The sequence below is a fragment of the Mirounga leonina genome, unplaced genomic scaffold (assembly GCF_011800145.1).
Source record: "Mirounga leonina isolate KUSES-001 unplaced genomic scaffold, KU_Mleo_1.0 Mir_150, whole genome shotgun sequence".
In the NCBI taxonomy this organism is placed as follows: Eukaryota; Metazoa; Chordata; class Mammalia; order Carnivora; family Phocidae; genus Mirounga; species Mirounga leonina.
The window spans coordinates 35,315,738-35,376,685 of record NW_023270374.1 but is presented as its reverse complement, the minus strand read 5'-3'; the positions used below and the strand labels follow the sequence as shown (position 1 = coordinate 35,376,685).

Below are 60,948 nucleotides of genomic sequence, written 5' to 3'. Positions count from 1 at the left end.
AGAAGATATGGTATTTATATATATGATGGAATATTACACAGCCATCAAAAACTGAAATCTTGCCATTTGCAACAACATGGATGGAACTGGAGGGTATTATGCTAAGCAAAATAAGTCAGTCAGAGAAAGACAATTATCATATGATCTCACTGATATGTGGAATTTAAGAAACAAGGCATAGGATCATAGGGGAAGGGAGAAAAGAATGAAACAAGACAAAACCAGAGAGGAGACAAACCATAAGAGACTCTTAGTCTTAGGAAACAAACTGGGGGTTGCTGGAGGGGAAGGGGGTGTGGGGAATGGGGTAAGTGGGTGACAGGCATCGGGGAGGGTGTGTTGTAATGAGCACTGTGTATTACATAAGACTGATGAATCACAGACCTGTACTCCTGACACAAATAATACATTATATGTTAATTAACTGAATTTAAATTTAAAAAATAAACTTAAAAAATGTTTTTGTGGGGAGAACAGGAATCAGAGCTATCAACTCAGTGGGACAACATAGTGAGACTGAATCAGAGAAACCTGATTTAAATCCGGTATTAGTCAGCTGTTGCTCCATAACAAACAGCCCCCCCCCCCCATCGCAGTTGCAAACAGCAATGACATGTATTTCTCAATCATGGGTTTGCAGGTCAGCTGGGGCAGCTTTGTTTCAGCTTTGTTGTCATTTCTCCTCTCTGAGCCTGTTCTTCCATCTGTAATATAGAGGTAACACTACCAACTTCATGGGATCAGAGTGAGGATGATGTTCAACACTCCCTTCTAACTAAAGATACCCTCTGTTCAGGATACATTACAAGGCAGGTGATGTTTACCCTCTAGGCCGACTAGTAACCCAAGAAGCAGTTTGACCTAAAAATCCTCACTCTGGGAGACAATGAAGGCCACTGGCTGTGCCAATCCGACTGACTGCTCCCCCCAACTCAAACTAGAAAGAGAGCGAGTAAATCCATCAAAGAGAGAGGGGCACACATCCAGGAAGAAGAGACACCCTCAAATAAAGACCATGCAGGCTTTGCAAGCTAGAGGTAAGATGGCCAGTCCCTGGAGTCATCTCAGTTCTTGATGTCTTCCTTTCTGTTTTAGTCTTTAGCCCTCCTGTATCCTTCTAATAAGCCCCAAGCCCTTTTGTCTTAAGGAGTCTGGAGTGAGACATGATTCTTTGCAACTGCAGTAGATGCACATACAGAGAAGATGTACATAAAGTTGCCAGCACAGAACTTGGCATATGATAGGTCCTTAGCCACTGGTGGCTACTGTTCCCTAATCAGGGAGCTGCTGGAGAGCAAGGGCAGTGTCTCATTCACCAGGATTTTTCAAAAAACCTCTCATAGAGAAGACGTTCATCAAATGTTTATTGGATAGATGAGCAAATGAGTGAATACCTGTGTCTGAATCTCTAAGGACAAACATCCAAATGGCATTCATTCATTTATCTATACAACAAACATTTACTGGACACTGACCTGTGCCAGATCTTGGGCAAGATGCTAGGGATCCATCCACACACAAGACAATGTCCCTGCTCTCATGGAGCTTATATCTGGTGGGGAAAGAGATGATAAACAAGGAAAACAATAAAGACATGATGTCAGGTGAGGAAAGTGTTATGACAAAAAATAAATAAATAAATAATGCAAAGCAAGGAGAAAATGAATGGAGAGGGTGGGGCTATTTTTAGAATTCTTTACCATCCCTCCAGTGGGTGCTGACTCACCATGTGGGCCTTGGTTTGCCTGTCTTACAATGGGAGCGCTGTTGGGGTGAATGGTCTGGGAGGGCCCTTCCTTGTCCAGTGTTCCCAGGTTCTGCAGTTATGCAGGGCAGAGGCTGGGCATTCCATGGCCTCTGGAAACTCCAGGCTGTCATTATCTGGAGATTGAGAGAGATTTGCATGGAGTGAGGAAGACCAAAGAGGGTTGGCACCATTCTGGGAGAGAGAGCCCCACGCCCACTCTCTCAGCTGTTCTGAAAATAGTGACATGATTACCTGTTACTTACTTTGTGTGAGGAGCTTTTGGCAAGAAAGCTCCCCAACTCAAGACTCTTAGAGGAAGACCTCTGTGATCATAAAAACGGGTATCATTTTTTTGTGGTGGGTGTTGTGCTAAGCACCATACTCTCAACGTGCACAGCTCCCAAGTTACTAAAGAGAAACCGAGGCACAGAGAGGTAAAGTGTCTTGTCTCGGGTCACACAACGAGGATTATAGTCCAGATCTCTCTGACCCTGAAGTCTGTGCCCTTAATATCCAACATAAGAAAGAAAGGGATGTTTGCCCAAGGAGAGGGGCAGATGGAGTGACAGGGGTCTCAGGGGAAGGAGAGAGGAGCGCTAGAAGGAAAAGGTGAGAAGGTTTTGAGAAGCCTTCCAGGAGAGGAGGCACTTGAGCTGGGCCATTAAGGACAGGGTTAGTTGTAGTTTCTTGGGTTGAACATCTCTGGATGCTCCAGGTGTATACCCAGCCTCGGTGACCTCTGGCCTAGGATGCCTGAGAAAAGGGAGAGGGGCAGTTTTACTCCAGTTATAGGCCAGATTTCAGCCATCTGCTGCCTGTTGACTCCCCAATCACTTCTCTTTGCTTGAAAGGAAGCTGGGAGGAGGATCGGTGTGTGGCCCATGCTATCCCCCAGGCTCCCTCCACCTCAGAGGTAGAAAATAAGGAAGCACCATAATGTAGGGGGCATGGACTTGGTACCCAGCACTTCACCTTATTTCATCCTCCTAATTACCCCAAGAGATAGGTCTTTTATCCTCCATGTCACTGAGGAGCAAAGGGACTTTCAAACTTTCCTCTAACTGGCAAGTGCTGGAAACAGGATTTTAATCAAGAACCTCTGGCCCTGATACCCGGGTGGTTTTTGTTTGCTTGGTTGGCTTCTTGTTTTGTTCTGTTGTGTTTTACTTCAGTCCCATGTAGGGAATTAGGGACATCAATCCAGTTCACTAAACCTTTGATTACTGCATTTTGTTTTGTGGGAGCCAAAGAAGAACCCATTAAGACGTCTTAAAAGGCCTCAGGTTCTGCTCAAATTGTTTTTAACCTCTTGGGGGTTGTGAAGAGAGAATCTGAAGTTTCTTGCCCCAGGAATTTGCATAGAGACACATACCCTATGGAATTAGTGACCATCCATGTTCCCCCTTGTCCGCAATCCAAGAAGCACAGGTTAAAACCCCACAAATCTACAAATAAACACATTCAAACATGTTTCATGCCTTCGGAGAAATTCTCAGAACTCGAAGGGGAAATGAATTCCTTTGTTTCAGGAGGTTGGGATGGTTTTATAGAAGAGCTTCTGCTGTCTAAACTGGCAGTATTCAATTTTTTTTGTTAGTGTGCTTTCCAAATGATTATTGAACAACTATGTACTTCCTGGCACACTTTTAGTTGACAGCTAACCTTTTATCATCGAGAGTTTAAATAGTTGCAAAGGCTACAATTTATGACATATTATAAATTCATACACTCAAAAATAAATGTTTATGTCATTCTTTTAAACGTGTCCAGTTGAATTAAATATCCTAGCAATTTGATACCCGAAGATACCCGAAGGCAGACGCTGAACGATTGAGCCACCCAGGCGCCCCCATTATTTTACCTTCTATGACCAAAAACCAGCTTTAAAATTTTCAATCATTACAATTATCGTAAAAATGCAATTGATCAAAACAGTGTAAATACATTACAATTTTTTGAAGTCCTAAAAGGGTTTTTAACGGTTTTTTGGAGATATAACTGAAATAAAATAAACTCTACATATTTAAAGTGTGCAATCTGACATATGTCTACACTGGTGAAACCAGTTCTACAAATTTTGATAAATAATTATTAAATAAAAAAAAGTAAAACTGGGGCGCCTGGGTGGCTCAGTCGTTAAGCATCTGCCTTCGGCTCAGGTCATGATCCCAGAGTCCTGGGATCGAGCCCCGCATCGGGCTCCCTGCTTGGCGGGAAGCCTGCTTCTCCCTCTCCCACTCCCCCTGCTTGTGTTCCTGCTCTCGCTGTGTCTCTCTCTGTCAAATAAATAAATAAAATCTTAAAAAAAAAGAAAAGAAAAGAAAAGAAAGCACAGGCTCACAAGCGCCTGGGTGGCTCAGTCGTTAAGCGTCTGCCTTCGGCTCAGGTCACGGTCCCAGGGTCCTGGGATCGAGCCCCACATCGGACTCCCTGCTCAGCAGGGAGTTGGCCGCTCCCTCTCCCTCTGCCCCTCCCCTCCTGCTCATTCTCTCAAATTAATCAATCAATCAATCAATCTTTTAAAAAATTTTGTGTCACAAGGAACTTCACTTTAAAATACATTTACATGAGGGGCGCCTGGGTGGCTCAGTCGTTAAGCGTCTGCCTTCAGCTCAGGTCATGATCTCAGGATCCTGGGATCGAGCCCCGCATCGGGCTCCCTGCTCCTCCGGGGAGCCTGCTTCTCCGTCTCCCACTCCCCCTGCTGTGTTCCCTCTCTCGCTGTGTCTCTCTCTCTGTCAAATAAATAAATAAAATCTTAAAAAAAAAAAAGTAAAACTGGTTAATGTTTCCTCCCCCATTAGTCCACGTGTCCCTGGAGGGCTACTGTTTGTGCAAGAATGAGAACAGGCTTTGGCAATAATATTATTCCTACTTTTAATTATTTATAGCTATCAAGCAGGGGTGTACGAGAGTCAGATTCTACTGGTTCAATTTTTAGGAAATTTGTGGATGGTACAGGCACCCACAGAGGCTAGGCACCTTAGGGAACATGACCATTACTAAAAATTAAATTGTGTCAACTTACAATTAAGCATATTAAAAACAAAGGAAATACTTTGTACTCAAGACTCATTACTTCCTAATTACTTCACTATATCTTATTGTTATCTATGCTCTTGATATTATTTGCGCCTATTATTTTGCACTCTATGTGGTAGAAATACTGCTAGTCTCTAACCAACTCCATGTTCAATGACATCACACTGGGAGCTTGAAATCAGCTAAGGTGGGAGTATTTATACCACAGAAATGGGCAAATGGTACAAATTAGCACTTCCTGCTTCCCCCAATCTATTATTAAACATATACTAGCACACCACTGGCTGTAAGAAGTTGGTGGGAACAAAAGGAGTTTTGTTATAGTGATGTGTTGACAGATAACCAAAATCGCATAGTGATCTATCACCAAAAATTATTTTAACGATCTATGTACTGACAACTAGATTAGGCCCTCCTTCAATTGTGTGGAAAGCAAGGATTGCAAAAACCATCCGACTTTGGAAAGTATTTCTTACTCTGACGTGAAATTCACTCATTTTCTCAGTTTATTTCTCAATCCTAGGGGAGTAGCTGGAAAAAATTGCTTACCTTTAAATCCGTGGGGTAAAATATGGTCGGCATTTGAAACTTGCTTTACTGTCAAGGATCTCTGGAGCATGATATTTTCAACCTTTGATAATAATTAAGGGGGGGAAGAGGAGAGATCGTTCCCAACTCTCTACTCCACGAAGTGTATGAATTCACAGTTTGCCAACAGAGGCCAAAATACTCTGATTATTAAGCCATGCCCCTGCCTTAGAAAGATACATATGGAAATCAGTCAAGGTGAGAGAGAAGTCTAGGCAAATTTGGTACTTGACTGATTATCATAGGATGCTTCCCCCTAATAATTCCAACAGTATCTGTACCTGGGAGCCCCAGAGGATTCCCACCTCCATTCCTTCCCTATTGCTTGGGAGAATTGCAGGGGTAAGGCAGACACACAACTTTCTTTTACAAAGGGTGGAAGCAGATCTGAGATAGACTTGCAGACTAAGTTCTGAAAGAGATCAAACTTTTTCTAAAGTTCCAAATCCGGAAAACGAGTCCCTTGAAGCAGAGGTCAGCCATCCTAAGACCAAAAAGTCTGCCCATTGGTTGTTTTTGTTCAGCCTGCTGCTAAGAATGGCTTTTACATTTTTAAATGATTGGGGGAAAATTCAAAACAAGGATGCTTTCCTTTCGAGCTACGATGCCGGAGTTTGGAGTTTGAGTTAAGTATTGCAAGAGACCGAATGGCCCGCAAAGACGAAAACATTTAGCTCTTTAAAGAAAACGTTTACTGACCCCTTAAGGCTATGCATGTTCACGTCCCGTTTGGAATGTGTTCCGTACCCTCCGAGGGGAGCGTTACCGGGTTTAAGGAGGGCTGGTCTAAACTGAAGCCCCTGGGCAAGTCCCTGTCCTCAACTTCCCCGGGTATAAAACGGGGTTAGACGCAGTGATCTCTGGGGACCTGCCTGGCAGGGCATCAAAGAAATAAACGGGACAGAGACTCGGGGTTGATCGGGAGCGGGCGGGCGCGCGCCGGGCGGATCCCTCGGGGTTTCCAGCCGCGTGGGCGGGCGCAGCGCCCCGAGGCCCAGCTTTCGCAGGGGAATTCCGGGCGGGGTGCGGCGGCGGGGCGGGGCGGGGCCGGGGCGGGGCCGGCCACCGCCTATAAGACGGGGCCGCACGCCCGCCCGTGCCACTCGCCTGCGCGCCCTGTGCGGACCGCGGTGCCATGGCTCTCGCCCGCCTGCTTGCGCTGCTGCTGCTCCTCGTGGGCGCCCCCGCCACCGCTGCCGAATCGGTAGGAACTGGGGGATCCCGGGGGGCGGCCCGGTGCCTCCTTTGTTCCTGGGGGCCTGGAAAAGGGGGTTCAGGGGGCCGCGCCTTCCCCAGCTAGACGCCGAGGCCGGGGAAACTTTGCTGGAAACTTGGCTCTGGGGTCACGGGGAGGCGCCGGGCCGGGGTGGCTCCCCCGCGCGAACGTGCGCCCCAGCCTGTTGCTCTTCCCGCCTCCCCTGGCCTCGGCCCCGCCGCGCGCTCCAGGCTCGGACGTGACTAAGCCGGTGTCACCTCTTCTCCCCCCACACTCGCGCCCTTCCCTGGTGATCTTGGGGCAGGCTCCGAGTCCTGGATCCCCCCTGCTCGCCCTCCGTAAGCTCCCACAGCTGCGGCTCTAGAATCCTACAGGGCCTGGGGACGAGGGGGCTGCGTGTACTCGGAACGGGGAGGGGGTTCGGGTGTGCGGGGGCCATGTTTCACACACCGGGGAGTGAAGAACTGAGCCCTGACCTCAGGTCTGGCCCCAGCCCTGCCACTGGCTTGTGACAGAGCAAGGCCCTGCCCCTTTTGAGTGTCAGTTTCCCCATCTGCACAACGGGCTTGGGGGAGCGCCGCAGGAGATGACCAGTGCTTCTTTAGGGTCCCTACAAAGTTGGGACTCTTGATACTTCAAGAGCGGACGGGAGGGATGGTTTGGGCTCAGCACTTCATCAAAGAGTTGAACCTCTGCGTTCTGCGAGAATACTGTTTATTTCTGCTGAACTGCGCACGGGAAATCGGAGTACCCACCTTGAGTGGGGTAAAGGGGTTTGGGGGAGAGAAGGTCTCAGCCCCGAGAAGCTCTCCTCACTGCCCGCCGTTCCCTGTCCTAGTTTACAAAGCCGTAGGCCACCAGAAGCTCCATTCATCCCAGCGGCCAGTGGGGGGAGGAGGGTGGCAATTTCATCTAGGAGGTTGGGTGGACGGGAATTGATGGGAGAGGCTATCGGACCCCCCTCCAAGAACCCCAGCTCTGTGCCCCCTTCATGCCCTTAAGACCCCGTTTTTAGGGGGAGCAAGTCTGTGGAGTTTAATCATTGTCGATTCCTTTATGGGACTTCTTTTTCTCTGGGCTTAGGGAAAAGTCCTGTCTGCCTGGCAGCTTCTGTTGAGGAATGAGACCCTGAGAATAACCTGCCAGCACAATTGCAGGCCAGCAGTGATGATAGCAAACATTTAGCGCTTATGGTGTGCTTTATGGTGTTCTAATAGCTTTTTACTGGCTGTTCTAAGGGCCTGTCAACTAGCTTAATTCTGACAACCCGGCAGTTTACTGTTCTTAAATTGGTCCTGAGGCTGAGGAGGTTAGCTGACTTACCCAAGGTCGCACAGCAAATAAGGGTCTGAGTCATTCAAATTTAGGCAGCCAGGCTTCCAAGTTCCTGCTCCTATGATAAGCTGCAGTCTGATGTTTTCTGAGTGGCTGCCCTTGTCCCATCCTCAGGTAACTCAAGAGTTTAGAATCTGTTGAGATTGGGGGCTGGCCAGCCTCAGGAAATTCTGAGGTGGAAGGAAACGGGCCCAGAGTGAGATAATGACTTCCCCAAACTAAGGGCAACCTGACCGAAAGGTTAGTGTCTGAGCCAGGACTCCAACCTACACCTGCTGCTCCCTGGTACGATGCTCTGAACTAGGCGCTGAGAGATGTGTTGGAGTCAAGCAGCTGGGGAGACAGCTGAAGGAATGCCAGGTTGGGTCCTGTTGGCCTGGGCAGTGTGTGGGGGGAAAAAGAAAGGCCCGGGAGGTTGTGAGGTCATTGCGTGGACAGTCACATGGCAGTCCCGGTTCAGGGGCTGCTGAGTCTGCAGGTGCTTCAGGGTGAGCAGCAGACAGCTGTGTCCTGGGGGCCATCGGAAGGATATGGTTTGGGGAAGGGCAGCTGGGTCAGCCCTGCGCATGGTGACCCATCAGCTGGGGAGAAGTAGGCCCTGAGCAGCTGCTTCCGGAGAGAGGTGTCCTGGCGAATGTCACAGACCTTCCACCTCTAATTGGGTCACAGGGCTTCCCCCTTTCCCTCCCCTGTCCCCTTCCTGCCAAGGTTGTGGCCGGAAAAATCAGACCTAGTCATAGCTGAATAGATATGATGGAGAGGTCTGCCTTCTTTTTGCAGGTGGAGAAAACAGGCCCAGGGAGAAGGGATTTTCTTTCTTTCTTTTTTTTTTTTAAAGGTTTTATTTACTTATTTGACAGAGAGAGACACAGCGAGAGAGGGAACAAAGCGGGGGCAGTGGGAGAGGGAGAAGCAGGCTCCCTGCAGAGCAAGGAGCCCGATGCGGGGCTCGATCCCAGGACCCTGGGATCATGACCTGAGCGGAAGGCAGATGCTTAACGACTGAGCCACCCAGGCGCCCCGGGAGAAGGGATTTTCTGATTGCAGTTATGATTTGTTGAGTGCTTTCCAAATGCCAGGTCTGGTGCATTTTATCCTCATGAAAAGCCCAGCATGTGGGGATTATATTATGCCTACTTTACAGATGAGGGCACTGAGGTCTCCCTCCAATAGTGCTACTGAGGCCCTCCCCAAGTTTTAGGTTTAAGCCAAAGGCCTGCCCTCCCCTTGGATGGTACCCTACCCCCACCCCGAGGGCTTGGTGCCACAAGTTTTGGGAAGGGAACCCAGTCTGAGCAGCCAGCCTCTTCCCTGGCAGGGCTTGCTATCCCAAACCAGTTCTTCCTGTCCAGCTGGGAGCATTCCCCTGAACTGCCTTCCTGCCACTCCTTCTCCAGCCAATTAAAGATAACCTTGTTTGGGGAGCCAGACCACCCCCCCAGAGGTGTTGCTCCCCAGGGGCACAGCCTGCTGATGTGGCACCAGGCCCAGTGGGTTCTGGGGAAGTGTATTTTAGCTTAGAGATGTTTCTGGTCTCCTTGAGAATTCTCTCCTTGATTGTACCGAGGTAGCAGTGGGGCAGAAGCCCAGGGGCTCTGGGACCCTTGAGTGGCCAGTGAGAGCTCTTTGGAATTCTTAGAAGCCCAGAGAACCACTAAGGATATTTGGGCCATGGTTTAGAGGGTTCTGTGAGGTTGATATTCCCCCATCTGTAAAATGGGGTTTGAAACAAATGACCTTGAATGCCATTTTCAGCCCAAGTATTCTGTTAATAATTAAATACCTACTCTTTGAAAGGGACTGTAGAAACCTTAGACATCTAAGGCATTCCCTCCCTTGAAGAAACTTAGTTTGTGAGATAATTAATACATATATCCCACCAAATTCTGAGTCGTAAGCCCAGCCCTCCCCATCCCCATCACACATACCACTTCCACCCACACCGGGCGAGGGCGTGGGGGTGGGAGGATTTCTGCTCTATTCATCTTCAGTGAAATACTTGTCCCTTAGTTAGTACTCAGGAAATGTTTGTATGAATGAATAACTTCATGCATGTAACTTCCTTCTAAAAGGTGCATTGAGGTTATTTATCACTAATAGGAAGGTCTTCCAGGGATATTGTGAGGTAGGTTTTATTATCTACATTTTTACAAGAAACTGATGCTCAGAGGTAGACAGTGGCTTGCCAAGGTCAGAACCAGGTCTCTCTGATAATACAAGGAGTCTGGTTTTGAGCATTTTCAGAGAACATTCCATATGAGGAAATTGGCTGGGTTTGAAGGCAGATAACTTGAGTTCTGCTTCTGAACTGCAAGGTGACCTTGAGCAAATGTGCCCTACCTCTGGGTTTCCGTGTCCCCAACTCTATAATAAGCCCACCTTGGACTAAAGCCCTCCAAGGGTCCTTCCTGCCCTGAAAACACACCCGTGGGGGGAGGGATGCTTTCTTGGTCCCCTTGGTAAAGATCCTAAACAAGAGGAGAAGCTGGGGGGTGGAGACATTCAGCTCCCGCCATCCCCAGCTCCTGGAAACAGAGGGCTTTTCCAAGGACTTGGAGTGCTGGGCTGTCCTGAATGAGGAGCCATGAAGAGCCAGGCTGGGCTTCCCGCCCCAGTTCCCTCTTGGGAGGAATTGGCTCCTAGTTGTTCTCAGCCTCCTGGACTGCTGGGTGTGATTTCCAAATGACCATTTAAAATCGGGGGAAGGGGCTGGACAGGGCCTGTGATTCACTGGAGGAGAGTGGTGGCTGGCCTGAGTCCCCCATTTCCTTTCAACCTCTTGGCTCATAGGATGACTCTGGTGGGGGTGTTGGAATGGGCTCCAGAGTTTACCTTGTCCTCTGAGAGCCCATTAAAGATAGTGTCTCAGCGCCCCAGTCTTTGAGGGGATGTACAGGAAATGCTAGTCCTAGGCCTCAGACCTTCCCAGTGCCTTGCCTACTGGTGGGCTTTGACAGGGTGCGAATTCAGCCAGTCTTCAGAATTGGTCTTCGGACCTGTGCAGAGAAGGTAGCGTTTTGTTTGCCTGAAAGCTCTTGAGCTCCTAGAGCAGGGCTGGGGCAGCCCACATACGATGGCACACCTCAGGAACCTCTGATTTCTCCGATGCCCTCTTCTTGCTGTCTGGAAGTGGCTGGGGCCCGGCAGACCTAACTTGCAGGGGTGTGAAGTCCACCCCTTACTAGCTACATGGCTGTGGGCATGTCACCCAGTCTCCCTGGCCTCTGCTTCCTGGGAGTTGTGAGGCTGCTAGGAGGTGACAAGGCTGCAGGTAAATCTCACTGGGAGGCCGCATTCTTAGTGACAGGGATGCCAGGTGGCCCTGTACCTTTGAGGATCCCACTCCCAGGGCCCTTGGAACACTCCTTCCCTCCCAACAGCTGCAAGGTGGGAAGGGAGGAGTCCAGGGTGGGGCCGATAGAGTTCAAATCTCCTGTTTGTTTGTTTCAGAAGTGGGCTGTTTGCTAATTATCAGATCTGTTTATATTTAAACAAGAACCAGTTCTTGGGCGCCTGGGTGGCTCAGTTGGTTAAGCGACTGCCTTCGGCTCAGGTCATGATCCTGGAGTCCCGGGATTGAGTCCCGCATTGGGCTCCCTGCTTGGCAGGGAGTCTGCTTTGCCCTCTGACCCTATCCCCTCTCATGTGTTCTCTCTCATTCTCTCTCTCTCAAATAAATAAATAAAATCTTTAAAAAAAAAAAAAAAGAACCAGTTCTCAGCAGCCCCACCCCTCCTGCTGGGATCTGTAGGAACCCCTCGCTGAGCTGTTTGCGGCCTGGAGGGGGATGGGGGTTTGCTAAGGGTACAGGACCACCTGGACAAAGCCCAGAACAGGGTCACCCTCCTCAGTTGGAGGGGCAGAGTTTCTAGGCCTACGGAGGCTGAGTGAATTGCAAGGAGCACTCTGGCCTTGGAGAGGGGATTTGATGGTGGCCGGGAAGGTACAGTGTCTGAAAAGACGGTAGATTTTCAGTACATGGGCCCCTAGAGAGGGAGGAGAAGGCCTGTGTCAACAGTTGGGGCCTGATTTAACCCTAGTAGTACTGGAAGCCTGACTCACTGGTGACCTTCAGGAACGTCCCTGCACCTGGCCAGGCCCTTTGGCCCTGTCTGCTAGAGGCAGGGTGACTGGAAGTGGGTACATTTCACAGCCAGAAAAACCTGAGTCACCATCCCGGCTCTGCTGCTCACCCAAGGACATGCAGTTAGTTAATAAGTCACTTCACCAGTGTGTCCTCAGTAAAACACCCCTGTGTCACTCAAGGGTCATAATCGGTGTTTGGCAAACTTGTTAAGTGCTGGCTTGATCTTGGTTTATTCTTAGTGGCTAGACGAGGGCTCTTCCCCGGGGCCAGATGTTGGCTTCAGGGAGGTGGTATCTGAGTGCATGCCAAAAATGTAAACCGGTAGTTACAGTTCTTGGGGTTCAAAACTTTTTTTATCCTTTCCAGAGGGCTCCAGGAGTCCCCAGGAGATCACTTTGTGATTTGAACAGTTCTTCCCAGCTTTGGCCTTCTACGGTACCCCCTACCATCCCTGCTACTTTTTTTTTTTTTTTTTTAAAGATTTTATTTATTTGACAGCGAGAGAGGGAACACAAGCAGCGGGAGTGGAAGAGGGAGAAGCAGGCTTCCCTCAGAGCAGGGAGCCCGATGCGGGGCTCGATCCCAGGACCCTGGGATCATGACCTGAGCCGAAGGCAGACGCTTAACGACTGAGCCACCCAGGCGCCCCTCCCTGCTACTTTTTACCACCTCGTCTGTGCCCCCAGTTACCTCCCCCACCCTCTGGCCAGTCCCTCCTACTCAGGCCGCCCCCCCCAGTCTGCCTCTCCCCTCCCCCACCCTGTAGGCTGGGAGCTCCGCTTGCCCCAGTTTTCTCTGGCACAGAGGCTGGCTAGTCAGGTGACACCTGGGGTAATGGAAAGGGGAGGCAGGGAAGGGCTGGTGAGTGTGGAAACAGTGACTTGGTGGAGCCCGCTGGTCGCGGCCAGGCCTGCAGGGCTGGCTGTACCACTCGGACCTCAGGCCATGGGGGCAGGGATGACCCGTGGCCAGTCACAGGGAGTGGGGACACTCCTTGCCCGGGGAAAGACCGGCTGGGAGACGTCTGTGGGACAGACTGACCTGGTCTGGAGCAGTGGCTTCCTCACGGGGGCGGGTTGTGGAAGGGGGAGGCTGGGAAGGGGCAGGAAGCCAGCACCCAGGGCTGATCTAATCAGCCGAGACAAGGCTATCGACTTTGCTCTTGAGAACACAGGAGGCTTGTTTACGTCCCGCCCGTAGATCCAGCAGGGACTTCGGATCTGCTGCCTAGATTACAAGTCCCAGCTTCAATGCACTTCTGTCTCTGCGGCCCTTGGGGAGCCAGCCCCCTCCCAGCTGTCTCCAGCGGTAATCGGAGCAGTGCCCAGCTTGGTTACCAGGCCCTGAGACAGACAGAGGCTTGTCTCTTTGAGAACCTTTTACAGGTGGGCAAACTGAGGCCCAGTGGGGAAATCTCCATCACCTGCTGGCAGGAGGATGTCCAGAATGCAGGACCCCACCCCCAGCCCCATTCCTAGCTGGCACCCCAGCATCCTGGAGCCCTTGCTGTGGAATGGTTTGCCCTGGGGGGGGGGGGGGTTGGTGAAAAGTTGGCTGCTGGCAGTGCCAGGCCTGGCTTCTCTCCTGAGTGATTGTGTTCAGAGTAATCCGACCTTGGAGTGGGCAGAGCTGACATTCGAAACCCCCCCCAGCCCCACCCCCCACCCCCAGACCTGGCTTAACCCTCCAGGTACCAGAGCACTGGCTGTGTGTGGTTTCTTTTTGCCTTTTGGATTTTTTTGTTTTGTTTTGTCCCCAGGGCAGGTCAGTAAATACCCCGGGGGGTACAGGTCCCCCAGTAGAATGTCAGGCGTCTCTGGTCACTTCCGTTTGCTCCTTTTGGAAAAATACAACTGCGTTTCCTATGCCTCTGTCGCCTTAGAACGAGTGCTCCAAGTTGTGTGGTCTCTGCCCATCTCTGGGTCCTTTGCAATTGCAAGGGACCTGGTCGGTTGTCCCAGAAGCAAAATAAATACCCATTATAGGTATTTATTCACGATTTGCGAAGCACAGCCCTCCCCCCCTCCCCCGCACCCCGATCCACTGACCACCTTCTTTCTAGCAGGGGAGCTGCTTCCACAGCTTGTCCCAGGTCTCTCTGACCCTTTGAGCACTAATCCCTTTAGCCAGAAGGGAGGCAGGTGGGGATTGATAATAGCTGCTACTCATTGAGCACCTGCTGTGTACCAGGCCATATGCTGGATTCCTTGCACACACTAATGCATTGCACTTAATCCTCATCATCCTGCAGGGTGCTCCTAGCCCTGGGTACCGAAAGAGAAAGCTGAGGGTTCAAGATGTGACGTAGACTCCAAGACTCCTGCAGTTAGGAAGTGGCCAGACTGTACTTTGCTTGTGGGTCACCACTCTGCTGGCAGATCCTTCCTTTCTGCCGAGGTGTAGATCTCTGATTTGCTCATTCTGGGGGGTATCTGACCCTTCAGAAAGGGGGATGGGGGAAGACAGTGATTGTACCAGAGGCTGCTTTTGGGGATCTCCGGTCAGAATCACTCTGGTGGATTCAGTAGCTGGAGCCCAGTGTCCTTGCTCCCCCACCCCCCCTTGAATTTGGCTTGCACAGTTGTCTTCTGGTCTCACCTCCTGAAAGAAGGGTCAAGTGTGTCCCTGACCCTACCTCTGCTGGGGAGGAGCCTGAGGGCAGAGCTGGGGGAGGGTGGGGGGAGGGGGAGGCTCTCCTCCCTCTTTTCCTCCCACCAGCCAACCAGGCCTTGACCCTGAACTTCTCCCTGGTGCCCCAGCCAAGTTTTTGTTCTTTTGTTTAAGCAATATCAGTTTCACCTTTGTTTGCTCCCTGGTGGAGCCTGGCCTGGCAGTGTGGGGTCGGGGTGGAGAGGAGACGCGAGGGTGGCAGTGAGAAATCTGGTTGTGGCTGAGGCATGGTCTTGAGAAAGATCTAGGTTCAAACCCCAGCTCCGTTGCTTTCTAGTTGTGTGACTTTGGATAAATGACTATTGCACCTGAGTTTCTTGCAAAATGGTTGGAGCACGTTACAAGACCGTTGGGCCGTTGCAAATGAGCTCATAAAGGGAAGACTCCAGCTTGGTGCCTGGCTCGTGGTGGATACTTGAGCTAGTCACCCCAGCCCCTATGCTTTTCCCTGGTGACTGAAGCTGTAGGACTTTGGGATAGGGTTGGTGACCTTTTCCTAGCTTCGTGCCTATAGTGTAAGGACTGGATGCGGAATATGTCTGGAGTGACAGCTGTGGCCTGTGGGTTTGCTGAGACCCTTTGTTTTGCAGCCAAAATCCTTGAAGCAGGGCGGGGAGGACAACTCCAGCCTCAAGCCAGGAGACCTAGGTTCTAAGTCCAGCTCTGCTGCCAAGTGCTTGGGTGACCTTGGCAAAGTCCCTTGTCTTTTAATCTGTTTGCTGGGTTATAAAATGAGACCGTTGGGCTCAGTGACCTCGGATACCTTCTGTTGGCAGGTGTTAGTTCCTTTGGAACAAAACAGCACCTACCCCCTCTTCTGTGGATAATCTGGGAAGGCATTCAGCATCTCAACCCCCAGGCACCAACCCCAGGTGTCCACCAGCCCTGGGGCAAGCAGGTCTGTGGGACCCAGGCCCACTGACCTATTTCTGTTGTGGTCTGTGAGAAAAGAGACCCGAGGGCCCAGAGAGGGTGCCTGTGTGAACACACAATCCACAGGCAGGGGTGGGGGTGAGTGGAGAATAGACGGGTAGCTCAGCTGGGAGCAGGATCAGGTCCTCTCTGGTCAAGGCTGGGTCTGGCTGCTGAGTGGCCTCATTCTTCAGATGTACCCCAGACTGAATGGGCCTTGTCTGCAAAGCAGGTAAGGCAAGGGAGGGCTGTTGGCATGCCCATACACACAAAGGGATGCTTGCCCATAATGCTTGCCCATTGCTGACCTAGTCTTAAAGGGTTCCCACGTGGGAATGTCCCTCTTGTCAGGAGTCATGGGCAGAGAGGAACAGAGAGGGTGCTTCTGGAGTGGAAGAAAGATCCGCTTTCCTGTGCCCTCCCATGGGTACGCCCCACAAAGCTTCTTCCAGGCCCTGGACTTGCTGGAGGAAGGCACATGGGCCCCTGTAATGCAGCCTGGAGAGCCCCAGGATAGGTGTCTGACTGGGTCTACCCCTGGCCGTGCCCCTGACCCCTGGTGCGACCTTAGCCAAGCCGTTTATCCTCCCCAGGAACCTGGTATGGAAAGGAAGGGGGAGGGATCACCAGGCGACCCCTAAGAGGGCTGAACTGCCAGTGAATCTGGGTTTCATCTTTGGTTTCGAGACCACCATACCTGCCTCCTCTCTTCGCCTCTGTCTGGCTAATGAGAAACGGAGCTAGTAACTGTCAGCCAATCAGCATGCTAATCCCGTGGGTTGTTTTGAAACACCCCTTAACACTTTCACATAGTAAAAGAAGGGCAGGATGTGTAAACAACATTCCAGGGCTTCGGGGAATAAGAACCCTGTGGGGCGGGTCTCCCGCCTGAAACTGCCCAGCGTTGGGACCCCAGCCCCTCTCTGGAGGACTTGGAGCTGTGACTCCCATGGGAGTCTCCAGGCCAGGTCGACAAGTGGCCAAAGTACCTTTTTTCTCTGCTGGGCTGGATTTGACCTCCACTTGACAGGGCTCCCTCCCAGCTTGGGTGGCCGGGCACTCTGTGTACATGCGTGTTCATGCAGGTGTTCATTCGCATGTGACTAAAGGCTTGAGTGACCCAGGCCTGGGTTCTGGTCCAGTGTGGCCACTTTCTGCCGATGTGACCTTGGGCAAGCCACTTAACCTTTCTGAGGCCCCCGTTCCACTTCTGCCCACTTCTGCACAAGATCTATCAGGAGGACGTACTTCATTTGCTGAGGGCTCAAAAGGTCCTGCTCTTTCAGATTTGGGCCCTGGGGGAATTCGCGGCAGGAGATGGGGGTAGGAGCCCAGGGACCTCACCCTAGGGGACAGTTTTGCAACCACCACGGAGGAGCCTTCCTCCCAAGCTGCCAGACCGAAGCCACAGGCACGGGGCTGTGTGCGGGGGCTGGAATTCCAACACCAGCAGCTCAGCAGCTCCTGATTCCCAAGTCATGAAGTCATCCCCAGCCAGGGCTTAACCCCTTCTGGCTCCCCACCCCCATGTGTGCCCAGTGTTCAGCAAAGAGTCTCCCATCCGGTGGAAGAGGGCTGTGTGCCCACTGCCTTCTCCCCTGGCCTGACCCTCCTCCCTTCCGGGAATCCAGCCTCTGCCCTCTCGGGGGTGGAAGAGGGCATGACAGTCAGGTCCTGCCCACCTCTCCCCAGAAGCCAGTGGAGGAAGTACAGAGCCTGGGCCTCTCCTGCAATGCTTACCTGGTCCTAGGAACAGATATTCCTCCTCAGGCTACCCCCTTCCCTGGTGTCACTGGCAGTCTTAGCTGGGTGAAGGACAGCCTGGGGCAGTCAAAAAGACACCTGGCCTCTCCACTCTGAGTTGTCTGGCTGACTCAGTTATGCGACCTTAGGCAAGTCACTGCCTTGTCCAGAGCTCAGATTCTCTCAGATTCTGTGAAATGAGAGCATGGGACCTCCCTGGCCTCTGTAACTGGAATTCTGGTGGTTCTGAGCAGAGCCCCAATATCCTACAGTTAGGGGCTCTGGGAAAGAAGAGGAGAATGTTTAGAGGAGATGTAATGTTTAGAGGAGAATGTAAGAGGAGAATGTGTATTGAACTTCATTGAAACCCTAACTCTTTTGGCAAATAGCAGGCACTTTAGTATTTGAGTTAATGGGGGGGGGGGGGGGGAATGAACTTTGCTCTGGGCTGTTCTTTGGGAAGCCTCAGCCCCAGAGCTAAGAGGAAGGTGGTAAGCATTCTGAATGTTTCCTACCCTTGTGAGCTCTGGGGAATGGGAACAGAGTAGCTGATGTACTTATAGGACCTTGGGGAAGTTTTTGCCTCCCTGGACCTTGTACTTTCCCTTTGAAAGCTTCTTGGTGGAAGTGGGGTTTAAGATTCTGCTGTGATGTGATGGGCTGGGTCCCCGTGCGGTAGGGGCTGAGGACATTTGTGGGTGCTGGAGTGGGTGGTCCATCCACAGGATGCCTCTCTTGCCCTCCCCTGTGCTGGTACAGAAGAGATCTATGGGAGATGCTGGAAAGCTGAGTACAAGAGTGTGCTTACGTACTTGTGAGTCACCAGGTCTGCAGTGCCTGGCCTGAGGCTGCCCTGGGGCGTGAGTGAGCCAGCCCTGGCTGTCCCAGCCCAGTCTGAGTCAGCTGGGAAAGATGTCCTGGACTGGGCAAGACCAGAGCCAGCAGCCCTCTCCCTGCCTCGGGTGAATCAGCTGTGACTTTATTTGCATCCTAGAACCCTGGAGCGTCATATCCTCAAGCCTGTGTGGTTCTGCATTCAGGCAGCTCGATGCTGAATTCTCTCTTTTCGACCTGCTACTTGTGTCAGAAGGAAATTCCCAGTTTCCTCTTTTGTAAAATGAGGTTAAAGACATGCCTTTGGTGGTAAGAACAGGGACTTACACATACTAATTGCTTAGTCAATAGTACCTAGTAATATTTAATGTTCTGATTATTACCAACTTTATGATTTTTATTAGCCCAGGATGGGAAAGAGATTTGCCTAAGGTCACACAGCAAGTTAGGGACCAGGAGGGGTGGTCTCCAGGTTCTGGCCTGATTACCTTCCAGCACCCCAGGTTATCTTACTGAATGCCCACTTCACTGCCTTTTGGGGCTCAGGGGCTGCTGTAGAGCACCAGGGGGCTACCGATGTGGCTGACGTGACTCCCTTTTTCACCCTAGATCCGAGAGACCGAAGTCATCGACCCCCAAGACCTAGAAGGCCGATACTTTTCTGGGGCCCTACCAGATGACGAGGATGTTGGGGGGCCTGGGCAGGAACCTGATGATTTTGAGCTGTCTGGCTCTGGAGATCTGGGTATGGAGGATCTGGTGGGCAGCCTGGGCTCATGGGGTTGGAGGGAAAGTGGCCTTACCGAGCACAGGGTAGTGAGCTCGCCTTGAGACTTGGATTTGTGTGGGGGGTTTCCAACAGTGCTCTTCCCCTCTCAGAAAAGAGGAAACAAAAGTAACTATCAACCCTTTTCCATCCCTGACAACCCTCCTTGGGTGAGTTATTTGTTGCTTGGAGTTCATTTGTAGCTCTAGGTTTTCTCAGCACCAGCCTGGACCTGTCTGCCTGTGGCTGGGGGCCTAGTGGGTGTGGGGCTGGAAAGAACTGATAGTGTTTTCTTCTTATGAAAAGGAAAAGGAGCAGCTCAAAAGCCTGGGAGCATGTGTGGGCAGAGGTGTGAGTGGGGACCCAGGAACAAGCTCCTGCTTCAGAGGGGGGCATGGGTGAAGGGGTGCAGGCCTTGGGTGGCTGGACTGGGGGGGGGGCGGGGAGGGCAGGGCTGTTCATGGTCTTCTGTGACTCCCTGGCTCAGGCTGCTGCACAGAAGCATCCTTCCTCCGTACAGAGTGCTGTGATGATCTCTGTGACCTCTGAGCCTTGGTTTCCAAATCTGTAAAATAGTAAATCAGTGTGTTGGGGATTGGACTGAGTTAAAGCTCTCTTGGCACATATACGGAGCACTCAGGATATATTTCAATGCTGCAATTTCTAATATTTAATATTACAGTCTAGAGTCTTCTCAAAGGAATCCCCTGGGGATCTTATGAAAATGCAGACTGATTCAGTGGGCCCAGGAATCTGTATTTCTAGCCGGCACCCAGGGGATGCTAGTGGTCCCTGGATCCATACATTATGGAGCAGGGGTTTGGAGCTGACAGCATCTGCTCAGCTACCTGCTGAGCACTTGTGAAAGAACCAGAGAGCCCAGTCTTCGGAGCCCATTTTACAGAGGAGGTGACTGAAGCTGGGGTGGGAATGGTCACTTGCTGTACACTGAGCATTTGAGGGCCTAGCCATGGCTGAAGAAGGGGGAGGTCCTTTATCTAAGGGGAAGTGACCTCACACTCAGCCTTTCTGACCTTCCAGATGACTCAGAGGACCCCCAGATCTTCCCCGAAGTAATCCATCCTCTGGTGAGTAATTACATGCTTTTGCCTCTCCCCACTTGCTCCTCTCCTACACCTGTTGAGAAGGGCCCATAAGTGAGGGTCTAACCTCTCTCTGCAAGAAAGCTTTTATTCGGGGCTCTGGCTCCCTGGGGGCAGGCACCGCTGTGGGTCATGGGTAGGCCGTCCTCCCGGCAGGGGATAATCACTGTCAGCACTTAGATGTGTTTCCAGCCCCTTTTCTGTGCATTTCTAGGTATTTCCCAACATTAATATCAAGTTGTATATACAGTTTTGTGTATATAAAGTGGTCAGGAGTTTGTGAGTTTATTTCCTCACATGATTAAATGTGCTTCCTATTCATTTTTATAGGCCGCATCATCATAGTTCACTGCTTTTCCCTTTTTGATGGAAATGTTGTTTCTGATTTTCTGATTTTCTAAAATTAGAACACTACAGCAAGCTTCTTTGACTCAAACCTCTGATTAGCTCCTTGGGACAGGGTCCCAAGCAATTTCTGCAGCTCTGCCACACTGCCCTCCAGGGTGGTGATTCTCGAATACCCACTGACCAGCAGTGAGTGGGATCACGTGCTTCCCTGCGTCCTTGGTCACATTATTCATTCCCCATTTGGGACAGACCTGGAAAGGTGGAGGGTGAGCCTTCGATGGCATCGTTGTTGAGAGTTTGGTGCTGCTTTCTGTCCCAGGACCCCCTGGTTCAGCCAGCAAGATGGCAAAACAGACTCCCTCCCTGGCTGAATGCTTCTGTCCCCTGCCCCAGGTTCGTCCCCAGACCACGCTGAGTGTTTGTCTCTCCTCCTTCCACCCCATGCAGGTGCCTCTCGATAACTTTATCCCTGAGAGGGCAGGGCCTGGGAGTTGGGTCCCCACCGAACCCAAGGAATTGGAGGAGAACGAGGTCATCCCAAAAAGGATCTCATCCTTTGAGGGGGACGAGGACGTGTCCAACAAGGTGTCCATGTCCAGCACTGCGCAGGGCAGCAGCATCTTTGAGAGGACAGAGGTTCTGGCAGGTAAGCTCCTCACCAGAGACTTAGGAGGGGAAGAGGACTCAGAGGGAGATAGTGTTGTAGACACGGATGCCTCGGGCCCCAGGGTACCCTGGAGACTCAAGGACTACACCTCCCTAGGGGCTGGCTCTGAGTGGATGAGTGGCCTGGTGGAGCCGAGGAAGAATTGCATATCAAAGGCTTCTAAAGAACAGCCTGAGAGTCGGTCACTTGCCTTAAGTCCTTCGGTCTTGTTTTAAAAACATTTGCACAGCCTGGGGTTGGTACCTGGGGAGTTAATTATTAAACGTTAACTTCCCATGAAAGCCCATTAGGCTGGCTCCCCATCCCCCTGCTCTGTCACTTGATGGCCTTGTGACCTTGGCTGAGAAGCTTTCCAACCCCAGTGGGGAGGTGAGCCCCAGTTTCCTCCTCTGTAAATGGGTACAATTCTACCCCTTGGGTTGGTATCATAACTCCATGAAAATTAGAATCTGAAGTAATTTGGCCAACTGGAAAGCGCTTTTCTGATTTGTGGGTGTAATCTGTCATTGAGTCTTCACTGACTTTTCATACTAGGTGGCATACCGGGATCCTTCATATGACAGATTAAGACACTGAGGCCTTGGAGAGGAGAGAGGTTCAGGGTTTGGCCTGACGTGAGAGCCGCAGGGTTCTTGAATGTGGTGTGCTATTGTGGAATCTCTGTCCCAGGGTGGGGCATCAGGTGTGGCCTTCATCTGGGGTGGGGACGGCTCCCTCTCTCCTTCCCTGGCAGCTTTGGGATCACCGAAGCTTCGCGGGGGCGGGTTGTCAGAGGGAACTCTCTCTCTGGCCAAGTTTTATAGGCCAAGGGCCTGTCTGCATGAACCAGCCTGGTGAGTGGCTGCCCTGGGCCCAGGCTCAGTTACTCCTGTCTCCTGGCAGCCAGCCGGGCCAGCACCTCCCAGGAGGCTTGAGGTACAAGGAAAGAGCCCTGTGCCCTGCATTTTGCAGATAAGGCTCCCTGGGAATATAACCCCAGGTGACGTTGGGCCCAGCTCAGCCCTGACCCTGGCCTCCTGATACCGGAGCCAATGTTCTTTCTCCTTTACCTTAGCTACTTGCTGAGCGATGTAAAGAGGGGTAGGGGGTGCTTTTGGAACCAGAGGGGCCCTTAGAGACCTTTTAGTCTTCTAAGCTTCAAAATATTTGGTAAAAACCTCCCCCATCTTTTTCAAACACAGAGTTTCACTTTTAGCTGGCATATGTGGGGTCAGCCTAAGGTTTTGCTTTCACCAACTCAGGGTTTTGCTGCTTTTAAAGAAAAATGTAAAACCACTGATCTAGTCCAACCATGTGTGTCTTATAAATGGGGAGACCGAGGCCCGGAGAAAGCAAACCACTTGCTTGGGTCACATAGCAAAAGACAGAACCAAAGCCAGGTCATCTCTTAAATCTTCCGATTGAGAATTAGACAAGCATAAGATCTTCATGTGAGAAGTTATATTGTTGCATTCGTTGGGGTGGGACCTTCCATTCCAGTAGCATCTCAGTGCACCTGGAAGTTTCTCAAGTGCTTACTAGATGCCATCTGATCCATGTGCCCCCCCTCACCGAGTCTCCACAACCCTATGGGACAGGTATGGTTGGCTATCTGTACTCTTACAGATAAGGAAACTGAGGCTCAAGAGAAGCCAAATCACTTGTCCAAAGTCACAAAACTAGGCACTGGTAGCCCCGGCATGTGAACCTAGGACCACAGTCACTTTTGAGACTGCCCTTGAACCTTAACCTGGTGGAGAGTCCCAGCACTGACCAAGGTCCTGATAAGAGGCGCCTGGGGTTATGAGAGGGGAAAGGTGATAAAAACAGTCATGGAGTTGGGATACCTCATTCCATGTGCTTTTTCTGTATTTCCTGGGGTCATTTTGTTGCTGCTTTCTCATATAGAGTTTTAGCAAGAAAGAACCTTACTGGGCTCCTCTGTTCCATTCTGCCCCCATTCTGTGCATAGATTGGGAGTATGTGCAGGGATGGAAAATTAATCTCCTTAGCCGTAGAAGACCGAATTAGGGGACTCAATCTGCCACAGCAAGGATTCTGTGAGGTGTCCCTGCCCCCTCAGCATACAGGATAGAGCCCTTCAGGTGGCCTGGCATGCTGCAAAACAGCTGTTCGCCTGAGGTTAGCAGCCCGCATCTGCCTGATGCCAGTAGGCAGCCTTGGCCGGTGCTCCTCTCTGAGCTGAATTGGGAGAGTCATTTCATAAGCACTTCGCTGTTGTGCCAGGGTCCAGTTCAGGGTGCTAGGGACACACATATAAACCACCAAGGTTTACAAGTAGTGAGTACCAAGGCTCTGCCATGCATTGTTCTAAGCACTTTTGGGGGGTTAATTTATTTCATCCTTAGGACTGATGCGTGAGAAAGGTCCTCCGATTTCTGTTTTGCAATGAGAGAGAGGAAGGAACCTGCCCGATCACACAGCCAGTGATGAGTAATGGGAGTGGGTCTCAGGCCTTAGCACACACCGAGCTGCACACGTAGGAGGGGGAGCCACAGTGTGTCACTGTGACAGACAGCACGGCCATGTCCGCGTGTCCGAGCTGTGTTTGGTAGCGTGCGCCTGTGTGCATGGAGAACGCGTATGCCCGTCTGTGTAGGTGCTTGCACACTCAGCTCGCGGGAGTGCCGGGAGTCTGTCCGGGCAGATGGTCGCAGCCTGCCGGTTTGCTGGCTCCCGGCGCAGTTAGTGCTAAGCTGTCGCTGGGGGGTGTGCTTGGCTGTGGGCTCCAGCAGGTGCGGATTGGAATGGTGGCTTTGCCGCCCTAGCGCTGTGGTCTTTGGTGACTTACGGTGACCCCCTGCTGTCTTGTGAATGAGGTCATGCCGAGCACAAGCAACAGCAAGGGGGAGCATGTCCAGCTGTGAGAGAGCTGACTGGGGGGAAGTGGCAGTGTACCTGAGGTCCTGACCCACGGCTCTCCCCATTCTTCCCCTGCAGCTCTGATCGTGGGCAGCGGCGTGGGCATCCTCTTCGCCGTTTTCCTGGTCCTGCTGCTGGTGTGCCGCATGAAGAAGAAGGATGAAGGCACCTATGACCTGGGCAAGAAACCCATCTACAAGAAAGCCCCTACCAACGAGTTCTATGCCTGAAGCGCCCACCTGGGCACTGGCTTGGACCTCCATGGGGAGGGAAGCCAAAGGATTTGGAAGGGTGGACGTTAGGGTAGGGGGAGGGCAACCTAATGCTGACCTGTCCGCATCTCCAGCTCTGATTATGTTTCAAGCGTCAGAAGAGACATCATCTTCTGTTCCTGCCTGCCTCTTCTTGATTCTCTGGGCCTCGGTTGTCCCGGCAGAAAAATAGGGTTACACTTGGCCTTGCTGAAGGCAGGTCTGGGATTGGATCATTTCTTAATCTTATACTTAAAATGTGGGCCCAGCTTACACCCTATCCTGAACATGCCTCACCCAGAGCCCCTCTGAAGCTGGGACAGGAGTCCTTCTGGGCCTCTGCCCCCAGCCAGCCTTCTCCCTCCCTCTTGTGAAAAGGAGCCAGGAGAAGGAATTAGAACCATCTGCACCTTGACATGTGTCCGTCACAGGGCACTTGTGATCATACTACAGGAGTCTGGTATACCTTGGGCCATTCTCGGCTCTTTCAAGTGACTTTCTGGAAATCAACCTTTTTTATTTGGGGGAGGGGATGGGGAAGGAGGGAGGGTGGGAAGAAAAACTGAAAGTTCATACTGAAATGGATATGCAGAGTATTTGCAAATCTATCTTAAGCGGGGTATTTTTTTCTGAATGGTTCAGTCCTTGGTGCAGAGCCTCTGCCTGGGCAAGAGTGTGCCCATGCTGAGATGTTCTCCGCTCTCTTGCACTTTCCACAGTATCTGCTAAGTTTGTATTTAATGTTTTTTTTATTTTTGTTTTTTGAAAATGAGAGAAGAGACGGAGACACGATTTTTAATAATTTTTATTAATTTTTTTTTTTTTACTATTTATAGCTTCAGACAGGGCCTTCTTCCTCTTTTTCTTTAAATATCCTCCCCATTTTTGGGGGCACCTGGGTGGCTCAGTTGGTTAAGCGACTGCCTTCGGCTCAGGTCATGATCCTGGAGTCCCGGGATCGAGTCCCACATCGGGCTCCCGGCTCAGCAGGGAGCCTGCTTCTCCCTCTGACCCTCCCCCCTCTCATGTGCTCTCTCTCTCAAATAAATAAAATTTTAATAAATAAATAAATAAATAAATAAATATCCTCCCCATTTTTTTTTTTTTTTATACTTAACACTCCCTCAGCTCGTGACCTTGGCCCTTGCTGAAGCTGCTTCCTCTAAGAAGTAGCTTTTGCTGAAACAGTTTTCTAGCAGATCCCAAAATACAATGTTAGGGGATGGTGGGAATATTTGTATCTCTTTTCTTGTAATATATTATTATTCTTCCTTGGTTCTAGAAAAATAGATAAATATATTTTTTCAGGAAATAGTGTGGTATGTCCCATTTGAAGTTGGCTGGATAGTTGAGTGAGTGGAATTTTGTTTGGCTGAGTGGGTTTTTGCCTCTCTCTCTCTCTCTCCTCTCTCTGTTCCTGGTGCCTTCTCCTGATTGGGCTGGAATAGTTGAGGGTAGACAGTTCTACCTTCTTTCTAGCTTCTGCTTTGAGCCCAACCGGTGTTCCTTTGTTTGCTCTCTCCGAATTTATGAGAAAATTGGAGAGCTGTGCTATCCGCTGCGGTGGCCGCTGGCCACGTGCGGCTGTTCAAATCCGTGAAAATCACCCAGAGTTAAAAATCCATTCCTCATTTACACTAACCACATTTCATGTGCTCATTTGCCCATGTGGTTCATGGCTGCTACAGTGAACATGCAGGTAGGGACCATGTCCACCTGTTGAACCGCAGTGCTGGAGAACTAAACTGGCTTAACACGTCCCAGCCCCAGCCTTGCGGGGGTGACCTTGGTCTCTCTGGGCAAAGGGGGAGGGGGGCTGGGGGAGGACTGACTGGGCCCTGGCTTTGGATCTTGTTATTGGTGACCCTCCCCCGCCCCCCGCCCACAAAGAAGAGGCCTGGTGGCTTAGCCTGGGCAGGCTGCATCTTCTCCTGACCCCACTGGTTGGGGTACGGGGGGAGTCACCCTTGCCTCCTGCACCCTTCACCACCACAACCCAGGGTCCCAGCTGGCTGGGTCCTCTGCACTGCCCACCCCACCAACCCCTCTGCTCTCCCTCTGGCTGTGTTGGGAGTGAGCACCTCTTGTAGCCACCTCACACTGTTGTCTGTTACTTAATTTTTTTTTTTTTTTTTGATAAGAATAAAACCTGGTACTTTCTAGATTGCCTGTCTCTCATTTTTTTTATTTTCTGTCATTTTAAAGTTTGTAAGAAGTCATCCTTTCTGGGTTCTGTATCCCTTGATAGCAGAGACGAAAGAAGCCAAGAAAGGGCGTGGAGAAGAGGAGAGGCAGAAAGTGCACACGGCGGCCTGTGGGCTTGTGCCTGCCGTGGTGTTCTGTTCAGATGGCACCTTGTTTCAAAAACAAACACAAAAATTCCTTGGATTAGGTGCCAACTATAGAAACGAGGATGTTCCCCATATAAGTCCAGATTCCCCACTTCTCGAGGGGAAAACCTCAAGATTTGGCCCCTCTCCAGCCTCTTGGCCCCGTTTGGAAGTTGCCCACAGGCAGGATCCTGTCTTAGACGTGGGTTCTCTGCCTCGCCACAGTCTCTGTCCACCTGCTATCGCTCATGTTGCCTGCTTGGCCTCTGCAGACCCCATTGATGCCTGTCTTGACCCTGGTAAGAGCATTTTTACCAAGGCGGAGACCTGCCCTTACTTGTCTGCAGAGTTAAGCCTTAATTCCCGGGCCTTGGGCTTTGGGGGTCTAACCTTGGTGCCATGTTGTCCAGTGCTTGGCTGGGGTCGGGAAGGATACAGTGGAACGGGCAGTAGAAGCAAACCCTCCCGTCACACACGTGTGCCAGAACCCATTCTAGGCTTCAACATGGGAACCCACTTCATCGGCACAGCAACTCTGCAAAGTAGATGCTCGTAGTGTCCCCATTATACAGATGGGGACGCTGCCGCTGAGAGGTTACAGGACTTGTCTGAAGTGACCCAACTTAGCAACGGTTGACTTGAACCCAGGCACTTGGGCTCTGGAGGCTGCCCACAACCACACTGCCCATCAGAGGGTTTATGTGGCCCGAGGCCCTTCCATTGGAGGCTGCTCGGGCCCGGCTAACCCCCTCTGAAGCGGCGAGTCTGGTCTCAGGTCCCTCCCAACGTCCCCACTATGCCTGGTTTTCCTGAGTCCCGCGAGGCTTGGGTGGATCTCTGTTCCTCATAACTTGGTTCTCGCAGAAGTTTCTCACGTCTGCTAGACCTGTGCTGTCCAGTACAGTTGCTGTTGGCCAAGTGGCTATTGCAGTTCAAATTAATTTTTAAAAAGGAAAAACTCAGTTCCTCAGTTGTGCTAGCCGCATCTCAAGTGATCAACAGCCACGTGCAGCGGCAGCTACCCTGGGCCATGCAGACGGAAGCAGAACATTTGCACTGCCTCAGAAATCTCGGTCAGGTCTATGTCGGGTGATGTGAGACGGTGGCTCAGGGCCTCTGGACTTGGATTTCAGTTTTTTACCAGCCGTTCCCTTGCGCGCCAACGGCCTGCAGGGGGGAGGGTCAGAGCTCGCTGTGCAGAGGTGCTCAACAAAAGGCACTTTATTCTCATCATCAGCACCATCTTTTGGGTGAGGTATTAGCTCCAGCAGGCCCCTCGATTGCCTATCACTGTGCAAAATTACGCCCAAATGTAGAGGCTTAGGACCACTATCTCACAGAGTTTCTGCAGATCAAGGAATGTGGGAGCTGCTGAGCTAGGGGGTTGTGGGGTCTCAACGTTGTAGTCAGAATGTTGAGCAGGGCTGCAGTCATCTGGAAGCTTGACCGGGCTTGGAGGACCCACTTCCAAGGTGGTTGGCAAGCTGGTGCTGGCTGTTGACAGGAGGCCCCAGTTCCTTGCCATGTGGACCCTCAGGGCCGATTGTGTGTCCTCATGACATAGCGGCTGGCTTTTCCCAGAGAGTGATCCAAGGGAGCCAGGTGGAAAGTATAATGCCTTTTATGGCCAAACCTCAGGTCACACACTGTCACTTCCACGAAGTATCCTATTGGTCATACAGGTCAGCCCTATTCATTGTGAAGGAGTCTACACGAGGGCAGGAATGCCTTCAGGAGACAAGACCCCTTAGAAGCCATCTTAAAGACTGGTTACCATATAGCCTGGCTGCTGGTCAACTCTGGACAGGGCTTAATTTCCCTAGAGCACTAATTCTGAGGGCGACTTGGGATGATATTATTTCTGAGAATTGGGCACAGGATGCAAAGTTGATTTTAGACAATATTAAGCCATTTTGTTCTGATCTTGCCATTGTCCTGAAGCAGGAGAAGCATGGATCCCTGTATGGGGCAATTCCTTCATGGGCCATGGGGAGGCCTATGGGCCAAATAGATTCCCCCTTGCCAGGAATTTGATAAGTCGTTTTGGGGGGTGGGAGAGTCAGAATTCTAAAGTGGCCCCCAAGAATTCTTCCCCCTGTTGTAGACACCTGTATATTCCTTCCCCTTGAAAGTGGGAAGGATCTGTGAACATGATGGATGCCACTTCTATGACGGGGTTACATCAGATAGGAAAGGCGAAGAGATTTTGCAGAGGTAATCGAGGTCCCAAATTAGTTGATTTTTGAGTTAGTAAAAAGGGAGATTACCCTGGGTGGGCCAACCTTAATCATTTGAAAGCACGAATAAGAGGGTCTGGAACCTTCCCGGTAAGAGACATGCTCTCCTGTTGGCCTTGAGCTTCCATGAGTTCTATAGCTACAAGGACATGAATTTTGCCAACAACTGTGAGCTTGGAATAGGACCCTTCGCCTCAGACAGACTGCCCTGTCAGTTCTGGCTTGCACCTTGATTATGGCCTTGGGAGACCCTTAACCGAAGACCCAGCTAAGCTGTGCTTGGACTCCCAATCCACGGAAACTGTGGGACAATAGACAGGTGTTATTTTAACCTGCTACGTTTGTGGTAGTTTGTTACACAACAAAGAAAACTAACACAGGAAGGTCACTTGCCTCCTCTGCACCATCACTTTCCCCATCTGTGAAATGGGGGTTGGGGGGAGCGCAAGGTCTGGATCACCTCTAAACGTACTTCTGGAGTAATGACAATGACAGCAAGGGTCCCTTATAAAGTGGTGACAGTGGGCCAGGCCCTGTTGAAAGTGCTTTACATATATTGGTTCTTTTCTTCCTCGTGACGTCTTGTGAAACAAATACTACCCTTTTTACAGAAGGGGGTACTGAGGCACAGAGAGGTTAAGCGACTTGAACTTGCCAAACCTGCCCGGCTTCAACATACAACTTTGCCTCCAAGATGGCTGTTGTCTGAAAAGCCACCGTTTGCTCTGTGTTCCTTGGTGTGTTTTGTTTTGTTTTTTTAATATTTTATTTATTTATTTTGATAGAGAGAGACACAGTGAGAGAGGGAACACAAGCAGGGGGAGTGGGAGGGGGAGTGGGGGAGGGAGAAGCAGGCTTCCCGCCGAGCAGGGAGCCCGATCTGGGGCTCGATCCCAGGACCCTGGGATCGTGACCCGAGCCGAAGGCAGACGCTTAACGACTGAGCCACCCAGGGGCCCCTCTGTGTTCCTTGGTTTGAAGGTGATCCCTCTGAAAATACATACGAGTGATTAGTGTGAGGAGAAGGGGATAGATAGATAGATTCCAGGACAAAATCAGCCAAGCCCAGGACACCCCTCGCCAGGATGAGGCGCTGATGGCCCACTTTCACATACCAGCCAGGGTTGCGGAGGAGAGGAGGAGCTTTAGAACCAGATGGGGGCTTGGGGATGAGCTCTGCAGAGTGGGCTCCACTTCAGCACTCTATAATCAAAGAGAATCCATAAAGAACTTGGTCACAAGGCTCTGCCTTCCCCTAGAGCTGTGCCTGCCTCCGGGGTCAGCAGCCAGCCCCAGCAGGTGTTTACCATTTCTGCCCCTGAAAGCATTATTTGCCTACTTCCCCGCCTGCCTTTGTCCCCTGGGGTCAGGAAGAGAGCCAAGCCTGCCTGGTGGGCCTTTTTTTGGTGAGTATGGTCAGGGATTACTCTTGCAAAACTTAGTGGATATTATCTTATTGGTTTCATTCCCCTTACAGCTGTTTCCTCCCTCCCTTGCTGTCTTCATGGTCTGTGCCCTCAGTAGTCTACAGTCTTCCCCAGGGAGGAAGGTGTCAGAGAATTCTACCCACACTGCAGTTTTAAGTTTCTCTTGGAGAAAACCCCACTTATAAGAAACAAAAGAGAGAGAAACCCAAAGGTCAATGCTTAAGCCTGTAGGCTAGCTTGTTCATGGTGGAACCTCAGGCAACAGAAGAGCTGGTAAGCTAGGAGATTTTAGAACCGAGATTTTGACTTTATTCTCACTCTGAGAACCTCAGAGTCCCAGATTTAGCATCCGGAGTATAGCATTTAAATTAGGCTCTGCCATCAGTCTGTTCTCGGAGCTTCATGGGCCTTCTCTCCGAGCCTGTTTCCTCGTCTGTAAAACGGACTACAGCAAGGACTCTCAGCCCTGTTCTGATCCCGACAGTGTGAAAATGTTAAGATTATCTTTTAAGACCCTAACAGTTCTTGAACGAGAAATAAATGAAAACTTAACTCTTGGGCGGGAAACAGTGCCACCTGCTGGTTTCACTTTGCACTTGCAAATATCTAAATTGCCAATGCAATGTGTGGCATATGGTATTTATTGAGCCCCACTCAAAGTTCAAGGTATGCTAATGCGCCCTCTAGGACACAGCCATGAGCCTCTTTCCCCATGAACTCACGGTCTAGAGGGGACAACTGACACGTACATAAAGCTCTTTGATAGAGGGTGGGTGGTGACATGGTCCCAGTGAAGTGCTCGGGGAACATGGGGTGGGGCCAGGGCATGTGAATTGTGCAGTCACTCAGGGCCCCATACTTAGAAGGGCCTGCCTTGATTTTATGCCCTGGTGTCACTGTCTTGAAATTCTTAATAATTTTTGAACAAGGTGCCATACATTTTCATTTTCTTCTTCTTCGTTTTTTCCCCCATACATTTTCGTTTTGCACTGGGCCCCATAAGATGGGTAGCTAGCTGGTCCTCCCCTGGGGAAATCTTGGAAGAGGAGACATTTGAGCTGGATTTGGAGAACAAGGCAGTAGGTGGAGGGAGAGGAAAGAAGGAAGGCTATTCTAGTGCAGAAGGCAAGATGGAGAGGTGGAGTGCTTAGGCCTCTGTGTTGGGGAGGTGTGACGGGGGGAGATAGAGGGTGCGTTGCTGTGAGGGGTGGGCAAGGAGGGGACTGGATGTCAGAGGGACTCAGGGTCAGGGCTAGGACGACCTCCAAGCACAGAACAGCAGCTGGAACGCAGAAGACAGGCCAGGGCTGGAGCTGTGAGGTCACAGACGTGCACGTGGGTGCACAGGTGGGACCAAGGGCCCTACGGTGCCTGGAGGGGAGTGCCAAGGAAGACAAAGCTGCACAGCTGGGCCTGGGCTCTCAGGCCAACCCCGGATCTTGGCTTCCAGGACTCCTGCCTTGTCAAGTGGCAGAGGAAGTCCTTGAGGGCCGCGCTGAATGGGCCCTCGTGCCCCAACGCCCTGTGTAGTGTGCGGTGAAACTCAGTCTCCCGCAAGTGGCTTCCTGCTTCAACAGCATCACGGGGCCGTGAGAGCAAACTCTCGTGGGGCGGGCACTCGAGTCGGGCTGTTTCCCGTTCAACTTGTTCCGTGCATTCCTGGGCCGGGACGCGTTCTCAGGGGCCACGAGGGCCCTTCAACAAGCTTCTCCTTCCCTGCCATAGTGGGTATCAGCCTGGTGGCAGATGATGGAGCTTCCCGATGACTTTGGGAAGTTTGAAGAGCAAAGGTCACCTCCTCTCCTCGGGAAATTTCGGGCCCTTGCTCAGAATTCAAGGAAGGGCCAAGAAGGGTGAGAGCCCTGGACCCGCATTTCAGATCAGTTCTCCCCAAGGGGCACCATGGGGACTGGTACAGGTCTCCAGCACCCATGGTATATCTATATCCTTGGTTCCAACCGCCTGAGCCAGGACCCTGCCTGGTTCTTCTACTTCCCTGTAAAGCACAGACATGACAGGGGAGGGCCGGGTTGATCAGGATGCACTGGGATTCGGTCCCCGGGCCCCATGCAGAGCAGCTCCTCTCTCAGCCGGCTTATCGCCCAGCTGATCCCAGCAGTTCTGCCCAGAATTGTCCTGTGTTTTGTATCCCGTGTTTGCCCCTGGGCCTGGGGAGCATCTTTGCTTGGATTGGGGGGATAGCTAGGAGGGTAACTCATCCCCAGAGCCAACCGGTGGGCCCTGGGGCAGGGACAGGAGCTCAGGGATGCTAGCTGCTTCTGAACGCCATTCCTTCTCTGGAAAGTGTCAAAAAGGTAGGCTCTCTGTTCCATCGGACTTGTGGTCCCTTCCTCTGTGTGTGTGTGACGGGGGGAGTACACCGAGCACCCCCCTCCTTGGAGAGTTGGGTCATGCAGATCAGACTGCCTTGGCATAGAGGAATCCTCTGCAGGATTGCATCCTGCTGGGCCTGCAGAGAAGTGCCTGGGGGGTAAGTTAAGATGGCAAGACCTGACCACGGTCGCAGGCACCAAAGCCGTAGGCCGGAGAGCCAGCACGGGCAAGGGTACTGCGCCTGGTCCAGCCATGGCGAGTACGAGGAGGGGCAGGTCTTTGTGTTCCAGGATGGAAGCCAGTACTTCAGGGCAGGACCCTCACGCTCCAGGAGGGACTCGGTGCTTCCCGTGGGATCCAGTGTTCCGGATCGGACCTGGTGCTCCAGCAAGCACCTGCGCCAGGTGGGATTTGGTGGGCTGGGGGAGCCCAGAGCTCCAGGTGAGACCCGGTGCTCTAGGAGTGACCAACTGCTCCAAATGGAACCCAGCGCTCCAGGCAGTACCTAGTGATCCACGCGGCACCTGATGCTCCAGTAAGAGCCCGTGCTTTAGGCAGGACTTGGTGCTCTAGGTAGTTGGCACTGCAGGGCAGATCTGGGGTTCCATGTAGGACACGATGCTCCAGGGCATGTCTCAGGAGCCTGGGCTCCATGCCTGGGTGTGTGACACTACGTGTCTTCTCTTCAAGAGGAGACACAACTGCACGGAGGGTAAACACTAGACTTGACACCTAAGAGTGTGTGAAATCCTAATGAGACAAGGAGAAACACAGAGAAACAAAGTTGGAGGCACACAGTAGGGAGATGTGCAAAGTTACTGCAGGAGAGAGAGGAAGATTGTTTGATTCAAAGAGAGCTGGACAAACACAGGGAGATCCACACCGGTGTCTGGACACAGACATCACAGCATCACTCAGGCCGTGTCTTCTTGGATGTATAAAGATGCGAGTGGCGGTTTCTATGGCGAGAGCTTCCTCCCACGCAGGCTTTGGCCTTCACCTGGCAGCCAAGGGGCCGGGGGTAGGGCCTGGGACCCAGAAAACCGGCCCGGGCCAGGAATGCGCGGACCTAAGTCTGGATGAAGAGGTGGAAGTTGGTGCGCGTGAACTCGTGGTGGATGCTCTCGAGGAGCGCGTCGGTGTCGGCAGCGGGCTCGGGGGCGCCCGGGGGCCCGGGCCGCAGACTGTACTCCGGGGTGTAGGTGAAGGAGAAGGCGCTGGGGTAGAAGAGGCCATCGGCGCGCACCAAGCTCACGGGCACAGTGATGGGTGTGCGCAGCCAGCGCCAGTCGCTGCCGAAGGCGGCTATGTCGGGCGCCACGCACACCAGGGACCGCGGGCTCCTGGGGTGGCACCGAGGTTAGGGCTGCAGCGACGCCGATGACGCGCACCCGCCCGGTCCCCGCGGCCCAAGGGAGGCGCCCCCTATACCTGTACATGGTTTCGGCCTCCACGTCCCCGAACCACACCTTGAGCCCCGCGTGGAAGTTCTCACCGTGGAGTTCCAGTGTGGCCACGTCGCCCCCACCGCTCAGCTGGGGGAGGGAGGGAGTGGGTGCCGTGGCCGAGAGCCGCCTGCTCTCCCTCGCCAGCCCCTACACCACACCCACAGTCAGATCCCCGCCCGCCAGCGCCCGCCTGCGCCCAGATTTCACCTCCAGGGTGCTGATGAGGGGCACCGGAGTGACTGGCTCCCAGGTCCATGCCAGGCTGGTGCTGAAGGAGAACTCCACCGACTCAGTGCCGATGATGGTCCAGCAAGAGCTGTCGTTGAGCAGCGCCCTGTTTGCCTCCTTGGGGCAGGGGGAGGCCTGGGAGGAGACCCAGGGGATGGTGGCCACCAATACGGGGGAGCCAGCATAGTGCCTGAGCCTCTGCATTCCAGGATCCAGTCCTAAGCTCCGAGCTTTACCTGCCCTGCGTGCGAGCTTGGACAAGACCCTCCCGTTCCCAGAGGTAAATAGGTTCGCTGAACTAGTTGGTTTCTAAAGGTCTATTTTCTTAGGATTCTAGAATCCTTTTTTTTTTTTTTTAACATTGTGCAATTCTACTCTACAGTTTTAAATTCTTTGGGAGGGAATATTGCTCAATGATAATGTTATTTTCTACACATTGGGATTTTATCTCAACATTCTCTGACAATATTCTTTTGGGAGTTGTACTGCTTAATAATAATAATAATTTTCCACATTCTATAATTCTATGGCTTAACATTTTATGATTTTAATGCTCTTTGCACAATAATACTCAATACTATTACTTATTGCTATTTTTATTTTCATTCTATAATCTTATCTCCAAATATTCTATGACTCTAATATTCTTTGGGAAGGAGCACGGCTCAATCATCTTCATTCTCAGATTCTGTCCTGATAGTCTACGATTCTAACATTCCCTGAGAGGCAGTATTACTCAGTAAGCAAGAGTCATTATGATGATGATGATGATGATGATGATGATCTTATGATCTATGGTTCTCTGTGTTCTGGCTTTCTAGGATGCTTGGTGCCAATACTCTCTACCCCTCACCTGGAATTGCACCACCTTGTCTGTAGCCAGGCATAAGTAAGTGCCAAGCCCTCCAGGAGGATCACCAGGAAACTGGAATGCACACTTGTGCAGTTGGGAGATGGGCTCGTCCACGTCGAGGAGCGCGCACTGCTTGGCTACTTTGCGGATGATCTACAACAGAAGTGGTGCAGGGCAGCCAGAGGCTGCCCCCCCCCCCCCCCCAGCTAGCTTTCTACTATCCAATAGCCATGTGAGCACTGGCAGGTTCTCCTCCCCCCACCCCCCACTGTCCACACTTTGCCGCCATCCAGCCCCACAAAGCACTAAGTATCCAGAGTGAGAACAGGTGTCTTTATGACTGCCCTGCCCTTGTGGGTCATACCTTCCGCATGAATCTTTGGGGATCGCCCCCAGGTATGCCCTCCCTTCTCATACCATTGGAGGTAGCGTGACGCCTGTGACCGTGCAGACAAGTCGCACTAGGGAGCCATAGCGGACGTAGCCCTCTCGAGGCGGGAAGTCCCCTTGGGAACAGTGTTCATCAGCTGGCATGAAAAGAGGGAAGGGAAGGAAGGAAGGTTTCAGGGGTTCCAAGCTTCTGCCCCCAGCCCTGCCCTCCTTGCTTCTGGCTCCAGCCCACATCGCACATGGGTCTTGTGGGTAGGGTCAGCATGCACGGAGGGGTCATCTGTGGCCATCCTTGAAGATGTTTGCTCCTGGGGTGGGGTTTGAGATGAGGGGAGAGGGCTGGATATCGGAGCCAGACTGGCTTGGATGAGTCACAGACTCACTGGGACTTTTGGGTAAGCCTCAATTCCATGGGCAGAGTTGACCTTTCTCGAGGGGTTACAGTGAAGGTGAAGTGAACTCAGGCATGCGAAGCGCCCAGCCCCAGGCCCGCAGCTGCGGTTACCCAGGTGGAGCGTGAAGGCAGCCCACTGGCGCGCACTGGCCACGAACGCCCCGTCCTCCACAGAGAGGTAGCGCGTGGACACCGTCTGGGAGCGCAGGCGGTTGAAGAGGGAGACTTTTGAGCCCGAGGATATGCACACTGTGAGGGGAGGTGAAATCAGCACCCAAGCCTGGCTTGGTTCTTTGTACTTGCCAGACAATTTCTGGTCCTCTGTCCCCTGTGTCAGTCCCCTCCTATGCTCACTGGCCTAGACACACTGGGCCTATTTCATGGTCATTTACCTAGTACCTGCTGTAGTCCTGCTTTTGAACTTTGGCCGGTTCATTTGTGCTGCCCGGGCATCCTTCAGTTCAACAAATAATATTACCAAGCGTTCACCAAGTGCTTACTTTTGGGCAGGCACTGTGCTGGGTACTGGGCACCAAAGGGTGAATCAGACCCAGTTTTGCTCTGGAGGACTTCACATTCTCAGAGAGGAGGGGCCTAAATATAAAATTTCAAAATGATGTGGTAAGGGGTGGGTGAAGGAGGGCTTCCTGGAGGAGGTTATACTCTCAGCTGGGGAGCAGGAAGTAGGTAGGAGTTGTTCAAGGCCTGCATAAGCAAAGACCATGTGGTGTGAAACAGCAGTGTGATATTTCTAGGGCTTGACCCTGATCTCTTCCAGCTTATCACACATACTCAGAGCCATGGTTTTGTTTTCTGACTGAGCTTTGACCACCTGGGGAGAAAGCACTGGGTCATCTCCCTCTCTCCCCTCCCAGTGCTAGGCATACTGTAGGTGCTCAATTTATACTTAGTCCAAGTTCCCATCCATTGGATAATGATGATAGCTAACATTTGTTGTGTGTCAGGTACTGTTTTAAATGCTTCATATGTGTTAGCTCATTTGATTCTCTCAACAGTGCTCTGGGGCAGATATTATCTCTATTTAAGAGAACAACTTGCTCCATATCGCAAGGCTGGCGAGTCAGGATTCAAACTCAGGCCACCTGGCTTCAGAATCTGAGCTCCTAACCATCACACTCTAGCACTTACCTGATGCCAAGGGCCAGACAGAGTACTGCCTCAGTCTGAGACGTTCTACGGGGTTTTCAACAGACAGAAGGTAAATATGATGTAGGGGTAGGACCTGGGCTCTGGGGAGGCATGCTGACTCAAGTTCAAATCCTGGCTGGGTCTCTTCCTAGCTGGGCAATCTTAGCCAAGTCATCTGGATGGTGATAAGCCCCAGTAGTTCATTAAATGAATGGGTGAATGTTCCAGACCTCATTTTCCTCATCCCTGACGTAAGAACAATGATAGTACCCACTTCAGAGGGACCTGATGAACATCAAATAGGATGATTCTTGTTCATGTCGGCCAGGAAAGCTCCACCTTCCCCTAGGTCTTCCTCCACCTCCCTGCCGGGGTAGTGGTGGTGTCCTCACTGTTATTCAGGCCCTGCCCTGTCCCCCTGCCCCCCATTCTCAAAGCCTCCAGCCCTGGGATTTGTCACTTGGCAACCAGGGCAGTATTTATTTCAAACTGTCTCTTTGATAAGCGATGTGTGTCTTTCTCCCCTGCTAGGCTGTGGGTTCCTCCAGAACAGACACTCGTCCTTACTTTACAGGGACCCGGCATCCAGCACAGAGCCAGGCCTACATCAGGCACTGAATAGGTATTTTTGACTAAATTTCCGTCACTTTTAATTTGTCTTTAGCTCAGCACCTGCCGGCCATTTTTGTCCGCTCTGGACGCCCCCTCCCGCCGCCTTTCCCAGGGTCTGGGGTCGGTCCCCTTTCCTCTCTGCGCTTGCTTCTCTAGCTTCTCATTCGCGGACCTCAGCCGCACCCGCTCCCCCAGACCCCGCCCCTCTCTCGGCTCAGACTCCACCTCTCCCACTCTGGCCCCACCCCTCCAGTCTAGGCCTCCGCCCTCCCCAGTTCCGCAGCTCCACACCAGGTGGCACGTCCCCGCCCCGCCCGGTGGCCACGCCCCGCCCGGCTCACGGTCGGTGTTTTTCAGCGACTGCTTCTTCTGCGAGGGCTTCGAGATGACCTTGATGAGGCGGCTGTGGAAGGTGCCCAGCTCTCGGCCCCCTCGGTGCACCAGCCGCAGCACCAGCCGGAAGTGCTTCCTCTTGTCTGCGTCCGAGATGTACAGGGTCTTGGCGCAACCGAATTCCTACGGGGGCGCGGGCGCGGGGCCGTCTCATCCCAGCCCTCCGCCACCAGGTCTTTGACGTCTGCCCCATCAGACGTGACGTGAAGCAGCACGATCCCAGCTCCCGGGCTCACCCTCGAGGCAGAACCCCGGTCCCCCCCGCCTCTCCACCTATCGCTTGGCGTCTTCGGGGGTGAGGGCGTGTGTAAAGGAGCCCTCCTCGCCGAGGGAGGGGCAAGGATGGGAGCAAGAATCGGACCGTGTCCCGTGCGCTCTCACCCTGGAGTCCGGCTGCTCTTCAAAATTCAACTTTTGCGTCTCGGCGGCGCTGCCGGACGCGCCGTCCAGTCCCATGTAACCGCAGACCGTGGGCCCGGTTTCCCCTGCCTGGTGGGCTGGAAAGGGACGCGAGCGGGCTCAGGAAGGACTCAGGCGGCAGACAAGCTGAGTTCTCGCCGCCAGAGGGCGCGGCGAGACTGCGCCTGCGACCGGCCCAGCTGCCAGGCCCCACTGTGCGGTCCCCCAGCCTAGGGAGGCGCCCGGCAGCCCAGGAGTCCGCCCTCACCTTGGCCCTGCATTGGCTTCACCCTCCAGCCGGGACCTGCGAGGTAGACACAGGGCGGGGGGCAGAAGAACCTGCGGAGACATGCAAGCAAGTGCTGGACTCGCACGTCCATCTCCACTTGACCATCCCTAGACATCTCAAAGGCAGCATAAATGGGGCAGAGTCCCTGATTGCTCCTCCACTTTTCCCACTGCCCTCCCGGGGCTTCTTCATGACTGTGGACCCCATTAACATCTGAACCTTCTTTTATCATTGCCTTCACTCAACCCATTAATCAGTCCTGTCTCCTCCACATTCAAAACACATCCAGAATCCACAGGTCTCACCACCTCCACCTTAATCCCAACTGCCATCACTTTTGCCTGGACCACAGCATCAGCCTTCCCACGGCTCTCTCTGCTTCCACCCCGCCCCCCCACCCAACCTGCTTTGCACGAAGCAGTCACACTCTCTTCTTTCTTTAAAAAGCACGAGTCGATCATGTTACTTGTCTTCCTAAAATCCTTCGGTGGTTTAAATCCGAAGTCCTCACCTGATGTAGCCCCTGCTTTACCTCTCCGACTTTATTCCCTGCAACGTCCATCTCCTTTCCTAATTCCAGCCCCTCTGACTTCTTTTGTACCAGGACAGGCCAAGCTGGTACAGCCTCAAGGTGTGTGCATTTTCTTTCTAATTGGAACACACCTTTCCTGGATTTTCTCCTGTCTGGCTTCTCTTTCAGTTCAGATGTCACCTCCTTAAAAGACCTGTCCACCATCGTGACCTTTCTAGCTAACGTGCCCCCACTTCAGTTTCTGCTACATTGTGCTGTTCTATCACTCTTCTAGCTCTTCTCTCGATCTGGAAGGATCTTGTTCACTGAGGGGACTTTGTGGTCTGTCTCTTCCCCACTACAGTGAAGATGCCTTGAGAGCAGGGGCTGTATTTTTCTGGAGCTGTATGCCCAGGGCCCAGCACTGTCCAGAGAGCCTGGCACCTGATAAACACCCACTAAGTAGTTGTTGAATGAAAGAAGGAATGAATGGGTGGGTGAGTGAGGGAGTGGGGACTGTAGATTCACAGGGAGGTTCCAAAGTGGGGGCTGGTGGGGGCTGAGGAAGAAGGCTCCTGATTGGCCAAGAGTTGAGCCCTGAGCCCTCCCCAGGGTTCTCAAAGGCCCCGAACTGGGAGGCAAGCATAGAGTGGAAGGTGGCCGCTTGGAAGGGCTTGGCACTTACCGCTTCTCATTCCCATAGGACTTCTGGGCCACCTTGGCATGCAGGATCCGCACTGTCTGCTCACACTGTTGCCGCAGGCACTGGCGCACGGCTTCCCTCAGCACCGGGACCCGCTCTGGGGAGGACCTGGGAGTGGGGGCAGGCCGGCGGCTGGACAGCAGTGATTGTTAAGGGGAGAGGTGGCATGGAGCCCAACAAGCAGGTTGAATGAAATGCATAGGGGGGAGGGGCTAATGTAGTTCTGCCCCACTCGGGGTCAGGGAGGGGAAGCATTAGGCAAGAGAGGGGATTTGGGTGTAAGTCATGGGTTAAATATTTAGGCTGCCAGGTACTCAATGAGGCCTGCACGGAGCCCACCAGGACCACCCAGGCGCCACTCCGCAGGCCTGGCGCCATGCCCCACGCAGCCTGCAGCACTGGAGAGAGGCCCCAGGGGCACAAAGGCCACATCTGTGCCGGCCTTGGGATGGAGACTATGTGAGGCTGCATGGTTTCCTTGTATTTTGAGGGGGCGCACCCCAGTGACCTCTTGATGCTGGGGAGAAGAGTTTTGCTGGACCCCCTGGCCCAGAGTGCTCTCTTGCCTGCCCTCAGAAGCCTGGAAACATGGAAGCGCCCCCCAAACCGTGTCCCCAGAACCCAGGGGGAACATTTGAGCCCTTTGGGGTTCAAGGGGGTCCTAACCCCCTTTCTCCCAAGAGAAGGGCCCTGTTCCTGTTGCAGCGTTCCTTCCCTTGCTTACGGGGCCTCCACAATCCAGGGACGGGGCCAGACAGAGCCCAGCGGCCTGGGAGTTTTGAGGAGCGAGGGTGGTGGGTGGGCCCAAGACTTGAGCAATCGCGGAGAGATCGGGTGGAGGAGTCCGCGAGGGCAGAGATTTGAGGGACCACCACGTGGGGCCCGGGAGCCATGAACCCTGCGGCTGCTCTTCTGAACCCTTCACCCTTCGCGCAGGACCAGAGTCCCGGGCCTCTCCTCACTCCCGAAGCGGGCAGCGGAGGGCAGCACCCCGTCCGCGCCCTCGGAAGCGGGGCCAGGCAGCCGGCGGCAGGAGCCAGGCCCCGCTCCGCCCCTTGGGGCTCTACTCCGGGAAGGGCCTCGGAGGCTTCCGACGCATTCCGGCGGCGGAGAGCGGAGCCGCCCAGCCTCCCGCTGGGAGCCGAATTCCGGCCCCGCAGCTCGCGCCGCCGGCTCCCGGGGTGGCAGGAGCAGGGGCGCCGCGCTGGCCCCGCCCCAGCCCTCGGAGGAAAGGGGATCGCTCCCTGCCGGTGGGAGGGGTCGCAGCGCGCGCTCCCCCTCCCCATCGCCAGCCCCGGGTTAAATGCGGCCGCCGCCTCCGCTCGCTCCAGCCGTCTGGCCGTCCCCACCTCGGGCACGCTGCCTGCGCCGTTACCTGGTCCAATTGCCCGGGAGGCTCTGCCCGTCGGCTCCGCTCTGCGGCCGCGCCTCCGAGCTGTCCGGCAGGCTCAGGTGAGTCAAAGGGCCTGGGGGCGCTGAGGGGTCTGCGGGGGGATCAGGCGTCAAGCCAGACCGGGCGACCGTATTTAACCGCGGCTGTGCCACTGACGGTGTCCCCATCTGACTTGCAGCGGCCTTCTTCACTTCTGTGGGGTCCTTTCCAAGTTGAGCCCCCACCAACAAGGCCACCACGGGGAGGGGGACTTTTCCCTTAATCTCCTCCCTCGAGGAACCGCCAAGAACGTCCCCACGGTGTTTATTCTTCAGCCAACTCTTGAGTTATTCACAGACCTCTCCTGCCTTTCGAGCCCAGTCTCCCCACTCTCAGGCATTTCCGAATCTTCCTAACTTTAGGATTAACCCCTCAGAGGAGCTCGGGGGGGGGGGGGCTCTAGTGTCAGACCTGTCACCACGTTGCCGTGTGACCTTGGGCAAGACACTAGTCTCTGGACCTTATTTCTCCCTGCGTGGAACGAGAGGGTTGGGAAGGTGATGGACTTTGAGGCAGTCTCTATTTTGACTCTCTAGGAATCCCGCGGTGGCGGTGCGCGCCAGGCGAGACGTGGGTTCAGGCCGAGAGCAGGATAAGGGGGAATCCTAATCAAGATTTGGGGGCCCAGAGGCTTCTGCAGGTGGGAAAGAACAGGAGGTGGCAAAGGCCCCATTGTCCTGACCCCCATGCTCCCCAGAGGTGCTGGCCCTGGCTATGGCCCAAGCTAGGGAAGGCATTCTGCACCCTCCGGTTTCCAGCGGCAGCTGACACATCTGGCTTACTCAACCTCCCACCACCGGCCCTGCCAGAGGGATTTTTGTTCTTCTACCAGGCCTGAAAGGCGAGGGCGGAGAGGATCGGAAAGGCCGCCTGGAGTGAGGGAGCTGCAGGCAGCCGACCTTGCTCAGAATAGGCCCATTCACGGAATTGGGGGGTGGGGGCGGGGTAGAGGGGCTGCGGTTGGGTTAGGGCAGCTGGTCCCCTCTGCCAAGAAACAAGCAACAGAAAAACGGCTAAGGCAGCTTCAGCATGGGGTGGGGGTGGAGCGGGGTACAGAGCAGTGGGAGTGAATGTAAGGAAAAGAGGTTTAGTGACTCCTAGGCGCCAGGTTGCTAGGCAGCCAGGCAGCCCAGAGGGGAGAAGGGGAGCCAGGAGTCCCAGGTTCTAGTCGCAGTTTCCTTTGCAGCTCGGCGGGCAGCCTTCTTGGGCCTCAATTTTCCCATCTGTACACGGGAATCCTTTGGGATTATCAAGGGGCGTCGCCAAGGGCAATGGAAGAGTGAGCGCTCACCTGTTGCCCGTATAGGGTCCATGGCCGCACTCGGGCCTCACTCACCGCCCTCCGGGCGCATCCAATGCAGCTGTCCCCGGAACCCTGTGCGCCCCTGCTCCTCGGCCCTCGTGCGGGATATATCCTGCCCCGGGCTTATCTCCAAGGCCTCCGGGCTCCTGGCCACTGTTTGCTCTGGGCAGGGGCACCTGCTAGGCAGATGTGGGCTTCCCACGGCCACCCAACCAACGCAGCCAGTCCCAGGAAGACGCCCCCTGGCGGCCTCTCCTGAGAGCAGGAGGGAAACAGAGGTGCCAAACTTGCGTGGTGGGTTTTGGCCTACGTGCTGCGGGTCCCCAACCCCCCAGCCGCGTGAAAGGGCGCGTCTCTCCCGGCGGCCTGAGGCTGGGCGGTGCATGTCTGAGTGTGTGCGTGCGTGTGCGCGCGCGCGTGCGTGTGTTGGAACGACAGCCACATAGAAGCGCCTTGTGTGAGGAGAGGAGGGGGTCGAGGTGGGGAATGGCTGGCTTTCGTCTGCAGACGTTCTCCCAGGAGGAGAGCGCGTGGAACGGATCTTTGGAACCACTTAAGCATAGGACGGCACCGTGGCGAGAATTGCCGAGAGGATGAAATGTCCGAATGCATGAAAAGCTTTTAACACTGTGCTCGGTATTTAGAAAGGCATTTTTTCTTTTTCATTTATTTTTGTTTTTGTTTTCTTTTAGGGGGCCTTTTTCTTTTTAAATGTTATATTTTTAAAATCTACTTTCTATTTATTTTTTATTCTGCAATTCTGCAAAGTAGAATTCCTTGTATTTCCCAGCACTGTAATGCAGTACTTTTTTTTATTATGACAAACTTCAAACATACACAAAGGTAGAGAGATTAGTAAAATAAATCCATGATCCTTCTCCCCCTCCAAGTGCCCATCAGCCAGAATAAGAGTTCCGTAAATATTATTGCTTTGCTTTTTTCCTTGCACCCTCCAGGATCCGACATTTCCGTTCCCTGCCACCCAAGCGCCATGAGGGGCCTTCTTTGCTCGCCACTGCCCATGTTGCTGTTTCTTCTTCAGCCCTGGGAAACCCAGCTCCAGTTTGCAGGTGAGTGGGGCTCAGCCCTCACCAACAGGGGGAAGGGAGCAAAAGCTGGTTCTCCGTCTGCAGCCAGCTAGGTCTGCTGGGGAGAGAAAAAGCAAAGGCTCTGAAATCATAAAGGGGCGGGGTTCTAGTTCACAGCTTCCCCTCTCTGGGACTCAGTTTCCTTATCTGTAGGATGTGGCTTAGAGGTGACAAAGTTGGGCTCATGCAAAACCGCCCATTTGGTGTTTAATTTTAAAAAGTTAATTGAAAAATCAGGAGACTTCACATACAATTCCCGATTTGGGACTTCTCTTGAAAAATCCAAAGATCTGTTAACTTGGGGTCCACATGGCTGCATGGCAGCATTTGGCTGGAGGAGGGTTACAGGTGTCCGCCAGCCTAATCCAACCAGTTCACTCATTTATGTTGCCTGCCTGGTCCCCTATAGACATTTGAGTTTGCCACATCCCTTCGTCCACTCCCGAATTGGAGAATACCTCCTCAGAATAGCCCTAAGAGCTGATAGAGAATTGGGGGAAATCTGGCCCAGGCCCTTAGCAAATGCTGGATGAGTGAATATATCTAACTCGCATTTGTTAGGTTAATTCTGTGCTAGGCGCTGTTAACGCCGGGATAGCACTATTTCGCCCTGGGTTTCCCCGGGGATCTCCTCCAAGATGAGGTTTTGCAGACCTAGGAAAGTCCTTCCTGATCTCCTCGAAGGTCCCAGGTGTCGGTCGGGGCCCCTGGATTTGGTGTTCGTGATTGACAGCTCGCGCAGCGTGCGCCCCTTTGAGTTCGAGACCATGCGGCAGTTCCTGGTGGGCCTCCTCCGCGGCCTGGACGTGGGGCCCGATGCCACGCGCGTCGGCGTGATCCAGTACTCGAGTCAAGTGCAAAGCGTCTTCCCGCTGGGCGCCTTCTCGCGCCGCGAGGATATGGAGCGCGCCATCCGCGCGCTGGTGCCGCTAGCTCAAGGCACCATGACGGGGCTGGCAATCCAGTACGCCATGAACGTGGCCTTCAGTGTGGCCGAGGGCGCGCGCCCCCCGCAGGCGCGCGTGCCGCGCATCGCTGTCATCGTGACCGACGGGCGGCCCCAGGATCGCGTGGCTGAGGTGGCGGCGCAGGCGCGCGCCCGCGGCATCGAGATCTACGCAGTGGGGGTGCAGCGCGCCGACGTGGGCTCCCTGCGGGCCATGGCGTCTCCCCCGCTGGACGAGCACGTCTTCCTCGTTGAGTCCTTCGATCTTATCCAGGAGTTTGGCCTGCAGTTCCAGGGCCGGCTCTGTGGTGAGTTAGGGGAGCGCTGGAGCGAGGCGCGGACCCCGCAGCCGCTTAGACGCCCCTTCCCACCTCCTAAATAACATCCGGTCCCGGGAGGCCCCGCCCACTCTAGCGCTAGCCCCGCCCGCCAGATGGTGGAGCGGCGCTGGGCTCCCTCAGGCTGTGTCAAATTCCAGCTCTGCCCACTTTTGCTTAGGCTTCGCCCCCAAGAAGCAGCATTTAGCGTGCCTGCTCACCCGGATGAGCTGTTGTGGTTTACCACAGGCCTAAGGTCAAACTCCAAAATCGCCCCTCGACACAGAAAGCACCGCCTTTCAAAGCTGAGAGCAACGGCCCGCCCGAAAGAGTCATGTCCCGCCCACATGGGCATGGCCCCGCCCACCCTCCTTTTAGCTCCTCCCACAATGCTGCAGGTCTGTTCTAGTCACACCTTGATTCCCCCCACCTTGATTTAGTACCTCTCCACCTCCTTACCTTACCCCTGTGCATTCCCGCCCTATCCCATTGACGCATCTAGCCCGGTGACCCCTTCTGAGCCTATTTGTAGGAGCTACTCAGGCCCTATTCTTTCCCTAAGCCCTCCCATCTGGATTGGCCCTCTCAAATGAGGCTTGTCCCCTCTAAAGCTGTCTTCAAGCTTGGTGCCTGCCTCTGACCCCACCCAGCATTTTCTTGTTGGAGGGTTCTGCCCATCTGTCCCTCGCTGATTCTACTGTTGTGTGTCCTCAGGAAAGGACCTGTGTACTGAGGGGGGACACGGCTGCCAGCACCAATGTGTCAGCGCCCCAGGCACGTTCCACTGTGCCTGCAACCCTGGCTACCAGCTAGCTGCAGATAACAAGAGCTGTTTGGGTGAGAGCTGCCCCTGCCCTGCAGTCTCACTGCTCCTGAGTCTTCTGTGGCTCCCCATTGCCCCAGCATCAGACCAATGAGTCTGGAAGGGCTTTTGGAAGTAAAAGTTCAGCGCCCTTACTTTATGGGTCTAAGAAAGGGAAGGTATTGCCTGCAGCCAAACAATTCCTTGGTGAAATCTTGACTCCTAAGGTTAAGGGTGCTTTCTACATCATTGTCTCCCTTATTTCAGGCTTGCCTCCTACCTGGCTACAATATGCCTCCCAAACTTGTTTATGAATTCTCGCGTACATATCTTCTTACTGTTTCTGTTACTTAGACACTCACTGTTGGGGTCTTCAGTTAGGGTCTCCATACCCCTCCCCACCCCTCTATATACATTGCTCATTTCTGCTCCTGCATCTCAGCTCTTTCTGGACTGCCCTTGCTGCTTCTCTCTGCAAATGCTTTGAGTCCTGGTTCTTCATTTTGTCTCCTAAAAAGCTACGGCACACTATGCCTCCCGTATAAAATTGGGATTTGCTTTTTTCTGTGACTGTGTGTCCACTCCTTTGATCATGAGGCAGCTACCGTTCTCGGAGTGCTGATTTAGCATTGGACAACGCACTTGAAGCTCTCCATACATCATCTCTCAATCTCACGACAACTGGGGAAAATAAGTCATGTGTTCCCAATAATGCAGATGTCAGCTGGGGTCTTCTTATTTCTAGAACTTAGAAAAGACTGGCTTGAAGCCTCATGTGATGACCTCTGAACATTTGAATCTTTCCCCAACATCTCCGGGAATTCCCCAAGTGCTTGCATTCTATGGTCACCTCTCACTCTGAGCTTCTGCTGAATTCATTTTATGGGTCCAGTTTCTCAACCCGCACATGCTGGTCTTGTTCTATGCATATAAATCAGCCTCTTCCTTGGTTTGCACACTTATGCACACAAGGGCATGTGTGTGTTTATATGTAAGTCATGCATATGTCCATTTTACTAAAGATGGGGGTGGCCAGAGGTGTGCATTACGTCTAAGTGAAGTCAAACATACGTACACAAAAGAAACACCTACTATTAATAATTTCGTATTAGATACCCTGATCCCAAAGCCCTGTCACCCCATTAGCAGTGATTTTTCACTGGCAACCTCAGCCCACACAGGTACTCATGCTCACACTCTCTCTCTTGCGCTTCCTCTCGCCACTCCCATCTCTTCTCTAGGAACCCCAAATTCTCACTTTTTTTGTGCAAGGCAATCTGCATCTCCCCAGTCCCTATTTTCCAGCTCTGGGCTGTCTTTGCACATCTACACCATCAAGATACTCAGCAGGCGATAGTTCCCTCCTTAGAAGGAAGCTGTAAATAGCAATTGCACTCTTCCATTATATTCCCATTTTGCAGATGGGTAAACGGAGGCTCAGTAGGTAGTGGCAGAGCCTGGTTCTCCTCCATAAGTCAGTGAGCATCTTGAGGGCAGGGGACCTGTCTTCTACAACTGTTGATTCTTGTTCTTATGCCTGGCTTAGTAACGGGCACATTGGGATGCAGCTGGGCCTTGAGTCAGGAGAGCCACCTGGGCCACTAAGAAGGAGGCCTGTGCTTGTAGAAACCAGAGATGCCTGGGTCACCCAGTCAGGATCTTGGGGGGTTGGGGCCCAGGCATAGGTGTTTTTAAAAAGCCCCTCAGATGGGGGGCCTGGGTGGCTCAGATGGTTAAGCGTCTGCCTTCGGCTCAGGTCATGATCCCGGGGTCCCGGGATCAAGCCCCACATCGGGCTCCTGGCTCAGCTGGGAGCCTGCTTCTCCCTCTGCCTCTCTCTCTCTCTGTCTCTTATGAATAAATAAATAAAATCTTAAAAAAGAAAAAAAGCTCCTCAGATGATTGTTCTGTTGGGGCTGAGAAGTGCAGCCCCACCCAGGGCATACGCTGACCTCACCTCTTCCTCAGCCATTGACCTGTGCACTCAAGGGACGCATGGCTGTGAGCACCACTGCATCAGCTCCCCAGGCTCCTATTTCTGTCGCTGCCGAGCTGGCTTTGTACTCCAGCAGGACCAGAGAAGCTGCAGGGGTGAGCACCCTACCACTAGCATCCTGGACTGAGGTCCCTGATGGCTCCAATCAGAAGCGACACCTTTGCTCTCTCTCTTCCTGCCCACCAGCCATTGACCACTGCAGCTTTGGGAACCACAGCTGCCAGCATGAGTGTGTTAGCACATTTGCTGGGCCACGGTGCCACTGCAGAGAGGGCCACGACTTGCTGCCCGATGGGAAGAGCTGTGAGGGTAAGGAGGGGTCTCTTGTGTTTGTGCAGAGGGGCAAGGGATCTTGGCTGGGGGAGTCCACCCTGACTCATCCTGACTTGTCTCTCCTTGAAGCCCGGGACCTTTGCAATGGTGTAGACCATGGATGTGAGTTCCAGTGTGTGAGTGAGGGCCTCTCTTACCGCTGCCTGTGCCCCGAGGGCCAGCAACTCCAAGCAGATGGCAAGAGCTGCAACCGTGAGTGATGGCTGGGAGGGTGTTCTGTCTGGCCCTGCCCCACTGCATCCTCTGAGCATCCTCGATTCTGCCCTTGCTGTGGCCCAAGGGTACGCTGTGAATGTGTGTGTGTTGGTGATGGTGGGGCAGGGAGTGGAGGGCATGCCGTGTCCTGCCTCCATCTCTTTCCCCTTAATCCTCTACCCTGCTGCCAAGGTTAATATCAAAAGTACACATTTGATCCTATTTCTCCCTCCCTCGAGAGTCTTCTGGGCTCGCCTGTGCTTACCCCTGAGCTCAGATGCTTTACCCCTGAGTTTTTCAGATGGTGGGTGCAGCCCCATTAGTGGATAATGAAATCAAATTAGTTTTTTTTTTAGAAGATTTTATTTATTTATTCATGAGAGACAGAGAGAGAATGAGAGAGAGAGAGAGAAGCAGAGGGAGAAGCAGGCTCCCAAGGAGCAGGGAGCCCGAGGCGGGACTCGATCCCAGGACTCTGGGATCATGACCTGAGCCGAAGGCAGACGCTTAACCGTCTGAGCCACCCAGGCGCCCAGTTTTTTTTTTTTTAAAGGAGAAAACAGAACTTATTGCATGAGGAAAGAGTAAGTATTGTTTCATGAAATTCAAAATTCGAGTGTGTCATTTTGTATTATTATTGTTACCGTGGGGTGTGGTCAAAATTTTGAAACTACTGCCTCACCTCGTCTCAGCCAAGCCCGTCAGCAGGTCTCCTAGCACACCTGCTCATCCTCGAGGAACAAATCAGATGTTGCCACCTCCATGTAACCTTCCTCGCCTACTCCAGGAAGGATGAATTATTCCTACCTTGGGGCTCCCTACGTGGCCCTCTCTTCGAGCACTTTCCTTGGCTGCAGCATAGGGCATGTCTGACTGCTCTGTTCTGTCCTGATTTCCTTAGGATCAGGGTTATGTTCATTTCCTGTTGAACCCCCTTCGGGGCCTAGCGAAGTCCCTGATTCAGAACGGGGGAGGGAACATTGTAGAGCGATTCAGGAGCATGGGTTTTGGGGTCAGACAGACCTGGCTTCAAATCCTGCTTGGCCACTGCAGAGAGGGCCACGGTGCCACTGCAGAGAGGAGTGGAGTCTGGAGCCAATCACCTTGTGCTTCAGAACCGAAGGTTATATGAACTGGGGATAATACCCAAGATTATTGGGAGGATTGAGAAAAAATATATGAAGCACCTAGCCCAGGACCTGGCACATGGTAAGCCGTCAAATAATAATGTTTTTGTTTTTATTTATTTATTTTTTTTATTTTTTATTTTTTTTAATAAAGATTTTATTTATTTATTTGAGAGAGAGAGAATGAGAGACAGGGAGCATGAGAGGGAGGAGGGTCAGAGGGAGAAGCAGACTCCCCGCCGAGCAGGGAGCCCGATGTGGGACTCGATCCCGGGACTCCAGGATCATGACCTGAGCCGAAGGCAGTCGCCCAACCGACTGAGCCACCAGGCGCCCTTGTTTTTATTTATTATTGTGACTGTTTATATATTAGCAACATATACTTTTTCAGTATATTATGGTTGATACATTTATTATTGTCATAAAGTTTTATTAACTTATTACTATTACTACTATTATCTAGTACAGTGCCTGGCACAGGAAGGACTACACGCACGGTACCTGTTACGCAATAAATGTGAATGCCCCGGTGGGGAGATGGTTGCCGCCAGGCCAGGATCTGGCGCCCACTCGAAGCTCCCCTCACTACGCAGGGTGCCGGGAAGGCCACGTGGACCTGGTTCTGCTCGTCGATGGCTCCAAGAGCGTGCGCCCGCAGAACTTCGAGCTGGCGAAGCGCTTTGTGAACCAGATCGTGGACTTCCTGGACGTGTCCCCCGAGGGCACGCGCGTGGGGCTGGTGCAGTTCTCGAGCCGCGTGCGCACCGAGTTCCCGCTGGGCCGCTATGGCACGGCGGCCGAGGTCAAGCAGGCGGTCCTGGCCGTGGAATACATGGAGCGCGGTACCATGACAGGGCTGGCGCTGCGCCACATGGTGGAGCACAGCTTCTCCGAGGCGCAAGGCGCACGGCCCCGCGCCCTCAATGTGCCTCGCGTGGGCCTGGTCTTCACCGACGGCCGCTCCCAGGATGACATCTCGGTGTGGGCCGCGCGCGCCAAGGAGGAAGGTGGGCTTGGCGCGGGATGCACCAGCCTGGGGTTGGGTTGGACGCCGGTGGGGGTCTTCACTGAGGTCTGGGGCGCCCCCTGTGTCCCCCCCCCCGCCCCCGCCCTCCGCCCTCCGCCCTCTGCCTTGTAGGCATCGTCATGTACGCCGTGGGCGTGGGCAAGGCGGTGGAGGAGGAGCTGCGCCAGATCGCCTCCGAGCCCGCGGAGCTGCATGTGTCCTACTCCCCTGACTTTGGCACCATGACGCACCTGCTGGAGAACCTCAGAGGCAGCATCTGCCCGGGTGAGCGCATCTGACTTCGCTCAGGGCCCAGCCGCCGAGCTTTCCCCCTTCTATCCAACCCTATCCCCTTGGTAGAGTTATAGCCAGGGGTTGGACTCACTACACAGAGCCTTGTTACTCAAAGTGTGGTCCGTGGACCAGCAGCAGAGGCTTGTTAGAACTGCAGGCATTTCCAGAGCTCTCCAGACCGAATGAATCAGATTCTGTACTTTACCAAGACCCTGGGGTGATTCCCAAGAACGTCAAAGTTAAGCACTAGACTGGGCTGGCTACCTGCCCCTCAAATTAGTGGGTGTTCACAGTAATTGGAGGAACTTTTTCAAAGGCATGCCAAACTCCTTGCTAGCAGAGTTACATCACATATTCCTTTAACGTGTTAGAATTCAACTACACAGACCTGGCAAAGTGGCAGGACTGAGAGTGTTCCAAGTATGCAGACATGTATTTTTTTTTTTTTTTTTACAATATCACCCATAAATTTAATCCATCCACTTCATCTGGTGCTCAGTTGAAGAAGAAGGGACCAACTCTATCTGTGAAGGAGAAGTGGGCTGTTGAGCCTGTGTGCTGTACTTTATAGGTCATATAGGGAACTTCTCGGGGGTAATTTTCACCGCAGAGTCTTTAGACTCTAACCCAGGCCAGAGATGTGACTCTTTCACATTACCAGGCCCTCCAGGGCTAGGTTCAGTAGAGCAGGGTTGGCCCAGAGAATCTATAGTTTAAAAAAAATAGTTTTAAAATATATATGTGTGTGTATACATGTGTGTATCTACACACAGGATACATACATACACATACACACCTACCTACCTCTCCCCCCCCCCCAGGCTAACTCTAATAATTAGCTAGGATATTACGGGGGCACTGGATTTGCTACTCTGTCAGGGCCCTTCCTGTCCTGACTCTTATGTCCCCTGAAGTGTGACTTTGGGCAAGTCACTTAACCTCCACCCTTACCATAACTTCTCTCTTCTGTAACAGGGGAGGGTGCTGGCTGCCCAAGCTTGCTTCCAGCTCTAAAATTCCTAGAGAAATCTGGGCTCTGTGGTTGAGGCTCTTCACCAATCAGCTCTATGACTTTGGGCAGAACTTTCCCTTTCTCTGGCCCTTGGTTTCCCCAGCTGTGAAGTTAGGAGTCTTTGTAGGACTGTTATCAAGACCATTGATGACATATCATACAGCAATTTGCTAAGGGTCCACCGAGACTAAGAAATCACTCTTAAATTGTAAGAGCAACTCTTTTGTGAAGGCCAAGCACCAGGTATTGTGCTGTTATATGAAAAAGGGCACATGTTTACAAAATTTTGGTGAATCTAAGATACCATCCATTGTAAGACTATCCATTATTATTTACTGCTAAGAAAAAATAGGTGCTGAATTTAATTGTAAGGCACATTTCAGAAATGTGATTGATTTCAGAAATGCTAGAATGTGTGTGGAGGTAGACTTGGATCAGTGGTTTTTTGTTTGTTTGTACCAGTGGTTTTTAAACATCAGTGTGCATCAGATTCACCCAGAGGGTTTGTTAAAACACCATTTGCTGGGCTCCAACCCCAGAGTTTCTGATTCAGTAGGTCTGAGCTTGAGTCTGATAATTTGCATTTCTTTTTTTTTTTAAGATTTTATTTTTATTTATTTATTTGAGAGAGAGAATGAGATAGAGAGAGCATGAGATAGGAGAGGGTCAGAGGGAGAAGCAGGCTCCCCGCTGAGCAGGGAGCCCGATGCAGGACTCGATCCCGGGACTCCAGGATCATGACCTGAGCCGAAGGCAGTCGCTTAACCAACTGAGCCACCCAGGCGCCCCAATAATTTGCATTTCTAATAACTTCCTAAGTGATAGTGCTGGTGCTGGTCCAGGGACCACACTTTGAGAATTCCTGGTCTAATTGAAATACACAATAAAGTCTACACTTGAGCTAGGTAGTACACTAGATCTTCCCTCTCTAATAAGGTATATGTGCCCACTGACTTTAAATTACTTTTAAAAAGTTAAAAATTTTAGTTCTTTAATCGCATTAGCCACATTTCAAATGTTAAATAGCTGCATGTGGCTTGTGTGTTTGGCACTGGGCAGACCAGAAACAGAATATTGCCATCAATGCCTGAAGTCTCATTTGGAGAGTGCTGCTGTCATTTGGACCCTTGCTTCTCAAAGTGTGGTCCACAGACCAGCAGCGTCAGCATCACTTGGTGCTTATTAGAAATGTGGAGTCTCAGCTCCTTCACCGTTCAGAATCAGAATCTATATTTTAGCAAGATGTGGTGATTCCAGTGAGCACTAAGGTTTGAGAAATACTCTTCTAAGATGTGTACACACACTCACATCCCCCATAGAATCCTCAGCACCACCCAATGAATAGCTTTTCTCACTGTATCCGTTTTTACAGACAAGGAAACTCAGGCTTAGAAAGGTTGAGTGAGTTTTGCAGTATCTCACAGCGACCTAGCTGGTATTCATCCCAGGTCTGTTTGAATGCGAAGCCCATATGCTCAGCCACAGGCGGGTGGAGGGGCGGAGGGCCTTGCCAGGGCCGGCTCGCCCTGCTGCAGATTCTCATTCCCCTGACTCTCTGCGCCCGGCTGGCAGAGGAGGGCATCGGCCCAGGTACAGAGCTTCGGAGCCCGTGCGAATGCGAAAGCCTCGTGGAGTTCCAGGGCCGCACGCTGGGGGCGCTCGAGAGGCTGACGCAGAACCATATCCTTTGGGCCCCGGGGCCCGGGGGCCCGGGCTGCGGGGGGCAGGGTGTAGGAACCCCCGAGACCCCCAGCGGCTTCCTTAACCGCTCACTGGCCCAGCTGACGGCGCGCCTGGAGGATCTGGAGAACCAGCTGGCCACCCAGAAGTGAGGGCCGCCAGGGCCGGGAGCCGGGCAGGGGCGCGGCCCCGCGGACTGTGCCCTCGGGGCGCCGTCGGGGCGCCGGGGCCGGGCAGCTCCGGGGCCCCGAGGACTTGGGCTGTCGGGGAGGGGGCGCTGGCGGGCTCCCAGCGCTGCGCTCGAGCTGGCCTCGCCTGGACCAGAAGCCGGACTGCGGGGGACCGAGGGGCGCGCTAGGTCCGCACGCCCTCGCTGCGTGCTGCGCTCATTCTTTGTTGAATTTCCTTTTTGTTTTCTTTTTCTTAAAAAAAAGTTTTCTTTTTCTTTTCTTTTCTTTTTTTTTTGGTTTCCACGGGGTCGGTTTGTGGGTCTTGCTGTGCCGCTAGGGGGAGGGGAGGCCAGACGCCGGTAGGTCCGGCGGCGCCCGGACGGCGGCTCCTCGGAGAAAGGCGCATTGTGCGGGGGTCGGGCTGGGGGGCAGGGGGCCGGGCGCTGCTTTCCCCCCTTGTTTATTCAGCCGCGAACAGACGGCTCCTTATGCGGGCTGCGGGAAGGGAGGGGGCTCAGCGCGAACCCTCCGGGTTTGAGCAAGACTGCGCCCCTCCATCCCCCAGCGGATGGAGCGCTTCGCTCTCTGGCCGTGCCTATCTCGTGGTGCCCCCCAGATCGGGCTGAAAAGCTGCTAGAACTGGGATGGGGAGTTGATGAGAAAGCGAGAGACAGTCATGAACCCCTAAATGGACGGGGTTGGGGCGGATAGGTGAGTGTCGCTTGGATTTTATCTCCCTCCTGCGCTACGAAGGAAGAAGAGGAGGCCAGGATTTGTGGCCAGCGCTGCCGCTCAGGCTGTGACCCACCCTCTTCATCCCCCGCACCCGCCAAAACAAAAGCAAAAGCAAAAGCCAACCCTCTATCAGGAAAGAGCCCAAGTGCATGTAAGAAATTGCTAAGATTAAAATACTCAGTTTCTCCAGATTTTGGCCGATTACTCTGGATTTGTTTCTTTATCTGTAAAATGGGGATTGAAACTGTTACCCCCAAGTGTGATGGTGAGAATGGAGAAAGTTATTCCAAGGCATCTGAACTGTGCCTGGTACTTATTAGGCCCTCAATGAATGGTAGCTATTAATCTTATAATAATAGTTAACGTATTTTGTCTTGGGCGTTACTCCAAGTGATTTGCAGGTGTTTTCATTTTATCCTCAGACAACCTTATGAGGTAGGAATTATCGCCTTTCTCATCCCCATTTCACAGGGAGGAAACTGAGGCATAGAGAGGTTAAGTAAGTGTTCCAAGGTCACAGAACCAGTAAGAAGCGGAACCAGGGTATATTAGTTTCCTAGGGCTGCTGGGGCAAATTGTCACAAACTCAGTGGCTTTACACGACACACATTCATTACCTTATAGTTCTGGAGGTCAGAAGTCCAAGAAAAGGGGTTGGCAGGGCTTCACTTCTTCCGAAAGCTTCTGTTTTCTTGCCTTTTCCAGCTCCCAGAGGCTACCCAATTTCCTTGGTTTGTGGCCTGATGTCACCTCCACCTCTCCTTCTGGCATCACACCTCCTTCTGTGACTCTGACCTTCCTGTCTCCATTTTACAAGGACGCTTGTGATTATACTGGGCTGACCCAGATAATCCACGCTAATCTCCCCATCTCAATCTCTGACTTCATCACAACTGCAAAATCCCTTTGCCACATAAGGTGACATATTCACATGTTCCAGAGATTAGAGCATGGACCTCTTTGCGGGGGGGGGGGGGCGTTATTGTGCCTACACACAGGTCTGAAACCCCACAGCCTGACCTCAGAGCAGACCTCTGAAGCACGTCTATGCCTGGCACCTTGCTAAGCTTGAAGAGGGAGAAACAGAATTGAGAAAAGCCCACGGTGGGGGAGGGGGGCGGGTAGCTCAGGGCTGAGGGGGTGAGGTGCACCTGACTATTGCTGCAGCAGAAGGAGGGAGGTGAGAAGGTGGAACAGGTGGGTAAGGGCAGGGAAGCAGGGAGAGATCCTGGAGGAGGAGACCAGGAGCCCAGACCTAGTCCATGGCTGGAGTTCCTGCTGGGCATGAATGTGTGTGGTCAGGAGTGACTGGAGTGTGGGGGAGCAGGAAGACTGAGATCTTCCCCACACAGGAGCGGCAGGTGAGCTGAAGTGCTAAGCACAGTGCCTGGCATGTTACCTCATCGGCACATCAGGCCTGGAGGACAGAATTGCCTGCCCAGGGTCACGCAGTGAGGGAACCCCAGCCGGGTGAGGCAGCGGCCTGGGGAGTCTGATTAGGAGCGAGTCCTCAACTGATGAGGGGAGCACTTCGGGCAAAGGGCGGCTCCCTCCTTCCCTCCTGCCCAGAACTGGCCAGGACCACCTTCTCTGGCTTTTCCTTCCTCGCCAGTTCTTTCCTCTTGCAGTCTCCCTAGTGGCCACTGGATGGCGCCCGGAGCTCTGACTTGGAGGTGGGTCCCAGAGCGCTAATAGGCTCTTGGCACCTGGCGCTTGGACTAATGAACCAGGTCTGCTCTTCTCCATAAGATTCTCCTTTCCTTTGAGACCCCTTCCCCGCTCTGGGAGACCCACAACCCCAGCCTAGAAGCTGCTTCTGTTCCGTAGGCACTGGCCATACACTCCTGGATTTGTGGACCAGCCCTGCTACTCACCAGCTGTGTGTCAGGTGTTGACAGCTGCTGGTTCCCCCGTCCATCTCCCAACTTGCCCTCTCTCTCATTTCCCTTTCCTCTTATCCCCTTTAACCTCTGGATAAGAAAGAATGTCCCACGGATGGATAGCTAGCCCTTGCTTCTTTGTTTGCACCCTCCTCCTTCAAAGGATAGAAGACTTACAAAGGGCTCATCGGTTCAGCAAAACAAATATCCATTAACCCAAGAACAGAAAATCAGAATCTAAGTAACAGTGGAGGAAGAGTAACACAGCCAAGCAAGCTTAGGTGGCTGAACAGACACTGGTCTTCAGGAGAGGAGCCCGAACAGACACTGGTCTTCCTTGAGTCCAGGCAAGCAGGGAGGTTTTTATGTGGCTCTCAGAATCTGGTAAGTCTGGCCACAGGGCAATTATGTTTTGGGGGACTCTTGAGCCCAGGTGTCCTGGAGGGAACTCAGAGCCCTCAGCCTTCTTGGTTCCCTGCAGATTTGAATATTTAAAAAGGACAGCATCTTCTGCAGTGGTTGACCGAGAGGTCACTCATGGAGCTGTTTCTTATCCTTGGTAACGAGCACTAGACCTGGTCTCGGATGGGAAGGCCAAGGGCAGGAAGGGCAGCAGCCTCAGCCAGTCATTCTGACACCTTTCTGAATTCCACCCCTCTCTGTTTCTCCATGATTTTTGGTATTTCTATCTTTCTATTCTAGCTCAAAGCTCTTCTCAGTTTCTCCAGTTAGCAAAGCTGCTCTCTTCAAGGGTTATCTACCCTTCTGGGTCTTTGGACCCAAGATAGCGAGAAAAGGGAAAGAAGAGAATTATCAATCACAAAACACCTACAATGTGCCAGGGACCATGCTATGCCTTGCACCTGCACCATCTTGTTTAAACCCCACAACCTACAGAAGGGAAAACAGGTTCGAAGTGTCCAGTTGTCAAGTTCACAGAGCTTCAGAGCTAGGATTTGAACCCAGGTGTCCCTGATCCCAGTGTGCCCACTCACATTTCTACCCTTCAAGTCATTGGGGACAAAGCTGAACTTTTTCAAATAAACTTTTACTGGGAAACTTACAAGGCAGGCCAAAGCAAAGCCCAAGGTATGGAAGGGAAGAGGGGGCGGGATGGTGGTTCTTCGTTGAGGTGTATCCAAGCACATTTAAAACTCCCAGGTTGGTGAGTCACTGTTCTTCCTGCTCTTCGCCCTGCCCTGGGCAGCCCCCTCTCTACCTGCTCCCACATCCTGCTCTGCCTTTCCCAGGTCCAGGGAGAGTCTTTTTCTGAAGTGAATAAAACCTTCCGCTGCCCCCCTGGGACTCCCCCCGCCCCCACCAGGGGGCCCAAGGCAGGTGAAGTTCTCCCCTGCGGCTGAGCTGGGAGTGGGGAGTCGTGGAGGGAGCTAGCAGAGGAAAGACCAGTGCCATCATACAACATGCGGAGGACAGTCAGGTCCGTTTTCTCCCAGATGAACAAGAGAATCTCAGGGTGGCCTCTGTCCTCTGATAGAGGACAACTAATCCTAATCTTGGCAGGTGCTCAAAAAATACCTTCCCAGTGAGTATTTCTTGAATGTCTAGTTCAGAGATATGTCAGCTATTACACTAGGCACTGGGGATGCAATGGTAAAAAAGAGGATCGTACTCCTTGTCTTCAATTTATGTTCTAGGAGGGGAAGGCAGACAACAAATAAGTAAATGAATAAAGGTTCAAATAGTGATAAATACTAAGAAGATAATAAAATAAAGGTATGAGCAGTGCTGTCCAGTAGAATTTCCATGAAATGTTCTATATCTGCATTGTCCAGTGCTCGCTTCGGCAGCACGTATATATCTGCACTGTCCAATATTAGTAGCCAGCATGTGGCTACCGAGCACTTGAAATGTGGCTCGTGTGGCCGAGGAACTGAATTTTAAATATTGTCTTAATTAGTTAATTAATTAATTACACGTTAAACAGCCCCATGTGGTTATTGGTTACTGTATGGGGCAGCGTAGGGAGGGAGAGAGGGGAGGGCTTCGGAAGGGGTGGTGAAAGGAGACTGCCCCAGGTGGTCATCTTTGAGCTGAGGTCCGAGTGAGGAGAAGGGGGCCAGCCTTGCGGTGTTCCGGGGCGAGAGTGTAAATGCTGGGCTGCAGGTGAACCAGCCCGGTGACCCCAGCACCAAGGAAAGAAGGCCCCAGGGCTGGAACTTGGTGGCCAGGACAGCGGGGTGGGAGTTGAAGGTGGGGAGAGAGATGCCCCGCGAGGGGAGGGGAGCTGGGCTGCGCCAGCGCTGGATGTGCTCCTGGAGGCCCTGCTCCGTCCGCACCTCTGCGGCCCCTCCCTTGCCTGCCGCCTTCTCTCTCAGGGGAGGGGACGATCCGATGAGATGAGGTGACGGGGTGACGTTCAAATGCTTTCTAAACTTAAAATGCTGCCCACGAGAGAAGGATAGAGTTCTGGTTCTAAGTGTGGTCCCAGGCTCAGCATCACCTGGGAGCTTGTAGGAATGCATATTCTCAGGTCCCACCTTAGATCTATTGCTTCACCGCTCTGAGAGTGGGCCCCACAATCGGCGTTTCCACAGTACCGCCCCACCGCCCCGGGGCAGTGACCTGCACCCAAGAGTGATGGCTTTCAATTCCTCTTCCTCAGCCTCCTTCATGCCTCCTCCCACATATCCCCCCACAGTGTCCCCAGCCCCCAGCCCTGACAGAGCTCACCGTCCTCCAGAGCCTCCTCCCCCCAGGACGGGCTCCGCTTTTAGCTCCACATACACAGATTTTTAAAAAAACAATTGGTAAATAAATTCTTTGTATTAAAAAAAATTTTTTTTGTAATTATAAAAGTAATTCAGGCTCATTGCTTAAATAAAACTTGAATAACACAGAGAGTATCAAGTGGAAAAAAAAAAATCCCCTGGCTCTCCTAATCCCATTCCCCGGAGGTAACCACAGGACAATGGTTCCTTGTGATTCTTTCCAGACATTTCCTGTGCTCCCGGAGGCAACCTGTGCAGGGCTCTGAAGCCAGTGTGCTTGGTTTAGAATCCTAACTTTGTTTCTTGTTTGCGGAATGTGTTGGACCAGTTGTCTTAGTTTCCTCATTCATAAAATGGAGTTAATAATAGTATGACCGTCGTAGAGTTGTCTTGAGGATTAAATAAATTAATTCAAGTAAACTTTTCAGTGCTCGGCATCCAGGCAGCACTGTATATGTGATTTCAGTATGTATTTTTATAAACTTCTTTTGATTTATTTTTATTTTTTTCAAGCCAAACTGTATCCAGCTTTATTAAAGATACTTTTCATAGGCAATCATGTTTTTTGGGGGGGGGGCAGGACATGGGCAGATGATCATCAACAGTAGACAACAACTTCCAAATTCCCTTCTTCAGTGGACTACCACCATCAGAAAGTCACTGAAATGGCTTCAAACCCGGTGAAGTCTTCACATGATGCTCTGAACAGGGAAAGTTCAGAGTGAGGGCTGACACTTCACATTTGGCATGTTGTTCAATAACTTTTCACAGCCGACCCTGACTTTCAGGAAATGAGGTGAAAACGGCAGAATCATCCATCTGAAGATCCATAAGCCAAAAAAAAAAAAAAGAAAGAACTTTCTGGAGGTATGCCCTCTCCATGGTGACACTGGAAAGTCCAGAATACCTGACGGGGAACCAGGTTTTGGGGTCAAGTTCCAACAGGTCTCTGGGCTTAAGGGATTCAAGTCTATGTGGAAGGCAGACAGGGAGTAGAGGACATAAAAAATGAGTCTTAGTTTTTCCACACCACAAGGCATCTGTGCCAAGGTGGTTTATGTGTGTCAACATCAAGGAATCCTTCCTTCTGTGAACCAAGAGGAAGTTCCTCAAAACTAGAAAGAGGCTTTTCCCCTTGGATTCCATCTAGCTTTGGAGATATTGCATCATGACATATGCCCTTCCCCCCAAAACAACAATGAAGCGTTCGGTGTGCTAATGACCTGGCTTTAAAAAAAAGTAAAAGAAAATTCTGCATTTTTATAAAACTTGATAAAAAATGGTATTTCACATTGTACAGTCACCAGAAGAGTACACAGTTATCAAAAATGCACACACTTCACTTGGCATCTCCTATAAACTTCTTTTTATTTTTGTTTATTTATTTTTTAAAGATTTTATTTCTTTTTTGACAGAGAGAGACACAGCGAGAGAGGGAACACAAGCAGGGGGAGTGGGAGAGGGAGAAGCAGGCTTCCCACAGAGCAGGGAGCCCGATGCGGGGCTTGATCCCAGGACCCTGGGATCATGACCTGAGCCAGAGGCAGACGCTTAACGACTGAGCCACCCAGGTGCCCCTAAACTTCTTTTAAAAAAATGGAATCACACTCCACACATTAACTGAAACTGTCCTTTTCACTTACTGCTCTATCTGGGACATTTTTCCTAAAGCAGGACATGTATATCTATGTAAAGGATGTTCCCCCCATTAGGAAGGATGGTCAGATACAGGTAGACAGAAAATGATATTTACAATACACATACCTGACAAAGAATACTTATATCTGACAAAGGGTACACATAAACTACTAGGATAGATAAAGAGCATCTACAACTCAATCAAAGACTAAACACACAAAAACACAAAGACCTGAATTGATATTTCACAAAAGAAGGTATATAAATGGCCAATAGCACCTTAAAGATGCTCTATATCATTAATTACCAGAAAAATGCAAATTGAAACTACAATGGGATATCATATCATATGCACTAAAATGGCTAACAAAAAACAAAACAACAACAACAAACCCTG

At 52.3% G+C, this 60,948-nt stretch overlaps 3 protein-coding genes across 5 annotated transcripts; 2 read left to right on the top strand and 1 right to left on the bottom strand.

The window, feature by feature from the left end:
- The first annotated feature begins 6,482 nt into the window (after positions 1-6,482).
- On the top strand, positions 6,483-24,311 carry SDC4 (syndecan 4). Of its 2 annotated transcripts, none has more exons than XM_035006401.1 (5): positions 6,483-6,581; positions 18,784-18,919; positions 19,982-20,028; positions 20,839-21,037; positions 23,999-24,311. In XM_035006401.1, exons 1-5 carry the CDS (start codon positions 6,513-6,515, stop codon positions 24,148-24,150), a joined length of 603 nt encoding a protein of 200 aa, XP_034862292.1. In that variant the 5' UTR covers positions 6,483-6,512; the 3' UTR covers positions 24,151-24,311. The 2 variants fall into 2 exon arrangements, with proteins under 2 accessions (XP_034862292.1, XP_034862294.1); XM_035006403.1 differs by lacking the exon at positions 23,999-24,311 and adding an exon at positions 23,407-23,491.
- An 8,332-nt stretch (positions 24,312-32,643) lies between these two features.
- On the bottom strand, positions 32,644-42,613 carry RBPJL (recombination signal binding protein for immunoglobulin kappa J region like). Its single transcript, XM_035006400.1, has 12 exons — positions 42,592-42,613; positions 41,244-41,352; positions 39,851-39,976; positions 38,634-38,704; positions 38,348-38,463; positions 37,915-38,089; positions 35,924-36,061; positions 35,446-35,555; positions 35,029-35,181; positions 34,155-34,310; positions 33,931-34,034; positions 32,644-33,842 (listed from the first exon to the last, which is right to left on the bottom strand). Exons 1-12 carry the CDS (start codon positions 42,611-42,613, stop codon positions 33,569-33,571), a joined length of 1,554 nt encoding a protein of 517 aa, XP_034862291.1. The 3' UTR covers positions 32,644-33,568.
- Positions 40,644-54,676, top strand: MATN4 (matrilin 4). Of its 2 annotated transcripts, XM_035006398.1 has the most exons (11): positions 40,644-41,320; positions 43,560-43,673; positions 44,376-44,945; positions 45,669-45,791; positions 47,725-47,847; positions 47,939-48,061; positions 48,155-48,277; positions 50,001-50,414; positions 50,546-50,698; positions 53,292-53,399; positions 53,493-54,676. In XM_035006398.1, the coding sequence occupies exons 2-11, from the start codon at positions 43,595-43,597 to the stop codon at positions 53,549-53,551; spliced, it is 1,875 nt and encodes a 624-aa protein (XP_034862289.1). In that variant the 5' UTR covers positions 40,644-41,320; positions 43,560-43,594; the 3' UTR covers positions 53,552-54,676. The 2 variants fall into 2 exon arrangements, with proteins under 2 accessions (XP_034862289.1, XP_034862290.1); XM_035006399.1 differs by lacking the exon at positions 47,725-47,847 and having other exon boundaries at positions 40,712-41,320.
- Positions 54,677-60,948: the final 6,272 nt, after the last annotated feature.

Excerpts from the sequence above, each read along its gene's own strand:
- SDC4 (XM_035006401.1), top strand. The coding sequence starts at position 6,513 with ATGGCTCTCGCCCGCCTGCTTGCGCTGCTGCTGCTCCTCGTGGGCGCC. Across the intron at positions 6,582-18,783 it reads CCGCCACCGCTGCCGAATCG|ATCCGAGAGACCGAAGTCAT; the intron begins GTAGGAACTGGG and ends TTTTCACCCTAG. Across the intron at positions 21,038-23,998 it reads GAGGACAGAGGTTCTGGCAG|CTCTGATCGTGGGCAGCGGC; the intron begins GTAAGCTCCTCA and ends CTTCCCCTGCAG.
- RBPJL (XM_035006400.1), bottom strand. The coding sequence starts at position 42,613 with ATGGACCCTATACGGGCAACAG. Across the intron at positions 38,705-39,850 it reads TCCTATGGGAATGAGAAGCG|GTTCTTCTGCCCCCCGCCCT; the intron begins GTAAGTGCCAAG and ends ATGTCTCCGCAG. Across the intron at positions 38,464-38,633 it reads GAAGCCAATGCAGGGCCAAG|CCCACCAGGCAGGGGAAACC; the intron begins GTGAGGGCGGAC and ends GTCCCTTTCCAG.
- MATN4 (XM_035006398.1), top strand. The coding sequence starts at position 43,595 with ATGAGGGGCCTTCTTTGCTCGCCACTGCCCATGTTGCTGTTTCTTCTT. Across the intron at positions 48,278-50,000 it reads AGATGGCAAGAGCTGCAACC|GGTGCCGGGAAGGCCACGTG; the intron begins GTGAGTGATGGC and ends CTCACTACGCAG. Across the intron at positions 53,400-53,492 it reads CGAGAGGCTGACGCAGAACC|TGGCCCAGCTGACGGCGCGC; the intron begins ATATCCTTTGGG and ends TTAACCGCTCAC.